Here is a 68,102-nt window from a genome sequence, read left to right as displayed (position 1 = left end):
AGAAGAAGAAGGAAGAAGAAGAAGGAAGAAGAAGGAAGAAGAAGGAAGAAGAAGGAAGAAGAAGAAGGAAGAAGAAGGAAGAAGAAGAAGGAAGAAGAAGGAAGAAGAAGAAGGAAGAAGAAGGAAGAAGAAGGAAGAAGAAGGAAGAAGAAGGAAGAAGAAGGAAGAAGAAGAAGAAGAAGAAGAAGAAGAAGAAGAAGAAGAAGAAGGGGGCTGGAGAGATGGCTCATCATTCAAAGGCATTTGCTTGCAAATCCTGAGGGCCCTGGTTCAATTCCCCAGTACCAATGTAAGGCCAGATGCACAAAGTGGTGCAAGCATCTGGAGTTTGTTTGGCATGCCTATAACTCTGTGTGTGTCTCTCTTTCAAATAAAATAACAAATTTTAAAAAGCCAGGCATAGAGCTGAGCGTGTTGGTGCACACCTTTATTCTCAGCACTTTGGAGGCAGAGGTAGGAGGATCGCTGTGAATTTGAGGCCAGCCTGAGGCTACATAGTGAATTCCAGGACAGTGTGAGCTAGAGTGAGACCCTACCTCAAAAACAACAACAACAAAAAAAAAACAGCTGTAAAAGCCAGGCATGTTGGCTGACACACCTTTAATCCTACCACTTGGGAGGCAGAGGTAGAGGTAGGAGGATCGCTGTGGGTTCAAGGCACCCTGAGGCTACATAGTGAATTCCAGGTCTGCTTGGCCTAGAGACCCTACCTAAGGTCTCATGTAAGCCAGATGTGCATGGTGGCACATGTGTCTGGAGTTCATGTGCAGTGGCCAGAGGCCGTGGCACACCCATTCTCACTCTATCTCTCTCTCCCTCTCTCTGTCTCAAATAAATAAATAGATAAATAAAATCTTTAAAACAATTGCAGGAGACTTAAAAAAAAAAAAGGTTAATAAATAAAAGAGCTGGGGAGATGGCTCAGCAATTAGAAGTGCTTTGTAGGTGATTTTTTAGCCTGTCAGGGCAAAAGCATTCTGTTTGCAGAACACTCTGTGATACCGCTGACAGTACGTTTTTAAGAAGGGCCTGTGCCTGACATGGAAGGCTGGGAGCAGCGCTTGAGGTGTCTCTTCTCGGCTCTTAGGGAGGGCTGGTGTTCATCTGTAGCCTCAAGTTGGCCAAGGTGTTCTCTGCTTCTGCGATAGGGAAGTTGCCATCTACTTTGTTTTGTATAAGCCCTTATCTGCACAAACTGTGCATGAACCCTGTACACAGAGCTGTTCTGATGAACATTCTGCCATTTGGACCCCTGCACCGAATTCGACCAGAGTCCCCTGGTTCTGTTGACTTGCCCATCTTGGCTCAGTTCCTCAGCACGTCATTCAAGACCTACAACAGGTCCAGTTGGCATCAGCAGGTGGCAGCAACAGTGACTGCTTGCAAAGCCTGCCTAAATAGGTTCACTTCCCCAGTACCCACGTAAAGCCAGATGCACAACGTGGCGCATACATCTGGAGCTCATTTGCAGTGGCAGGAGGATCTGTTCTGCCCACAGTTAGTGTGCCTGTCTGTCTCTCTCAAATATGTATCTTTAACATATTTATTTGATACAGAGAAAAAGGCAGAGAGAGAATGGGCATGCCAGGGCATTTAGCCACTGTAAACAAACTCCAGATGCATGTGCCCCCTTGTGCATCTGGCTTACGTGGGTCCTGAAGAATCAAACTGGGATCTTTTGGCCTTGCAGGCAAATGCCTTAACCACTAAGCCATCTCTCCAGCCCCTCGTATATATTTTTTTTTCTAGTTTTTTTTCTCAATTTTTATTAATATTTTTCATGACCATAAAAAATATCCCATGTTAATAACCTTCCTCCCCACACTTTCCCCTTTGAAATTCCATTCTCCATCATATCCCCTCCCCATCTCAATCAAATATATATTTTTAAAGACCTACAAATGGAAAAGCAAGGCGTGGTGGCACACACCTTCTTTTTAAAGTATATATACTTTATTTATTTATTTATTTATTTGAAAGAGAGAAAGAGGCAGAAAGGGAGATAGAGAGGAAATGGCATGCCAGGGGCTCCAGCAGCTGCAAATGAACTCCAGATGCATGTGCCATTTTGTGCATCTGGCTTATGTGGGTTCTGGGAAATCAAACCTGGGTCTTTTGGCTTTGCAGGCAAGCACCTTAACCACTAAGCCATCTCTCCAGCCCTGGCACACACCTTTAATCCCAATCTCAGAAGGCTGAGGTAGGAGGATTGCTGTTAAGTTCAAGCAGTGAATTCCAGGCCAGCAAGGGCTAGAGTGAGACCCTACCTCAAAAAATCAGAAACACATGCACACACAAAACTGGGCTGGAGTGGACAGATGGCTCAGCTGTTAAGACATTTCCTTGCAGAGCCTAACAATTTGGGTTCAGTTTTCCAGTATCCACATAAAGCCAGATTCAATGATTCAATATGGTGCAAGCATCTGGAGTTCGTTTGCAGCAGCTAGAGGCCCTGGCACACCATTCTCATTCTCTATCACTCTGCTTGCAAATAAATAAATATTTAAGAATCCCTACCCACTGGACGTGGTGGCATACGCCTTTAATCCAGCACTTGGGAAGCAGAGGTAGGAGGATACCGCAGTGAGTTCGAGGCCACCCTGAGACTACATAGTGAATTCCAGGTCAGCCTGGGCTAGAGCCAGACTCTACTTCCAAAAACCAAAAAAAAAAAAAAAAAAAAAGAATCACTACTTCGAAAATAGATAAATACATAAATCCACAACTGGGCTGGAGAGATGGCTCAGCTGGCTACAGGCACTTGCTTGCAAAGCCTAATGGACTGGTTCGATTCTCCAAAACCCTTGTAAAACCAGATGCACAATGTGGTGCATGCCTTGGGAGTTGGTTTGCAATGGGAAGAGACCTTGGTGAGCCCTTTTTTATTATTTGGGAGAGAAAAAAGAGGCAGAGAGAGAGAATGGGCACACCAGAGCCTCTGACCACTGCAAAGGAACTGCAGACACGTGAGCCACCTTGAGCGTCTGGCTTACAGGGGTACTAGGAAATCGAACCTAAGTCCTTTGGCTTTGCAGGCAAGTGCTTTAACCACTAAGCCGTCTCTCCAGCCCTCTTTTTTTGTAACCCACAGCCACATAAAATAGTTAAATGATTGTAACTCCTCTCCTCCACACCTCTCTCCCTAACATTCCGTAGTGGGGGTGGGCGGGTGACCTGGCCACAGTTCTGCAATTCCAACATTTAGTCTACTCCACGGGACCACAAGTTTCAGGACAACCAAAGGCTGGAGGGATGGCTTGACAAGCGGTTTAAGTCACTTGCCTGGAAGCCGAAAGACCCAGGTTCGAGTCCCCAGGACCCACGTAAACCAGGTGCACAAGGGGGCGTACGCGTCTGGAGTTTGTTTGCAATGGCTGGAGGCCCTGGTGTGCCCATTCTCTCTTTTTCAAATAAATAAAAATACAGTTTTAAAAAAAAAGTAACCAGAACAATCAAAGCTAGCAGCAGCAGTAGCAAAGTCCTACCCCAACTAACTTCTCCAAAGGTCCCGCCTCTACCACCTGCTCCCTATTCCCTTCCCTGCCTCCCACGCCTCATCCCCCCCTCCGACAGCCCCGGAAGTACCGAAGCAACTTCCGCCCTCAGAGAGGTGGACCTTCCGGTCACTACCGTCCCCCAGGACTGCTGCAGTACAGGATACGGTTGCATTTAAGTCTTTCTTGCCCTCCTTTGAAGTTTCCCGTATCAGTTCCGCCCTTAAACACTCCCACTTCCGGCTTGGAAAACGAAAACACACTTCCCGTCGGAAAAAGGGTTCCGTGTCCTGGCGGATGCCCACTCCATCTTCCCAGTAGTTCCGCCCATACAGCGTTCCTCGTCGTTCCCGCCAGCCCGCCACGCGTGACTCCAACGAAGCCACAGGCTCCCTCAGTTCTACCTCCAGGAAGAAGAGGGAGGAGGAAGCGCTCCCTTCCTCCCGTTACCCTACCGTCCAGGAGAAGACGGAAACGAAGCTCCCTTCGCCCTCACAGGGGCGGGGCCGCCTGCGCTAGGTCGTTCTCGCGAGCCTTCGCAATTCTCGCGAGACTCGACGCCCGACTTGTGCGCCCGGGAAACCCCGTGCTTCCCTTTCCCCTGGCTGGCAGCGCGGAGGCCGCACGGTAAGCGAGCCGCTCCGGCGAGGAGCGTGACTTACGGGTGGTCGGAGGGGAGTCAGCGTGGTCCTGCGCGCGCGTCTCGCCGTCCGCGGGAAGCACATCTTTCCCCCCCGGTCCCGGGCGAGGCCGCTGCATCCTCCGCCGGAGCCTCGGGCCACGTGCGAGCGGCAGGCCCCGGACATGCCGGGTGGACGTGGTCCCCGGGTACCGTGGCGGCCGCAGCAGTGATGATGCGTCGGGGAGGGAGACGCCCGGCATGGCGGGGACCTCCAGCGTCGTCTCCGGGCCGGGCCGGGCTGGAGTCGATGTTGGGCTTTGGGGGAGGACGGCTCGGAGCTGACCCCGACCTCGTGTTGACATCCTTGCTCCCGTCCCGCAGATGCCTGGAGTTACCGTAAAAGACGTAAACCAGCAGGAGTTCGTCAGAGCTCTGGCAGCCTTCCTCAAGAAGTGAGTGCCGGGCTCGGGTGCTGGAGGGATGGGTCGGCCGTGAAAGGCGCGTGCTTGCAAAGCCTCACCCGTAAGGGCCAGATGCACAAGGTGGCCCATGCATCTGGAATTTGTGCGGTGTTAGGAGGCCCTGGTGCGCCCATATTCGGCCTTTTTCTCCCTTTGTAAATGTTAAAGTGATTTTAAGTAATGGTGATCATCATGGCTTGAACCTTGGGGTGGCACAAGATACCCTCCCTCCACCCAGGATGCTCTGCCTGGGAGACAAGTTTGGGGTTCAGTGGCCGTGTGTGCATTTTGTTTTTAGCCTATTTAATTTCCCCCGTTTGTACTGAGGGGAAGGTGTTTTTGTTGTTGTTAATTTATTTGACAGAGAAAGAGTGAGAGAATGGGAGCGCCAGGGCCTCCAAGCACTGCAGATAACTCCAGACACATGCGCCCCCTTGTGCAACTGGCTAACGTGGGTCCTGGGCAATCGAACCTGGCTCCTTTGGCTTTTCAGGCAAACGCTGTAACCGCTAAGCCCGAGGGGAAAGTGTTTTAAGAAATCCGATACATGGCCTTTCCCCCGCCCCCATCACTGTCTCTATCCTAGGTCCGGGAAGCTGAAAGTTCCCGATTGGGTGGACACAGTGAAGCTGGCCAAACATAAAGAGCTTGCTCCCTACGATGAGAACTGGTTCTACACACGAGCTGGTGAGGAACTGGGGGGTCCTTGGCTGGGAGAGGGAAAGGTAGACAAACCCAATCATCCGGCCCCTCCCCGTTGTTTCATTTTATTTTAACTTTATTCTAAGGTTGCAGTAGGAGAGCTCTTTGACACCACATGCTGAGTTTGGTGAGACTTTCTTTTTGTTTGTTTGTGTCAAGGTAGGGTTTTGCTCTAGCTCGGGCTGACAATGGAATTCACTATGTCCTCCCAGGCTGGCCTCAAATGCTGGGATTAAAGGCATGCGCCACTTTTAACAGCTGACTTTGAACTTTCACATTTTTCTTAAAGGTACTTAGCTTTACAGAGGCAGCACCACTTCTGTTCTTGGAGTTCTTGAGTTCAGTTCTGTGCTTGACTCTGACCTCAGGCAAGAAATGCCTGTGTTTTCTCGTCCTTGTAGCTGTACTGAGGATTGCCAGTGCCCATTAGGGGGAGTTTAGTAACATTAAAAGTGGGTAGAGTGAGAGTCAGGAAAGTCCAGTGTATTGGTTTTGTTCAGCCTCACCATGCTGCCCTCCCCTGTAGGACCACATGGCTATGAAACGGTTGGGGGCTGGTTGGACACACTGCTCTTTGTCTTAAGTGAAGTTGTGGCAGCCACGCTGGTCTTTCTTGCTCTTCAGGTCATAATTTCATCAGTGGCTGGCTGGGTGTTTGAAGGTTGTGAGCTGCCCCCTGTCTGGGCTTAAGTCTCGAAGGTAGAGTCTGCTGGTTGTACTTGGGAGGCAGCCTTCATGCAGGGCTTACCTGAGGGACTTCTCCCTGGCCAGTATCAAGAGTGACCGAGGTGCAGCACTGAATAAGATGTGTTGTGCTTGTGTGGCAAATGTCCCTCGGGTCATGCTTTCTTCGAGGCTCAGGTCCTTCTGTGGTTCACTGCCTGTGACATCTCAGGCCCAGAAAGAAGGTAGAGTAGGTAGCATGTCCACTACTCACCACCACATTACAGAAACGTGGGCTCTGAAGGGGTACCGGCTCACTGGTCCTTGGGGTGTTCTCTGCAGTGATCATCAGCTGGTGGGTCAAGACATCTTTGGATTTACTAACTTATTTTTATTTTGTTTTGTTGAGGTAGGGTTTCACTGTAGCTCGGGCTGAAATTCACTACGAAGTCTCAGGGTGGCCTCAAACTCTTCCTTCCTCTGCCTCCTGAATGCTGGGATTAAAGGTATGCGCCGCCACACCCAGCCTTTTTGGGGGGTGAGGGAACTTTTTTGGATTTTAAATTTACAGGAAGCAATCTGGCTTTTTCCCTAGGAAAGGGTGTGTGTACCTCCCAAGAGTTTCCAGGGTGGTTGGGGTATGTCCCAGGGTATACTCACCTGTTACCACCTGGAGGAGACTCCCATTCTCTCTCTTGGTTGCTTTTTTGGTTTTTCAAGATAGGGTCGCACTCTCGCCCAAGCTGACCTGGAATTCACTTACTCACTTTGTAGACTTAAGCTGGGTCTTAACTCACAGTGATCCTCCCGCCTCTGCCTCCCTAGTGCTGGGATTAAAGGTGTGCTCTGCCACACCTGGCTCTTGGTTGCATTTTGTTTGTTTGCTTGTTTTTCTGATGTAGGGTTTCACTCTATCTAGTCCTGGCTGATCTGGAATTCACTATGTAGTCTCAGAAGGGCCTCAAAGACAGTCTGCCTCCCAACTGGTAGGAGGATTAAAGGTTTACCGTCCATGTCTGCCTTGGTAGCTTTTTGTTTGAAATAGTCTTGCTCTATCCCAGGTTGACCTGGAATTCACTAGGAATTTCAAGGTGGCCTTTAACTCACAGCGGTCCTCCTACCTCTGCCTCTCGAGTGTAATAAGGAATGGAATCAAATTGGTGCTCCGTGGTGTTTAAGCCAGCATTCTGGGACTGAGGCAGAGGAGAGGGATTGCCAGAATTTGCAGGCCATCCTGAGACCTTGTCTCAAGCAGAGTCAAGTAAAGACCCCAGTAATTGCCGCTGCTTTCTGGACGTCACAGTGTGCAACCTCCACCTCTCCTGTTCTCACTCAAACCCCACAAGTGTTTTGCTGAACCTCCTTTTTCCAGCCACTTTGAGTGAGGGATTCTAGCTAGACCCAAGAGGGTCGACATTTCTGTGGGTGCCGCTGTGTCTTGTTGGCACAGCCCTACAGCAGCAAAGGCAGGTCAAATGTGATGCAGGGGTGACGCGCCCTATTTCAGGAACAGGCTGGCTTCTTCCTAAACTGGGTTCTGAGCTATATTTGCTGTTTTTCCTGTGGGCAGTGGGGCTGGCCAGTTTGCCCCTGGAGATGGAGGCTGTAATGCAGCGAAGAACTGCACTGGCTTGGTGTGAGAATAGTTTGGCAAAGAGGCCTTTCTGGGCTGCTCTAAATACAGACAGGCTCTGGGAGTCCCAAGGTGTGAGGCATGAGTAGAAGGGCTTGCTTCCGAAGTGGAGGCTGCTGGAGAAGGGAAGTTTGGAGTTAAGGGGACCTTTGTGAGGTGGTGTTGGCCTGTTGGGGCTCTGGGTGCTTCTTAAAGGGCCTGTTCTGTTAGTCACCTGGCTGGGAATGGCCTCTAAATTTGGGGACACTGGATGCATCGTGCAGCTTCTAGAGTGGAGGGTGGTTCTGCTGCCTGCTGTGCAGGTTCAGGGCCACTCACCACTGTTACTGGAGTGAGTGGGGCCGGGCAGTGTGTTTGCGCCCCCCCCCCTTCCCTGGTAGGGTCTCATTCTAGCTCAGGCTGGCCTGGAACTCACAGCGGTTCTCATACGTCTGTGTCACCACGCCTGACAAAAGTGCACATTTTCATTGGAAGTTTTGCAGGGAAAAAGTGTCAGGGCACAGTGGAGATTTTTCTCTATATATTTGGTTGTTTAAGGTAGAGTTTTGCTCTAGCCCAGGCTGGCCTGGAATTCACTTTGTAGTGTCAGGCTGGCCTCAAACACCCCCCATGCCTCTGCCTCCCGAGTGCTGGGATTAAAGGCGTGTGCCACCACCCCTGGCTTCTCTCCTTCTCTATAGTGATTGAGTAGATCAGGGTGCTGCTGCTGGTGATTTGGGAGGTGGCATGACTGCCTCCACCCAGCCAGAACACCTGCAGCTGTTCTGGCCCCATGCTGAGAGCTGCACCTTGAAATAGGGTCCCAAAGTCTGGGTCTTAGGGAAGGTGATAAAGCGGTCAGTGTTTCCAAACACATGTGGCCTTTCTCAGAGGAATGACGCGCACGGGCTTGGGCTGGGAGCAGGCCCGTAGCTGGCGGACGGGCTTCTTGGGGTCCTCCCCTTGGACCACTCAGTTTAGACTGCGCTTCTCGCTCCTGCTCGGGCCATGCAGTGCTGGCAGTGGGCTTGCCGGAGATGCTTTCCTGGGCGAGCCAGGGTGGGTCCCCTGCCCTGGGGAAAGCAGACCTGTGCTCAGCACAACCTGGTGCTGATGCAACGGGATAGTGTGTGACAAGGCAGCGTGTCTGTTGTCACCCTGGCAGAGGAAGGGACTTGGACCAAGTGATTGTCTTGACCTGGCACAGGCACAATGATAATCAAACACAGGTCAGCGCTCTGGGGACACAAGTGAGCAGGGCCAGACTGTTGTATGGTCCTGGCCCCAAGAATCGAATCGGGCCTTCCTGCCTTAGCTCCCCAACTGCTAGTGGTGGAGACCTGCATGTCTTGGGCACTGTAAGTGCCTCTGGAAGCCTGGGTTTTCCTGCTCTGCGGGACAGTTGCTCCCAGGGCTCCACCATGGTGCACACCTGGAAGGCAGCTCCACCCAGTTCAGCACCCTTGGCAGCCTGGTCATCACTGGCCTTTTTAAAGCTGGGGACCAGAACCCATGTCCTTAGAGTGGGGATAAAATACACACATAAGTCACAGGTCCCGTCCATCGTGGGGCCCCCCACACACACACACACAGAGAAGATAGTGGTCAGAAGTGTTCTAGGCCACAGGAAGGCTGAGGGAAGGGCACAGCATTTCCTTCCCTCTAAAATGGTGAGATTGCAATTTCGCAGCAGCCTTGCCTTCATGGCTGTCAGGGGAGGGAGGCTTCTGTCCCCATGAGCTCCTCTCTCCCCTGCAGCTTCCACAGCGCGACACTTGTACCTCCGCGGCGGTGCTGGGGTCGGCTCCATGACCAAGATCTACGGAGGACGGCAGAGGAACGGAGTCATGCCCAGCCACTTCAGCCGAGGCTCCAAGAGTGTGGCCCGTCGGGTCCTCCAAGCCCTGGAAGGGCTGAAGATGGTAGAAAAGGACCAAGATGGGTAAGCTGGGATGGGGCTGGAGGCCCGGTCTTCCGCACCCATCAGTCACCTATAGTGAAGTTGTCAGGCGCCACCTTCTACAAATGAAAGTGTGGCTACCAAATGTCCTGCATCTGCCTGCGCCCCTGCTCCTCGGGCAGGGAGGGCTTGAGCAGAAGAGCCGTGAGCGGCCTCGCCCCGACCTCTGGGGCTGACTTCCTCCGGCTCCAGGAAGGTAATTTAGCGACTGTCTGCTTTCATTAGCCTGCTCGTTAACTTTTCCCAATTGATTTTTCGGGGCTTTTGATCTAATGCTTGCACAAACGACACCCCGTCAGCTCCCAGGAGGGCTCCCGCTCCTGCACACCCCCCCCCCAAGCTGGTTAGGATGCAGCTGACGGTGCCCCGAGGCCAGGTGCTGTCCTTCCAGGGCCTCCTGACTCCCAGAGAGGGCGGAGCTGTCCTCACAGGGGTTCTGACTTGCAGGGGCCGCAAGCTGACACCTCAGGGACAGAGAGACCTGGACAGAATCGCTGGACAGGTGAGGTGTGCGCCTTGGGCCTGGGGTGCAGTGAGCGGGCCTTCGCAGACACAGACCCACGCCTCGCGCATGCAGCCAGCTCAAGCTCGGGCATCTGTTTGCACCAGATGGGGACAACTTGGGAAAGGTGGGGGTGGCGGGGACGCTGCAGGCGGCTCCGTGTCCGCTCTGGCCTGAGGTGCTTATATCCTTTCTGCCCTCTTGGAAGTGAAGTTAAGCCACTTAGTCAAGAGAGAAGGGGCTATCCGTCCTCTTGGGGTTGGCCCGGAGAGCAGAGTCTGTCACACAAACATCAGTTCTTTTGGCCTTCCCTCAAGGCAGTGGGTGGAAATTGACTACGATTTCTTTCCTTCACGCACATATGCCCTTATGTATCTAAAATTAAGTAGGGGGTTGGTATGTAGCCATTACAAAGTGCCCTGACAGACCCCTAACACTGATCTTCATTTTCTTCTCACAGGTGGCGGCTGCCAGCAAGAAACATTAAAACAAGGATGCTGGGTCAATAAATTGCCTCATTCGTAATCCTGGTCTGGGTCTTGATTGGCTCTTGTGCACAGGAAGGGTCACTTCCCTTACTGGTGGTCGCCCATCCCTGGGTGGGTGCGCCTTACCCATCCTGTTTGCAACAAAATTCCCAGAGAAAGCAACTTTGCTTATAAAAGGGTTATATTGGTGGGCCAGGTCCTCTTGCCTTGGCAAAAACTCCAGATGGAGTGAGAGAAGATGGGTGCACCAGGGCCTCCAGCCACTGCATGCGAACTCCAGACACATGCAACATCTTGTGCATCTGGTTTTTTGTGGGTGGTAGGGAATCAAACTTAGGCTTTGAAGGCAAGCTCCTTAACCGCTAGCCCATCTCTCCAGTCCCTTAGATTGGAGTTACTTTTAACTTTTGACATAGGGTCTCACACTAGCCCAGGCTGACCCAGAATTAACTAATCTTCTGGTTGCTGGGATCCAAGGTGTATGCTACCCCACCTGGCGAGTTTATTAGAATGGGAATAACAGGGCCTGTAGCCACTGCAAGCATGGTGTCTTCACCTCTAAGCTATCCCTCCAGCACTTGAGGAATTGGTTTTACGCCCTTCCTAACAGCAAGTCAAGGGAGTACTGGAGGTGACGAGAACACAGAACACAGTCCTGTCTGGTCCCCAGTGCCTATAAACAATGCCAGCTCTGCTGGTGGACACCCTGTTGTGTGCTTTCTGCAAGGTGGCATGCCATGTCAGCCTTTAGACACCTGCGGACAGCCAGCCTTGCATCTCGGGCATCCTCCAAATGTGAGGTGTGGAGGCCTATGGGGAAATGAGGTGGCCCATCCCTATTGGGAGGTTGTTAAACCCTAGTGGACACCAGGCACTGCAGATATTTCAGTGACAGATTGTAGGTGATACACCGGAGGTCCCTGGGATGGGATGGTAGAACCCTCATTTTGATCCAGACAAGATGGGAAAGCGGCCAGTGTGCTTGGGCCTGGGACCCCAGTTTCTTCTGCCCACTGGGAATAGGACTAGCGGCCCAGCCTTGCTGTGAGACAGCCAGCTTCACATCTTAACCACTGGGGGGCGGTCGAGGGTCTAGAAACCGACCAGCTGCTTTTTTTTTTTTTTTTTGACAGAGAATGGGTACACCAGAGCCTATGCCACTGCGAACAAACTCCAGACACTTGTGCCCGCTTGTGCATCTGGCTTACGTGGGACCTGGGGAATTGAACCTTGGTCCTTTGGTGTTGCAAGCAAGTGCCTTTGAAAGCAAATAGAGCAGAGAGATAGGGCAAGTGCCTTAACCGCTGAGCCATCTCCAGCTCCTCCCCCTCTTTGAGCTTCCAGGAAGAAGTATTCTCACCGGAGTCTGGGGATCTGAACTTGGGTACTGTACTCGGTTGTGCAGCAAGTGTTTTAGGCTCTGAGCCATCCTCCAGCCCCCGCTTTGTTACAGAATCTCAGGTTATTTTTTGAGAGTGACAGAAAAGCAGAACGGGCGCGTCAGGGCTTCCAGCCACTGAAACAAACTCCAGACGCGTGCGCCCCCTTGTGCATCTGGCTAACGTGGGTCCTGGGGAATCAAACCTCGAACTGGGATCCTTTGGCTTCACAGGGAAGCGCTTAACTGCTAAGCCATCTCTCCAGCCCGGTCTCAGGTTATCTTAAAAAGGAAAGTGGGACCTGCATGGTAGTGCACGCCTCTAATCCCAACACTCAGAAGTGGCAGAAATAGGATCAGTGTGAGTTCGAGGCCACCCTGAGACTACATAGTGAATTCCAGGTCAGCCTAGAGTACAGTGCGACCCTACCTCGAAAACCAAAGCAAACAAAAAATATATTAAGTGAGTTGCTGGACATGGTGCATGCCTTTAACCAGTACTCAGGAGGCAGAGGTGGGAGGATCAACGTGAGTTCCAGGCCCGCCTGGACTAGAGGAACACTCTACCTTGAAAAAGGAAAATGAAGGGAGCTGGAAAGATTGCTCAGCAGTTGAAGATGCTTGGTTGAAAGCCTAATGGCCTGGGTTTGATTCCCTATTACCACATCAACCAGATGCACAGACTGGTATGCATCTAGAGTTTGTTTGCAGGGGCAAGAGGTCCTGACATACCTATTCCCTCTTTCTCTTCTTTTAAATTATTAATTTAGGGGGGGAAAAAAACAGGGGTTGGAGAGATGGTGCAGTGATTAAAAGCCCTTGTTTGCAAAGCTGATGATGGTCCCATTAATTTTCCTTCCTTGGCATCCACGTAAAGCCCGATGGACAAAGGGCATGAATGAGTTCCTTTGCAGCAGCAAGAAGCCCTGGTGTTTCCTTACTCTCCCTTCCTCCTCCTCCCACCAAATAAATACAGAAAAACAAACTATCTGGGTGGGTTGGCACGCTACTTTAAACCCAGCACTCAGGAGGCAAAGGTAGGACCACCAGCAGTTCAAGGCCACCCTGAGACTACATAGAATTTCAGGTCAGCCTGAGCTAAAGTGAAACCCTACCTCAAAAAACCAGAAAAAAAAGTGGCCCATGTGTCTGGAGTTTGCAAATGGCTAGAGGCCCTGGGACACCCCCTCTTTTTTTTTTTTTTTTTAAAGTTTTGTTTTTATTTATTTGAAAGCAGGAGAGTCTCTAGCTACATGCGCTACTTTGTGCATCTGGCTTATTTGGGTCCTGCGGAATTGAACCTGGGTTCTTTGGCTTGTTTTTGTTTGGCTAGGAAGCCGGGCGTGGTGGCACATGCCTTTAATCCCACCACTCACTCCGGAGGCAGAGGTAGGAGGGAGGATTGCCATTAGTTTGAGGCCACCCTGAGACTACAGAATGACTTCTAGGTCAATCAGTGCTAAAGTGATACCCTACCTCGGAAAAACAAACAAACAAGAAAACAACAATAATAAACCAGGCATGGTGGCACACACCTTTAATCCCAACACTTGGTTTCACTCTAGAGCCCAGGCTGATCGGGAATTCACTACGTGGTAGTTTTCTGTCTTAAACTCACTGCGATCCTCCTTCCTCTACCTCCCAATGTTGGGATTGAAGGCGTGCGCCACCACGCCCGGCTTACTATTTTTAACTTATGAAATATCTCGGGCATGCTACACAGTAACGAAAACTCACCACCAAGCGTGAGTAGTAGCACTCTGAGGGAAGCAGCCAGGTGTGGTGGTAATCCCGGCCACCTGGAAGACGGCGACCAGAGGCCCACCAGGGCTGTGTGACAACGGCCAGGGCAGGGTCTCGGAGGAGCCTGCTCCCTGGATCCCCGCCTCGGTGGCCCACACTCTGGGATCACAGACAGGTGCGTGCTGGGGGACAAACTCCAGTCCTCTTGAAAGTGCTTTATCCTGTGAACCACACCCCACCCACCCACCTAGTTTGGGGCACTTTTTTTTTTTTTTTTTTTTTAAGGCAGGATCTCTAGTCCAGGCTGACCTAGAACTCACTATGTACTTTCATGACGGCCTCAAACTCAACAGCCATCCTCTTCCCTCTGCCTCCAAGTGCTGGGGTTAAAGGCATTCGCCACCACTCCTGTCTTGTTATTGTTTTGTGTGTTTGTTTTTTCAAGGTAGGGTCTCACTCTCGCCCAGGCTGACTTGAAATTCACTATGTAGTCTCAGGGTGGCCTTGAACTCACAACGATCCTCCTACCTCTGCCTTCAGAGTGCAGAAGTAAAAGTGTACACCACCACACACTACTCTCCCAGGGCCCACATAAAGCCAGATGCACAAAGAGGTAAATGTGTCTAGAGTTCATTTGCAAAAGGCCCTGATGTGCCCATTTTCTCTCAGTTAAATAAAGTTTAAAATCCTTGTAAAAGAGACAGAGGGCTGGAGAGATAGCTTAGTTGTTGAGGTGCTTGCCTGCAAAGACAAAGGACGTAGGTTCTAGTCCCCAGGACTCACGTAAGCCAGATGCATAACGTGGTACATGCATCTGGAGTTTATTTGTAGTGGCTAGAGGACATAGAATGTCCACTCTTCCTCTCTCTCCCTCTCTCTCTCTGCCTTTCTCATAAAGTATTTTTAAAGAATACAAGTTTTTATTTATTTAATATATTTGAGAGAAAGAGAGAATGAATGGGCGTGCCAGGGCCTCCAGCCACTGCAAACGAACTCCAGATGCGTGCACCCCCTTGTGCATCTGGCTTATGTGAGTCCTTGAGAATCAAACTGTGATCCTTTGGCTTTGCAGGCAAACGCCCTAACCGCTAAAACATCTCTCTAGAACTATTTTTTTTTTAAACTTTTAATTTTTTGTTTTTCAGGGTAGGGTTTGCTCTAGCCCAGGCTGACCTTGGAATTTACCATGTAGTCTCAGGGTGGCCTGGAACTCATGATGATCCTCCTACCTCTGCCTGTCTGAGTGCTGGGATTAAAGGTCTGTGCAGCAGACACCCAGAACTTTGGGTCTGTCAAACTGCTTTCCCAGGACTCGGCCAGGCCTTGAACCAGCCTTTTCCCCACCCACCCACCTGCGCCTCTGGGGAATTGTGGCCACCCCAACTGCAGGTGTGCAGGCGGTTCCTCTGCACTCTGGGCCTGAAACATATGGCACCCAAAGGGCCCCCCCAAAAAAAGTGAGGGCCAGTGGAGCCCATCTCCTCCAGGGCCAGGCAGGAAGTGGGGCGGAGTTTGCAGTAGAACCTGGCACCCCAGAGCTGAGGCAACCCAGACCAACCGACCCAGTGGGAGAAGATGCCTGGGGGTCCCGGAGGCCTTCAAGCCCTGCCCGCTGCCGCCTGTGTCCTCCTCTGGCTGTCTGAAGCCTGTCTGGGTAATGTGGTCCAAGGGCAAGCGTGGAGGGGAGGGGAGGCCGGGCATGGGGATGGATTCCGCTAACCCCAGTACTCCGGAGACCAAGGCAGGAAGTTCTTGAGTTTGAGGCCTGCTTGCACTACCTAGTGTGTTCTAGATCAGCCTGGACATTTTAAATATATATATATTTTATTTCTTTATTTGAGAAAAAGAGGCAGAGAGAGAGAGAGAGGGAATGGGCACGTCAGGGCCTCTAGCCACTGCAAACAAACTCCAGATGCATGTGGCCCCTTGTGCATCTGGCTTATGTGGGTCCTGGAGAGCTGACTGGGATCCTTTGGCTTTGCGAGCAAACACCTTAATGGCTAAGCCATCTCTCCAGCCCCACCCTGGGCAATTTGGTGAGCCAACTCTGTCTTAAGAAGAAAGGAAAGCCAGGCGGGCGTGGTGGCGCATGCCTTTAATGCCAGCAATCGGGAGGCAGAGGTAGGAGGATCACTGTGAGTTCAAGGCTACCCTGAGACTACATAGTGAATTCCAGGTCAGCCTGGGCTAGAACACAATATATATATATTTGAAGAGGGAAAGCTCCTGAACAAATCCTGTTTAGCCCAAGCTAAGCCAGGTTAGGTTACAAGAAGCTCAATCAAGAGCACATTCTCCACCCACCCCCAACACACACATTGTCCCCAGGAGCCAAAATAAGGAACTAGCAGGTCATTCTTGACTGAACCCCACAGTCTGCAGGAAGGGGACAGAGACACAGAGGTGGCCATGAACATCAGAGGGGAGAAAAAGTTTTTTCCATTCTCTGCTTTTAAATCTGTCACCTGGGGTGTGAGCAACCCCTTGTCAGGGAAGGACAGGTTTGCCCCAGCATATCTTCCTCTCCTCCCCCATCCCAGAGTGACCACATTGACTGAGGAGTTCCCAGAGGTTGGTCACATGCCCAAGTGACTAGGAGCCAGGGGCTGGACTTCTGCCTGTCTGTCTGAGTGTTAAACCCGTGATGATGAGGTTGCTTGAGCCTTTCCCTACCTCCTCTTCCTCCTCTTTTTTTTTTTTTTCAAGGTAGGGTCTCAGGCTGTTCTGGAATACAGTCTGTATTCTCAGGGTGGCCTCGAACTCACTGTGACCCACCTACCTCTGCTCCTGAGTGCTGGAAACACTATTATTATTGTTTGTTTGTTTTTCAAGGTAGGGTTTCACTCTAGCCCAGGCTGACCTGGAATTCACTTTGTAGTCTCAGCGTGGCCTCGAACTCACGGTGATCCTCCTACCTCTGTCTCCCGAGTGTTGGGATTAAAGGCGTGCGCCACCACGCCTGACTTTGGAAACACTATTATTAATAACAACTTTCCTCACTGGCGTTACTCTTTAGCCCTGGAAGAGTTCATGACAATCCCAATACAGAGGCATCACGAGCCAAGAGTAATCCAGGACCACCATGTTCTCCTGCTCATGCAAAGATACAAAAAAATTATATTTTGCAAATCGACAAAAGCAGAAATTGACACTGTTATGGCCTATGTAATTACAAATACCTGTTTAGGTTATGTATGTGACTTTTTTTTTGTTTTGTTTTTTGTTTTGTTTTTCTAGGTAGAGTCTCACTGTAGCCCAGGCTGACCTGGAATTCACTATGTAGTCTCAGGGTGGCCTCGAACTCACAGAGATCCTCCTACCTCTGCCTCCCGAGTGCTGGGATTAAAGGTGTGTGCCACCAGCATCCTCACATCCCCAGTTCTGATCTCTCTCCTCCCGCTACCTCCAGAAGAGGGACCACTCATGTGGACTTGGAGAGAATGAGAGCTGGGACTTTCCAGAAAACTCTGCAGTGAATAAGTCCACCCTTGTCTCAATCTGCACCCAGCCCCCTGATGCAGATGGCACAGTCAAGTTGCAAAGAATGAGGAACATCCAGGGACTCATAAAACAAAGGCAGGCCCACACAGGCCCAAGGAGCTAGGGCTTTGGGTTGCAGATCTTGTTCTAACAGCAAGGGTAATGCTGGGAAACCCTCTGCCCACACTAGGCCTCAGGTGCCCCCCTATATAATGGAGGTTTCTATGGTTTCATGATGGTTACACAAGGTAAAATGTGACCTGGGGCAGGGAATGGGGGGGGGGGTCTACTGGGAAGGCCTGCAGGAGTGATTCCCAAGTGCTGCGAACCCCCTGACCAGCAGGAGAAGAATGACCACCAGACGAAGATCCTTCTTGATCACACTTTATTGGAGAGCCTCTTGGTTAACAGGAAAGTTGATGGCGAGGGGCGAGGGGCGCAGGAGTGTAGCTGCTTTTATAGGGCAGAATACTACGGGGCGCCTGCTAATTGGCTGCCACAGGCTCACCCGCCCACAGGAGCCACGGGATAGGCTCGGGACAAGGTGCGTCAAGCGCATGCGCAACCTCAAGCAAGGTTGGCGCCAAGGCGCTGCCTAAATAAGGAAATTGTTTACCTCAAGACTGGCAGGAAGCCAGCGCCATCTTGTAATGGCATCTGCATTGGCTCCCTACACCCAAGCTGAAAGGATCTTGTCTAGACAGCAGGATAGCCAGGGTCAAAAAATAAAATGAAATAAATAAATAAATAAATAACTGCCACAGAGATGGCTTAGCGGTTAAGGCGTTTGCCTGCGAAGCCAAAGGACCTTGGTTTGATTCCCCAGGACCCATGTAAGCCAGATGCACAAGGGGGCGCATGTGTCTGGAGTTCGTTTGCAGTGGCTGGAGGCCCTGGCTTTTCCATTCTCTCTGTCTCCTCTTTTCTCTCTATCTCTCTGCTTGCAAATAAATAAATAAAAGAAAAGCCACAGACTTTTGGGGTCAAAGCAGAAAGGGCCCAGGCATGGTGGCACACGCCTTTAATGCCAGCACTCCAGAGGCACAGGTAGGAGAATTGCAGTGAGTCTAAGGCCGGCCCAGGGCTACAGAAAGAGTTCCAGTGCAGCCTGGGCTAGAATGAGACAGAAAGAAAGAGAGAGAGGGAAGGAAGGAAGGAAAGAAAGAAAGAAAAAAGAAAACAAGCCAGGTGTGGTGGTGGCACACGCCTTTAATCCCAGCACTCAGGAGGCAGAGGTAGGTGGATCAGTTGGAGGCCACCCTGAGTCTACATAGTGAATTCCAGGTCAGCCTGAGCTAGAGTGAGACCCTGTGTGTTGGGGGGGGGACTCCCCAAAGGGAGTACGAAGGAGAGTCCACAGGGTGTCTAGTCTCTTCCTCCAGGATGTCACTTCCCATCACTACTATATTTTTTGGGGGTGGGGGCTGGTTTGGTCTTTCGAGATAGGGTTTCACTCTAGCCCAGGCTGACCTGGAATTCACTATGGAGTCTCAGGGTGGCCTCGAACTCACGGCGATCCTCCTACCTCTGCCTCCCGAGTGCTGGGATTAAAGGCGTGTGTAGCACCACGCCCAGCCCATCACCACTATTTTTTTTTTTTTTAATTTTTACTTATTTGAGAGCGACAGACACAGAGAGAAAGACAGATAGAGGGGGAGAGAGAGAGAATGGGCGCGCCAGGGCTTCCAGCCTCTGCAAACGAACTCCAGACGCGTGCGCCCCCTCGTGCATCTGGCTAACGTGGGACCTGGGGAACCGAGCCTCGAACCGGGGTCCTTAGGCTTCACAGCCCCCATCACCACTATTAACAGAAGCGGCCTCCCTCCTCTGCCAGCAGCGCTCGCTAACTCTTGGGGACTCCAGGGCCAGAGCCTGCAGCACCACCGCCCATGGGCAAGCTCTGACCCACGCCTGTGCCTCTTCTCCAACTGCGCAGGCCCTGGGTGCCAGGCCCTGTCCGTGCACAGCGGCCCACCGTCGTTGACAGTGAGACCCGGGGTTGAGGTCCGCCTCAACTGTACCCACGATGCCAGCAACCCGAACGTCACGTGGTGGCTCGTCATCCCGGGGAAGCACGCTTGGCCTCCCACGTTACTGGGCAACGGCCTGGGCAGAAGGGGCGAGTGGGTCATCTCCAACGTGAACATGAGCCATGGAGGCATGTATCAATGCCAAGTGCAAGAAGGAAAAAATGTAATGCGCTCCTGCGGCACCTATCTGCGCGTGCGGGGTGAGTGGCAGGGAGCCCCAACCCTCCCATCCAGTCCCTTCCTCTAACTGGGACAATGCTTTCCTTGCCCATCAGGTGGGGACGCTGCTTCCTGGGCCTGGAACCCGCAGTACAGAGACTAAAGGTTCTCACCTGCAGGATGGGTGGGGTTCTTTTTTGTTATTATTATTATTTTTTTTTAATATTTCATTTATTAGAGAGTGCAGAGAGAATGGGCGCCCCAGGGCCTCTGCCGCTGCGAAGGAACTCAAGACGCATGCGCCACCACGTGCACCTGGCTTAGGTGGGACCTGGAGAATCGGAATGGGGTTCTTAGGCTTCGCAGGCATGCGCTTTAACCGCTAAGCTATCTCTCCAGCCCTGGGAGCTAGTTGTTTTTTTTTTTTTTTAATATATATATTTTATTTATTTATTTGACAGAGAGAAAGATATAGAAAGAGAGAGAGAGAATGGGCACGCCAGGGCCTCCAGCTGCTGCAAACAAACACCAGATGCATGCACCCCTTTGTGCATCTGGATTTTGTGGATCCTGGAGTAGCAAACCTGCATCCTTTGGCTTTGCAGGCAAACGCCTTAACCCCTAAGCCATCTCTCCAGCCCTTTTTTTTTTTTTTTTTTTTTTTCCGAGGTAGAGTCTCACTCTAGCCCAGGCTGACCTGGAATACACTATGTAGTCTCAGGCTGGCCTCGAACTCACAGCGATCCTCCTACCTCTGCCTCCTGAGTGCTGGGATTAAAGGCGTGTGCGTCACCACGCCCCACCAGGATGGGAGTTTTGGTGGTTCTTGGCCATACAGGAGGTGGAGCTGGGGGAATGGGGGTGGAGGGAATGGAGGGGGTAATACGCCAGGATGTTGAGCAATGCCCTTTCTTTTCAGAGCCACCCCCCAGACCCTTCCTGGACATGGGGGAGGGCACCAAGAACCGCATCATCACAGCTGAGGGGATCATCCTGCTCTTCTGTGCGGTGGTGCCTGGGACACTGCTGCTGTTCAGGGTGAGTGCCCTGGGGACCCTCAAGTCATCCCGTGACCGCCTGGGCTGTGAGTCCCAGTGTCCAGCTGGCCCTGTGAAACCTGAGGTTCCCCCCTGCCAAGTCTGGGAGAAGGAGCCAACACACTTCTAAGGCTCTGAAAGTTACAGGAACCAGTACAACAGAAGGGTTTTGCTGGGCAGACTGGCTCACGCCTTTGATCCAGCACTCGGGAGGCAGAGGTAGGAATGAGACCCTAACTCGAAAAAGAAAGAAAAAACAAGCAAACAAGGATTTTACCTTTTTATTTTAGTTTATTCATTTAGGTTTTTTTGTTTTTTTTTGTTGAGGTAGAGTCTCACTGTAGTCCAGGCTGCTGTGGAAATCACCCTGTAGTCTCAGGCTGTCCTCAAACTCACGGCGACCCTCCTGCTTCTGTCTCCCAAGTGCTGGGATTAAAGGAGTGTGCCACCACACCTGGCTCTAAAAAATTTTATTTATTTATTTATTTATTTGAGAGAGACAAAGAGGGAGGGGGAGAGAGAAAGAGGAGGAAAGAACTGGTACTCTAAGGCCTCCAGCCACTGCAAAGGAACTCCAGATGCATGCATCACCTTGCGCATCTGGCTAACGTGGGTCCTGGAGAACTAAACCTGGGTCCTTAGGCTTCCCAGGCAAGCGACTTAACTGGTAAGTGTCTCTGCAGCCCACAAAAGGATTTTAAAGCTGAACATGCTGGTGCATAGCTTTAATGCCAGCCCTTGAGCTGCTGAGGTAGGAGGATCACCATGAGTTTGAGGCCAGCCTGAGCTATAGAGTGAATTCAAGGTCAGCCTGGGCTACAGTGAGACTCTGCTTCAAAAGAACAGAAAAAAAAGGGGGGGGGGGCTTTACCTCCTCATGCTTTCTCACAGGCTTCAAACTTCTCTGAAACATTTTTTTTTTTCCTTTGAGGTTGGGTCTTGCTGTAGCCCAGGCTGACCTGGAATTCACTATGTAGTCTCAGGGTGGCCTCGAACTTATGGCGATCCTCCTACCTCTGCTTCCCCATGGCTGGGATCAAAGGTGTGCGCCACCAAGCCCAGCTTCCCGCTCTTAATCTAATAAAGTATCTCTAAACTTAAAAAAAAAAAAAAAAAGGATTCAAGTGGCACTGGGCTGGAGTGATGTCCTCGATGCTTCTCCTCCTGTGTCCCCACAGCACAGTGCTTCTCTCCTGCCCCAACCAGAAGAGCAGTCCCCTGCAGGCAAGAATAGCCAGGGAAGAAGGGCGCGTGTCCTCCTGGAGCAACCTGGGGGAGTGTCTCTGTTTAGGCCACAGTGCCACTACTGGTCTTTGGATAGGGAAGGGGGCAGGTGTTGAGACAAGATTTTCCTGTATAAATCCAGGCTGGCCTGAAACTCACTGAGTAGAAACCTGGAGTTACGGGTGTGTGCCACCACTCCAGGCTTACAATTAATCTTTTTGTCATCCTTGGAGAAGAAAACCAAAAGGACGATAGAAAGCAATCACCAGAAGGGCCGGGTGTGGTGGCCCTTTAATCCCAGCACTTGAGAGGCAGAGGTAGGAGGATCACTGTGAGTTCGAGGCCACCCTGAGACTACGTAGTGAATTCCAGGTCAGCCTGGGCTAGAGCAACACCCTACCTTGAAAAAAGACAAGAAAAAAGAAAAAAAAATTTAATTGTTTTTGTTCATTTTTATTTATTTATTTGAGAGTGACAGAGAGAGAGAGAGAGGAAGATAGAGAGATAATGGGTGCACCAAGGCTTCCAGCCACTGCAAACGAACTCCAGACATGTGCGCCCCCTTGTGCATCTGGCTAATGTGGGTCCTGGGAAACCGAGCCTTGAACCGGGGTCCTTAGGCTTCACAGGGAAGTCCTTAACCGCCAAGCCATCTCTCCAGCCCAGAAAAAACATATATACATTTATTTGCAAATACAGAGAGATACAGAGAAGAGAGCCAGAGAGAATGGGTGCATCAGGGCCTCCGGCCACTATAAAGGAACTCCAGATGTATGTGCCACTTTGTGCATCTAGTTTTACATGCATACTGGGGAATCAAACCTGGGTCATTAGGCTTTGCAGGCAAGCACCTTAACCACTGAGCAGTCTCTCCAGCTCTCACTGTCCACTTGAAATGCAGAGGCAGGAGGATCACAAGTTTGAGGCCAGCCAAGTCTACATAGTGAGTTTCAAGACCACATAGTAATACCCTGTCTTCACCCCCTCCAGAAATAAATAGGTAGGGCTGGAGAAATGGCTCAGCGGTTAAGCTGCTTGCTTGCAAAGCTGAATGGCTTGGGTTCAATTCCTCTGTACCCATGTAAAGCCAGATGGAAGGAATGGGGCAGGAGCTTGTCTACAGCGGCAAGAGGCCCTGCAGCTCTCACAGTGTCTCTCTTGCAAATAAACAATTTTATTATTTTCGTTTTAATTTATATTTGTTTATTTTGAGAAAGAAAGGCAGATAGAGAGAATGGGCACACCAGGGCTTCTAGACACTGGTAAACAAACTCCAGATGCATGTACCCCCTTGTACACCTGGCTTACGTGGGTACTGGGGAATTGAACTTGGGTCCTTAGGCATCATAGGCAAACACCTTAACTGCTAAGCCATCTCTCTAGTCCCACCTTTTTAAAAAATTTTTTTTTTAATTTTATTTTTGTTTTATTTGAGAGAGAGAGGGGGAGATGGAGGCAGGGAGAGAGAATGGGTGCGCCAGGGCCTTTAGCCACTGCAAATGAACTCCAGATGCATGTATCACCTTGTGTTTCTGGCTTATGTGGGTCCTGGGGAATTGAACCTGGATCCTCCGGCTTTGCAGGCAATCGCCTTAACTGCTGAGCTATCTTTCTAGTCCTAAAAATACTTTACTTATTTATTTGAGAGAGATAGAGAAAGAGAAAGAGATAGGCAGATAAAGAGAGAATGGGTGTGCCAGGGCTTTTAGCACTGTGAACGAACTCCAGACATATGCACCCCCTTGTGCATCTGTCCAGCTCCCCCCCTTTTTTTGACTTAGGGTCTGTCATTGTAGCCCACACTGATCTGGAATTCACTGTGTAGTCTCAGGGTGGCCTCAAACTCAAGGCGATCCTCCTATCTCTACTTCCCGAGTGCCGGTAAAAATTTTTAAATAAAAGTTAAAGGGCTGGAGGGATGGCTTAGCAGTTCAAGTGTTTGCCTGCCAAGCCAAAGGAGCCAGGTTTGATTCCCCAGGACCCATGTTAGCCAGATGCACAAGGGGTGCATGTGTGTCTGAAGTTCGTTTGCAGTGGCTGGAGGCCCTGGCGCGCGCTCTCTCTCTCTCTCTCTCTCTCTCTCTCTCTCTCTCTCTGCCTCTTTCCCTCATCAAATAAATAAATAAATAAAAATATTAAAAGTTGAAAAAAAGAAAAAGAAGAAGACAATAGAATCCTACCATTATCCCCAAATGTGGCCTTGGGCATATTATGTCCCTGGAAGGCTGGAGAGAGATAATTCACTGTCCCCTGTTCGCCGCGGCTCCTCAATCCCATCACCCTTTGCAGAAGCGCTGGCAGCATGAGAAGTTTGGGGTGGACATGCGCGATGATTATGAAGATGAAAATCTTTATGAGGTGAGGAGAGGACGGGGCTGGGGTGCATAGGTAAGTTCCACTGGGGGAGTCTACATGGCATTCCCAGCCTGGGATTGGCTGAGCCAGGGCAGAGACCCCAATCATCAGTGCACTGAGGTCCACTACTCTGTGTCTTTTCCCCCTGCGCATCCCCCCGGCTCCCCCCCACCCCGCCCCCGAAAAGGGTCTGAACCTGGACGACTGCTCCATGTATGAAGACATCTCCCGGGGACTCCAGGGCACCTACCAGGATGTGGGCAGCCTCCACGTTGGGGATGTCCAGTTGGAGAAGCCATGACGTACCCCAAACCACCCACTGCTGCTTCCCCTGCTGTGTGTCCAACTCCAGCATCCCTCCTTAACCGGCACCCCCCCCCCCCAGCACCGCCCTGTCGGCTTGCCCTGGAAGGTTCTCGAGTCATTTTCCTCTGGGTTCGTCCCTCTGGCCTATTCCGGCCCCCCCCCCTCCTCTCCCACCTAACCCGGTCCTCCCGGCTGCCCGTCCCAGGCTCCCTCCCCAGCGGTTAATGAGCCCTTAATCGCTGCCTCTCGGGGAGCTGATTATAGCAGCCTGGCTCGTTAGTGTCACCCCCTCCTCCCGGATAATAAATCCTTACTGACTGCAGACCTTGGCAGGAGTCATGGATCTCATAAGGAGTGGCCCCCCACTCACCCCCCACCGTGCCTCTCTCAGACCCAGGATTCTGGGCCCAAGGAGTCTCTTTTTACCTACTCTTGGGGACCTGGGACCAGGCAGTCAGTCTCAAGAAACAGGATGTCTCTTTGGGGAAAGGCCCACTCTTAAGTCAGGCATGGTGGCACATGCCTTTTTTTTTTTTAAATTTATTTATTTATTTATTTATTTGAGAGCGACAGACACAGAGAGAAAGACAGATAGAGGGAGAGAGAGAGAATGGGTGCGCCAGGGCTTCCAGCCTCTGCAAACGAACTCCAGACGCGTGCGCCCCCTTGTGCATCTGGCTAACGTGGGACCTGGGGAACCGAGCCTCGAACCGGGGTCCTTAGGCTTCATAGGCAAGCGCTTAACCGCTAAGCCATCTCTCCAGCCCAAAGGCCCACTCTTACAGCATTTTATCCTCCTCATGTCCCTAGACTAAGGGGACAATAGGGAGAGGGGTGTGGCTACCAAATTTTTCTATGCATATTTAATTTTTTTGCATATTCAATTATTTATTTATTTTTATTTATTTGAGAGAGACAGACAGGGAGAGGCAGAGAGAGGGAGAGAGAATGGGCACACCAGGGCCTGCAGCCACTGCAGACGAACTCCACACGCATGCCTCCACGATGCATGCGCCCCCTTGTGCATCTGGCTTACGTGGGTCCTGGGGAATCGAACCTTGAACCGGGATCCTTAGGCTTCACAGGCAAGCACCTTAAACCATCTCTCCAACCCTTTCCATGCACGTTTAAACTCAAACAAGGGGGATTATTTCCCAGGGATGGTGGAGACACACCAGGAGTGATGAGACACTGAGACAGCTGGGCGTGGTGATGCACGCCTTTAATCCCGGGCAGAGAGGTGAGGATGGCTGTGAGTGCGAGACCAGTCAAAGAATACAGAGTGAAATTCCAGGTCAGCCTGAACTAGAACAAGAACCCCCCACCCCCCAAAAATAAAAAGAATACCAAGATGGGTGTGATGGTGCACGCCTTTAATCCTAGCACTTGGAAGACAGAGGTAGGAGGATCGCCATGCGTTCAAGGCCACCCTGAGACTACATAGTAAATTCCAGGTCAGCCTGGGCTACAGCGAGACCCTACCTGGAAACACCAAGAAGAAAGAAAGAAAAAAAAAAAAAAAACTGGCCTGGAGAGAGGGCCTAGCAGTTAAGGTGCTTGCCTGCAATGCCAAGGTACCCAGGTTCAATTCCCCAGGACCCATGTAAACCATATGCACAAGGGGGCGCACGCATCTGGAGTTCATTCGCAGTGGCTGGAAGCCCTGGTGTGTCTATTCTCTCTCTCTCTCTGCCTCTTTCTTTCTATCTCTCTCTGAAATAAATAAATAAACTATTTTAGGAAAAGAAAGAAAAAAAAGGAAGACACCAAGACTATGGGGAGAGATGGACACAGAGAGGTCATTAAGGTTAGTCTGCTACTGCAGAGCGAGACCCAAGGAATTCCCAGAGTCCGAGAGAAGGACAGAGGGAAGGAAAAGGAGGCTCCGGGGAACTGTACCTAGACTGCTGAGCACAGAGCCCGAGGGAAAAACCAAAGTTGGGGAAAAGACAGGAGCCTCAAGCCTCAGAAAGATCACTGGAGAGCCAGAGTGGAGAAAAGGATGCAGAACGAAAACCAAGGCGGGAAGGAAGCTGAGGAGGTTAGAGAGGAAAAGATGCAGCCGGGCGTGAAGTATTTGCACACACCCTTAATCCCAGCACTCAGGAGCTGGGAGGCAGAGGTAGGAGGATCGCCATGAGTTCGAGGCCAGCCTGAGTCTACAGAGTGAATTCTAGGTCAGCCTGGGACAGAGTGAGACCCTACCTCGAGGGAAAAAAAAAAATGCTATGGGCCGGAGAGATGGCTTAGCGGTTAAAGGCTTGCCTGTGAAGCCTAAGGACCCAAGTTTGAATCCCCAGGAGCCACATAAGCCAGATGCACAAGGAGGTGCATGCATCTGGAAGTTCGTTTGCAGTGGCTCTGTTTCTCTCTCTTTCTCTCTCTGCACCGCGCCCCCCCCCCCCCCAGGTAGGGTCTCTCTCTGGTCCAGGCTGACCTAGAATTCACTATGTAGTCTCAGGCTGGCCTCGAACTCATGGCGATCCTCCTACCTCTGCCTCCTGAGTGCTGGGATTAAAGGCGTGCGCCACCACGCCAGGGTACCTCTCTTCTTCTCTGTTCCCCGCCTCAAATAAATAAACAAACATATATATATATGTTATATATATATATATATATATATATATATATATATATATATATATGTATATATATGTATTTTTAAATGCTATATTGAGGGAGGGGGTGAGAAAGGGAGGCACGGATGGGACTCCAGAGAGGGCACGGGAGAAGGGAGCGCGCCGGGGCGCGGGGATGGGGAGCCCCGGGGCGGGGCGTGGGGGGCGGGGTGCAGAAAGGTGGAGCCGGGCGGCGAGAAGGGGAAGGAAGCCGAGGTGCCGGGCGGGCGCGGGGCGCGGGCAGGAAGCGGGGAGGAGGGGCTGCGGGCGGGGGCCTCCGGGAAAAAAAAAAAAAAAAAGAAAAAGAAAAAGAAAGAAGAAGAAGAAGAAAAAAAAAAAAAAAAACCGAAAAACCCGCCCCGACTTCCTGCCCCGCCAGAGCCAGGAAGCGGGAGGGAGCCCGGGACACTGGGCCAGGGATCGCAGAGCCCGACCCCCCGGGGGCGCGCCGGTCACCTTCCCCGCGCGGACATCAGGTACCCCCATCCTCATCCCCATCCTCATCCCCATCCAAGGCTCCGCCCGGACCTCCTCCTCCTCCTCCTCCTCCTCCTCCTCCTCCACTTGGGCTGCCAGGGGAAGTGGGGACGACCCGGGAGGAGGGCCCCCCTGGGATGCTGCGGGGCAGCTACGGGAGAGGGGGGGGGCGGGAGAAACCCTCCGAGGAGGTCCCAGGGAGCCACCTGGGCCTCAGTTTCCCCATCTGTCAACGAGAAGCAGAGCTTGGTGGCACACGTCTCGCTGCAGTCCCAGCACCCAGGGGTTTTGTGTGTGTGTGTGTGTGTGTGTGTGTGTGTGTGTGTGTGTGTGCAGAGGCAGGAGGATTGCTGGTGAGGTTGAGGCCAGCCTTGGGCTTATGCAGAGAGTTCGAGGTCACCTCTGGTGGGCTTCCATACACCTCGAGACCGTGTCCCCAAGCAGAATTAGAGGCGTAAATAAAAGGAACAAAGAAAGAACGGACACTGGACAAAACGCACAGTGCATGGAGATGAAAGATGCTAAGCTAGGGTCCAGGGAAGAACTCTTTAAACAACAACAACAAAAAACCCTGAATATTTAATTTATTTATTTGAGAGAGTATGGTAGTACCAGGTAGTACAGAGGAACTCCAGCTGCATTGTGTCCCTTTCTGCATGTAGCCTTACGCGGGGACTGGGGAATCGAGCCTGAGCTGTCAAGCTGTCCAAGCCAGCGTCTTTAACCGCAGAGCCGTCATTCCAGTCCCGGAACCATCAGTGATTGATTGATTGATTGATTGATCGATTTATGAGAGAACCTGAGAGAAAGAGGCAGACAGACAGAGAATGGGCACGCCAGGGCCTCCAGCCACTGCAAACACACTCCGGAGGCATGCACCACCTTGCATCTGGCTGACGTGGGTCCTGGGGAATCGAACCTGGTGTCCTTAGGCTTCACAGGCAAGCATGGGGAAACTGAGGTCGAACTGCCTCGTCTGCAGGAACGTACACCTTTCGTAACTGGTGGGACTCGAACCCTGGAGCTGCTGCTTAGATTAAGCTGTCTGTCCTCCAATGGTGCCTGCTTTTTTTGAGGGCCACCTAAGAAAGATAAACAGTAACACCAAAGTATTTTCAGGAAAAAAAAAAAAATTCCTTTCTGGATTTACGAATGGGGTGCGTGTAGCGTAGGGAGCTGGGAACTTTTCCACATTTGTACAGATGGAAAGGAAGACTTCAGTGAGACTTTGGAGGGAAGTCATGGCTGCTTGCAGGTTTGTTACTGTTGTCAGAGGGCAGAAAGGTTTGCTCAAGCGCGAAGTTTTTAAATCTTTATTTATTTATTGTTTTGACTTGTCAGTTTCCAGCCCGGAGAGGTTGTGATGGAGTCATGCAAGGGGAGATGATGGTATATGAATGTTGCGAAGGAATTTAGTTAGGCCAGTGCGAGGTTTGGGGATTTAGGATCTGGACGACTCAAAAAAAAAAAAAAAAAAAGATTTGCACTTGAGCTGTGGCCGCGACTCCAGCCAGAGTGACAGGGGCAGTCGAGATCCGGAAACGCCGGTCCTCCGGGGCCGGCTAGAGCGGCCCTGTGCGGCCAGCGTGGCGCAGTGGCAAGCTAGAGCGTCCGGCGGAGCAGTCGAGTTGCCAGGCCTGCGGGGCGGGGGCAGGGAGGGGAGGTGACAGGAGCCGGGCTAGAGCGGCCGTCTGGAGGAGTGGAGTGGGGCGCAGAGGTGAGCTCTGGCTCGGGCTAGAGCGTCGCGGCGGCGCGGGTGGGGCGCGGAGCCGGGAGGGGGAGAAGCCGGCGCGCGGAGGCTGCGGGTTCTGGCGGCTACGGTGACTTTTCTTCCCATCGGACAGGTGAGGGACGTGGCCGACCTGCGCCCACACACACCCCAACACCCACCCCGGCCGGCGTCCAGACTCTTGCCCTGCACGTTTTTCCCCCTTAGCCCCGCCACCCCCGGCCATGCACAATGCTGCCACATTTTCCCCTCGCCTCCTCCCCACACCCTCGCTGGAGGGTTTTTAGGGGAGCATGTGGACAGACAGACACCCGCCACGTCCCATGCAAGATTCGGGGCTCGTGCAGACCTGCCACGTTTGCATCCTAGGATACGACACCTTATTCCACCCCTGTCCCCTCCACTCCCCCGAGGGAATAGCCAGCCTCGGGTGGAGACAGTGTTGGCTTCTCATAGATGAGCAAGCATCTCCCGAAAGCCAGGTTTCTACAGAACCTGGCCCCCAGGATGCACCACACACCTCTGTAGCATTGGGCTCCCTGTTTAACCCCCTCCCCCCGCAGTGGCCCCCATTAACTAGCTGCTGGGCCTTCTACAATCACGATCCCTGTGATACCCGGGTTCTTTGAGACCCCCTATGTGTCAAAGATCATCATTCCAAAGGCCCCTTTTAGGTTCTCTTAAAGGACCACAAAAAGGCTCCGAGAGGCCCAAGTCACCTGCTGATTAATCGTAGACACTGAAGCCTGCATTTCAGAACCCAGGCATCTGTGTGTGCCTACCTTCCCTCCTCCACACACCCCCCCCCCACCATCCTCGTTCCCTGGACCTTCTAAATCAGTCCTGACATTGCCACCCTGCAGACTCTCACAAAGTGCGCCCTCTGCTGGGCCGTAGACTCTTGACAGCGTCACCTGTAATCCCCCAGCCTCAATGGGACACCCTCAGTCCCCATGTCCTGAACATGAAACACCCCCTCCCACTGCATACTAAACCATCTCTGTGTCCAGGCCTCTGTGGTGCATCCTGGTCTAACCTGAGCTCACGCTGACACATGATTTTCCCAGGCTCCCTAAGATCTGATGTGTCTCAGAGCGCTGATGGAGGTTTTTTTTTTTTTTTTTGGTTTTTTTAACTTCCTAAGGGTGGAGGAGAGTGTAGCATCCCTATGCTCAGCAGTAAGTCTGTTAAATGCTTAACCCCTGGAGCTTGACTGCCTGGGTCTGAATCGTAGTTTTATCTTTTTTTTTTTTTTTTTCTTTTCGAGGTAGAGTCCCACTCTAGCCCAAGCTGACCTGGAATTCACTAGGTAATCTCAGGGTGGCCTTGAACTCATTGCGATCCTCCTACCTCTGTCTTGCCCCATTCTCTCTGGCTCTCTCCTCCCTATCTCTCTGCTTGCAAATAAACTTAAAAAAAAATAAATAAAGAGGATTATAGGGACTGGAGAGATGGCTTAGCCAGTTACGGATCTTGCCTGTGAAGCCTAAGAACCCCGGTTCGAGGCTCGGTTCCCCTGGTCCCACGTTAGCAAGATGCACAAGGGGGCGCACACGTCTGGAGTTCGTTTGCAGAGGCTGGAAGCCCTGGCGCGCCCATTCTCTCTCTCTCCCTCTATCTGTCTTTCTCTCTGTCTGTCTCTCAAATAAATAAATAAAAAATGAACAACAACAACAACAAAAAATTTTAAAAAAGGCCAATCTGTTGGGCTTGTCTCAAAAATAAAAATTACAAAAAAGAGGATTACGTGAGTTAATACCTTAAACAGATCCTGAGCTGTGCCTGGAACCCATGTGTGCCCACTTTGCTGTGACTGGCAAATATTTTAAGGGCTCCGATAAAACCAGAAGTCACAGAGTGGCCCTGGGCATGTCCTCACCTCGTGCGTCCAGCCCTGGGTTTGCTCCTTTGTACTTTAGTTGTTACTGGGCGGTGTGTTTTCTTGGTGGTGCGGGGGTGGAGGTGGGGGCGGGGCTCAGGTCCCTGCACATAGTAAGCAACCACCCTCAACCCTGCGCTGCTCCTTTGTGGTGCATCTGCCTCACTTGAGAATAATATCTACCATTAAGCCTGGCGTGGTGGCGCACACCTTTAATCCCAGCACTCGGGAGGCAGAGGTAGGACGATCGCCGTGAGTTCGAGGCCACCCTGAGACTACAGGGTGGAATTCCAGGTCAGCCTGGGCCAGAATGAGACCCTACCTTGACAAACAACAACAACAAAAAGCTACCATTAAATGGTAGGAGCCTGGGCCCTCCATGTTCCATGTTTTGGTCCTGATTTCCAGCCTGGAAGTTACAGCTGGCATGGGTGGGGCTTCACGAGACCATTTCTCAGGAGAAGGAGAACATCGTGGGGTTTGGGGCGCTGCTTGCTGTTGTGGGAGTTAACCGTGTTGGTAGAGGCAAGGGTAGTGGTGCATGCCTATAATCCCAGTACTTTACAGGCTGAGGCAGGAGGATTGCCTTGAGTTCAAGGCCAGCCTGGGCTACATAATGAGACTCTTGTCTCAAAAACGGGGGGGGGGGTTGTTAGTGGTTAAGGCCCTTCCCTGCAAAGCCTAAGGACCTAGGTTTGATTCCCCTGTACCCACATAAGCCAAATGCACAAGGTGGTGCATGTGTCTGGAGTTTGGTTGCACTGGCTAGAGGCCCTGACATAACCCATTCTCTCACTCATCTCCAACAAATAAATGCATAAATAAAATAGCCAGGTATGGGCTGGAGAGATGGCTTAGCGGTTAAGCGCTTGCCTGTGAAGCCTAAGGACCCCGGTTCGAGGCTCGGTTCCCCAGGTCCCACGTAAGCCAGATACACAAGGGGGCGCACGCGTCTGGAGTTCGTTTGCAGAGGCTGGAAGCTCTGGCGCGCCCATTCTCTCTCTCTCCCTCTATCTGTCCTTCTCTCTGTGTCTGTCGCTCTCAAATAAATTTAAAAAAAAATTAAAATAGCCAGGTGTGGTGGCACATGCTTTTAATCTCAGGATTGGGAGACGGGTAAGAGTATCGCCAAAAATTCAAGGCCACCCTGAGACTACATAGTGAACTCCAGGTCAGCCTGGGCTGTAATGAGACCCTACCTCAAAAAAAAAAAAAACCAATAATAATAGTAATAATAATAATAATAATAATAATAACAAAAACCAACAAGCCAGGTGTGGTGGCACAAACCTTTAATCCCAGCACTCAGGAGGCAGAGGTAGGAGGATCTCTGTGAATTTGAAGCCACCTTGAGACTATGTAGTAAATTCCAGGTCATTCTGGAGTACAGTGAGACCCTACCTTGAAAATTAAAACAAACAAACAACAAAAAAAAACAGCAGAAAGATAGGGAGGAATGAAGACCTAGCACACTAATGTGTCAGAAGGCTTGATTTCTCATAATAATTATTTTTTCTGCCTTGGTTTCCAATTTTATTCATGTAAACACTTAATTTTCTTTTTCTTTTTTGGTTTTTCAAGGTTGGGTCTCACTGTAGCCCAGGCTGACCTGGAATTTACTATGTAGTCTCAAAATGGCCCTGAACTCACAGCAGTCCTCCTACCTCTGCCTCCCAAGTGCTGGGATTAAAAATGTGTGCCACCACACTCAGCTAGCAATTTGCAAATCTTGAAATTACCCAACTTTTTTTTTTTTCTGAGGTAAGGTCTCACTCTGGCCCAGGCTGACCTGGAATTCACTGTGTAGTCTCAGGGTGGCCTCAAACTCACAGCAGTCCTCCTATCTCTGCCTCCTGAGTGCTGGGATGAAAGGTGTGCGCCACCACGCCCGGCCTCAACCTTGTTCTTCTTCTTTTGGTTTTTTCGAGGTAGGGTCTCGCTCTAGCCCAGGCTGACCTGGAATTCACTGTGTAGTCTCAGGGTGGCCTCAAACTCACAGCAGTCCTCCTACCTCTGCCTCCCAAGTGCTGGGATTAAAGGCGTGTGCCACCGTGCCCGGCTTACCCAAGATTTTTTAAAGAAATATTTATTTCTTTTAGGAATTATTTATTGGAGAGATATATAGAGAGAATGGGCGCTCCAGGGCCTCTTGTAACTATGAACAAACTCCAGAAACATGCGCTACCTTGCGCATCTGGTTTTATGTGGGTACTGGGGGACTGAACCCGGGATAGTAATAAGCACCTTTAACTGCTGAGCCACTTTCCCAACCCTATTTTATTTTATTTTATTTTTGATTTTTCGAGGTAGGGAGTCGTTGTAGCCCAGGCTGACCTCAAATTCACATGAATCCTCCTACCCTCTGCCTCCCAAGTGCTGGGATTAAAGGCATATGCCACCACTCCTGGCTGCTCTTTAATATTTTATTTGGGGGTTTTTCTTTTTCTTTTCTTTTCTTTTCTTTTCTTTTATTTTCTTTTTTTTTTTGCAAGGTAAGAGTCTCACTCTAGCACAGGCTGACCTGGAACTTACTCTGTAGTCCTCTGCTGGCTTTGAACTCACAGTAATCCTCCTACCTGTGCCTCCAGAGTGTTGGGATTAAAGTAGGTGCCACCACACCTGGCCCCAAGCCCAAGCTTTTATGGTGACCCCACACAGTGAATGAAAAAAAAAAAAAAACTAAAAATAATACCTGTTCACCTAAACCCATGGGATGGCTTCTGGGTGCTCCAGAGAGCATCACTGTCCAGTATTGCTGCTCAAAATTATAGCTACCAACTGGGCATGGTGGCGCATGCCTTTGATCCCAGCACTAGGGAGGCAGAGGTGGGAGGATCGCTGTGCGTTTGAGGCCATACAGAGACTACATAGTCAATTCCAGGTCAGCCTGGGCTGGAGTGAGACCCTACATCGGGGGAAAAAAAAATTATATCCATGGGAAAGGGAGAGGGGTGAATCTCAGGCAGCCAGGATTATAAATAGGTTTGGGGTGTGGAGACCCCTCCCCCCACTGGTCCAGCCCACCTGTCTATCCACACAGTTCCTTTCCTCCTGATGTGGCTCCTACAGCCTTACACTAATAAGGACACAGCCCTGAAGTGATATGGGGAGAGAGAGGGAGGCTGTGAGACTGGGGTCCAAACAGAAACCCCGCTGCAGAAGACCCCAGGGAGCTCAGCCACAAAGGTTGGAGGGAGATGCCCACTCCTTGAGGGCGTGGCCTGTCCAAGAACCACCCTTGGTCATTTTCCTGGGAACCTTGAGGGAACCTCAGAGCTCCAGGTCCTGGGAGAAAAGTGCTCGAAGTTACGTCTTCTTCCGTGGAGAGGGCTGGGTACTGGGGGTTAGCCATTGTCACTTCCTGTCACAGGAAGTGGGGCTGGTGGGTTCAGAGGCTGCATCCTGGCCTAGGTTTGTCACAGATCAGATGCAAGCCCCCCCACCCACCCACACCCTAAACCTCTCACCCCTTCCTACCCCCTGTGCCCTTAAAGCACCCTTTTATCTTTTCACCTTGTTCCAAAGACTGCTGCTGGTCCCAGATCTCTTCCCTTATGAACCCACATTAATGGCTGTCACCCCACAGCCCGCCCTTGGATTCATGCTCCTGAGCTTCAGCCCTCCCCCCCCCCCCCATCCTGGGTTGGCCCGTGAAGGGCTCTTTGTGGCCACACAGAGGCCTCATTGAGCTGCCAGGCTGGGGCTGGGCTGGGGGAGGCTGTTTATTCACACCTGGGCCGGGAATCCCTGACTGCACAGCCTGGGGTGCTTCCCACCCACCCGGGACCACAGCTCCTCCTCTTCTCTCCTCTTGCAGCCCCGGCCATGGAAGAAATTGCCCGCGGGGCGGTGAGTGCTGACTGCACGGCCCGGGTGGGGGGGATCTCGGGCACCCTGAGCTGAGGCGTCCGTGGACTGAAGCCATGCCCTTCCTCCCACAGGCCCCGGGACCCCTCCGGCCTGGCCCGGTGCCCGTCAGCATCATCGGGGCAGAGGATGAAGATTTCGAGAACGAGCTGGAGGCGGTGAGCAGGACGCAGCGGCAAAGCTGCCTCTGCAGGGCGGCTTCTCGGTCCTCACGTGTGTCCTCGCCCTGACACCGCCTTCCTCGCCTCCCCCTCCCTCATCCCCAGTGCCCGCTCTCCAACACAGGCCCCTCCGCCACCCTTCTTACCCTGTCAGATAGATGCCCCTCAGGTGGATCCAGGTGCCGTCTCTCTGCTAGAATGCCACGTGTCACCTGCCGTGACTGTCCCCTTTTATAGCATAGATTGCTCTGCTTCCCAGGGTCTTCCCGTCTTGGGACTGGGTAGGGTCATAGCTACGGTGCTTGTCCTCCTCTGCCCGTGGCTACCCGGCTCCCCTGTCTACACCCGCAGAACTCGGAGGAGCAGAACAGTCAGTTCCAGAGCCTGGAGCAGGTGAAGCGGCGCCCGGCCCACCTCATGGCTCTTGTGCAACATGTGGCCTTGCAGTTTGAACCGGGACCACTGGTGAGGATGTGATGGGGAAGTGAAGGAGGGTTAAGGCCGGGGCACACCGCGCTCTGGGAAAAACTAGCTAGACCAAGACAAGCTGAGCCAGCAGAGTCTGGAAAACCTAGAACACGGCATGCCATCTAGAGATAGTGCCACAGACCGGGTGCGGTGGCTCACGCCTTTAATCCCAGCGCTTGGGAGGCAGAGCTAGGAGGATCGCCATGAGTTCGAGGCCATCCTGAAAGTACAGAGTGAATCCCAGGTCAGCCTGGACGAGAATGAAACCCTACCTTGAAAAGCCAAAAAAGAATGAAGATTTAAAAAAAAAAAAAACTAGCCCTTTGATAGGCTGAGGCAGGAGGATTGTCACAAGCTCAAGGCCAGCCAGGGGTACATAGTAAGACTCTGCCTCAAAAAAGAAAAATAAATAAATAAAATTCCAGGCCTGGAGAGGTGGATCGGTGGTTAAAGTGCTTGCCTGCAAAGAATGATGACCAGGGCTGGAGAGATGGCTTAGCGGTTAAGCGTTTGCCTGTGAAGCCTAAGGACCCTGGTTCGAGGCTTGGTTCCCCAGGTCCCACGTTAGCCAGATGCACAAGGGGGCGCACGCGTCTGGAGTTCGTTTGCAGAGGCTGGAAGCCCTGGCGCGCCCATTCTCTCTCTCTCCCTCTATCTGTCTTTCTCTCTGTGTCTGTCGCTCTCAAATAAATAAAAAATTTATAAAAAGAGTGATGACCAGGGTTCGATTCCCCAGTACCCACGTAAAACCAGATGTGCAATGGCACATGCATCTGGAGTTCATTTTCATCTGCTAGGGGTCCTGGTGGGCCCCTTCTTTCTCCATTTCAGGAATTACAGATCCGGTCTGGGGAGGTGGCTCAGCAGTTAAGGCTCTTGTTTGCAAAGCCTAACAACCTGGGTTTGATTCCCCAGTACCCACGTAAAACCAGATGTGCACGTTGGCACATGCACTTGAAATTCATTCGCAGCAGCTAGAGCCCCCGGGAGCACCCATGTTCATTCTCTCCCCCCACCCTTGCAAGTAAATAACCAGAAGTGTTAAAAATAGAGCCAAGAGCTGGAGAGATGGCTTCGCAGTTAAAGCACTCGCCTGCAAAGCCAAAGGACCCTGGTTTGATTCCCCAGAACCCACATTAGCCAGATGCACAAGGTGGCACGTGCTTCTAGAGTTCATTTGCAGTGGCTAGAGGCCCTGGCATGCCCATTCTCTCTCTCTATCTGCCTCTTCCTGTTAAATAAATAAAAAAAATGTTTTTTTAAATATTTAAAGCTGGGCGTGGTGGTTCACGCCTTTTCAAATAGAGCCGAGTATATGATGGTGCATACCTTTAATCCCAGCACTCAGGAGGCAGAGGTAGGAGGCTCACTGTGAGTTCGAGGCCAGCCTGAGACTACATAGTGAATTCGAGGTCAGCCTGGGCTAGTGGGAGACCTTCCCTTGAAAAACCAAAAACTTTAAAAAGTAAAAAATAATAAAAGAAATTCAGGTCCTGAGCCTTACTTAGTCCAAGGACCGTGCTGACAGCTTTCTCGTATGGATTTGATGACCGAGGCCCAGAGGCCTCTCTCAGCTTCCTCGCCATTCCATACTTTGAGGGTGGGGAAGGGGAGCATGGTTGTAAGTTTGCAGGGAAGGAGTCCTGCCCACGTTGGAGCGAGGTCTTAGCATATGCGTGGACCTGGACAGCATCCCACAGCCAGTTCCTATGGTTTCCCACTGCATTACCAGCACCACCCAGCACAGGGTAACCTGGCACACAAGTGACCTCAGGAGATGTTTAGCAATGAAGGAGCCTCACTTCTGTACCCGTCTAGAGCCAAGTTACTACACTGGGCCCCGCCTGGGGACACAGGAATGGGAACCTGCCTCTGAGCCCCACTCAGAGTATTTTTAGGTCGTGGGGTGTAGTGGGGACAGGCTGTCTGCACTCAGACCCCGCTTTGCCATTGCCAGCTGTGTGACAGAGAGCAGGCATCTTCTCTTGTTTTGTTTGATTGTTTGCTGGTTGGTTTTTTGAGGCAGGCTCTCGCTGTAGCTCAGGCTGACCTGGAATTCACTCTGTAGTCTCAGGGTGGCCTTGAACTCATGGCGATCCTCCTACCTCTGCCTCCACAGTGCTGGGATTAAAGGCGTGCACCACCACATGTGGCTTGTTTGTTTTTTTTTTAATTCACCATCGGGTTTTATCTGTATCAGTCCAATTTTTGTATTTGTGCTGCCAAAGCAAGCGCTTTTTTTTTACATTAACTTTTTTTTATATTTTCTTTTTTTTTTTGTAAATTTATTTGACATAGAAAGAGAGAGAGAGAGTGACAGAATGGGCACGCCAAGGCCTCCAGCCTCTGCACACGAACTCCAGATGCATGCGCCCCCTTGTACATCTGGCTAACGTGGGTCCTGGGGAATCTAATCGAGGTCCTTTGGCTTTGCAAGCAAACGCCTTAACTGCTGAGCCATCCCTCCAACCCTTACATTAATTTTTTAAAGACTTTTACTTGTTTTAAATTTATTTTTAAAATATTTTTATTGACAATTTCCATAATTGTAAACAATATCCCATGGTAATTCCCTCCCGCCTCCCACCTCCCCCTTTGAAACTCCACTCTCCTTCATATCCCCTCCCCCTCTCAATCAGTCTCTCTTTTATTTTGATGTCATGATCTTTTCCTCCTCTTATGAGGGTCTTGTGTAGGTAGTGTCAGGCACTGTGAGGTCATGGATATCCAGGCCATTTTGTGTCTGGGAGGAGCACGTTGTAAGGAGTCCTACCCTTCCTTTGGCTCTTACATTCTTTCCACCCCTCTTCTGCAATAGACCCTGAGCCTTGGAAGTATGATAGAGATATTTCAGGGCTGAGCACTCCTGTCACTTCTTCTCAGCACCGTGGTGCCTTCTGAGTCATCCCAAGGTCACTGCCATCTGAAAAGAGAAGGTTCTCTACTCAAAAGTAATAGTAGCATTAATATAAGGGTATGAACATTAAGAGAAGTGCTTACTGGGCAGTTTGGTGAGCATAGTATATACATTTAGCCAGACAGCAGCAGATGTTACACTCCTAGGTCTCATGACTACTCCTGTTGTAGGTTTTCAGTATGAGGGATGTATTCCCTCCTATGAAGCAGGCCTCCAGGCCAATTAGAGGGTGGTTGGTTTCCCCCATAACAGACGTGCCACTATTGCACCTGTTGGCTCATTTGTATTTGTAAGCAGAGAGCGAAAGAACAGAGACAGAAAGAATGGGCACACTAGGGCCTCCAGCCACTGCAAACAGACTCCAGATGCATGCACCATTTTGTGCATCTGGCTTCATGTGGATACTGGGGAATTGAACCTGGGTCCTTTGGCTTTCTTTGCAGGCAAGCGCCTTAACAGCTAAGCCATCTCTCCAGTCCAAGCACTTTTTTTTTTTTTTTTGACAAGGTTCTCATATAGCCCTGGCTAGTCTCACTATATAGCTGAGGATGAACTTGAACTTCTGATCCTCCTGCTTCTGTTTCTTAAGTGCTGGGAGTGCAGATGTGCATGTCCATACCTGGTTGTATGATGGAATGTATTGAAACCAGGGCTTTGTGCATGTGAGGCAAGCCCTTTACCAACCGAGCTATATATCCCAAACCGTACTTATTTTCAAGGTAGGATCTCACTCTAGCCCAGGCTGACCTGGAATTCACTATGTAGTCTCAGGCTGGCCTCTAACTCACAGTGATCCTCTTACCTCTGAGTGCTGGGATTCAAGGCATGCGCCGCCACACCCAGCTCATTTTCTTTTTTCTTGAGCATTTTTCATTTATTTATTTAAGACAGAGACAAGGAGGTGGAGTGAGATAAGTGAGTGAGTGTGGATGCTACAAGGCCAAGAAACTCCAGGTGCGTGCTCCACTTTGTGCAACTAGGTTAGGGGATTGGACCTGGGCCATCAGGGTTTGCAGGCAAGCACCTTAACCTCTTTTGTTTATTTGTTTATTTGAGAGACAGAGAAAGGTAGCTAGTGAGAATGGGCATACCAGGGCATCCAGCCACTGCAGAGGAACTTCAAACACTTGTGCCAACGTGTGCATCTGGCTTCTGTGGGTATTGGGGAATGGAACCTGGGTCCTCAAGCTTTTTAGGCAAGTGCTTAACTGCTGAGCTGTTTATCTTCCGAGCGCCTGTTTTGTCTTTCAGAGATGGTGTCTCATGTAGCCTGGCTTGTGCATTTGGCTTGATGTGGGTACTAGTGAATAGAACCTGGGTCTTTAGGCTTTGCAGGCAAGCACTTTAACCACTGAGCCATCTCCCCAGCCTGTTTCCCCCCCCGCCATAAGGTAGGGTCTCATTCTAGCACAGGCTGACCCGGAATTTACTGTGTATCTCAACGTGGCCTTGAACTTGGGGCAATCCTCCTACCTCTGCTTCCTGAGTGCTGGGATTAAAGACATGTGCCGCCACACCCAGTTTATTTTGTTTGTTTGTTTCTGGGTTTATTTTATTTCTTTGAGAGACAGAGAGAAAGAATGGGTGTGCCAGGGCCTTCAGCCACTGCAAAGGAACTCCAGATGCATGCGCCACCTTGTGCATCTGGCTGATGTGGGTCCTGGGGAATTGAACCTGGGTCCTTTGGCTTCACAGGCAAGTGCTTTTACTGCTAAGCCATCTCTGCCATCCTTGTTTTTGTTCGAGACTGTGTTTCACGTGGCCTAGGCTGCCTTTAAACTTGCTGTGCAGCTGATCGTTCCTACCTGTGCCTCCTAAGTGCTGTGACTGCAACCATGAGCCACATGCCTGGTTTCAGTTTTCCCAAGTGTAAAACAGTGATAACGGGAGCTGGGGAGATGGCTTAGCGGTTGTGGCACTTCCCTGCGCAGCTTAAGGACTCAGGTTCAATTCCCCAGTACCACGTAAGTCAGATGCATAAGGTGGTACACATGGTTGGTGTTCGTTTACAGTGGCTATGAGCCATGGCGTGCTAATTCTCTATCTGCTTCTCTCTCCCAAACAAATAAATTTAATAAACAAGCCGGGTGTGGTGGCGCACGCCTTAAATCCTAGCACTCGGGAGGCAGAGGTAGGAGGATCACCGTGAGTTTGAGGCCACCCTGGTACTACATAGTGAATTCCAGGTCAGCCTGGACTAGAGTGAGACACTACCTGGAAAAAACAAGAAAAAATAAATAAACAAACAAACAATGATAATGATGGTCCCCGTAACTGAATGTGCACCAAGGGCTCCAAATGGCACTGAGTGTTACCAAGTCCTCCGATTAGCTCGTAGTAAGTGGTGGGAACCACAGACAGTTGAAAGTTAGAAACTGCTGGTTATGGTAGCCCCGAGAATCTCCTGTAGACACCGGGGTCTGGGCAGGGAGTTCTTGGACGAGGTGGCGTTTGAACCCCACAGCCATGGAGTGCTCACAAAGCCTCTCAGGCTTGTCTCCCCTCTCAGGGTCGTGTGTGTGGGGGGTGACAGGTCAGAGAGGGAGGCAAGTCACGCTCTGTGTCCCCAGCTCTGCTGCTTGCACGCCGAAATGCTGAGCTCCCTGGGTACCAAAGAGGCCAAGAAGGCTTTCCTCGACTTCTACCACAGCTTCCTGGAGAAGACCGCGGTGAGAGACACCTTCCATCCTTCCCTGTCCCCCACCCCTGCGCAGACCTAGGCACCTGCCGTGGACCTCCTGGCTCTGCCCACTGAGGCAGCCGGAAGGACAGCCTGGCCGGGAGTGACCGCCAACCTGCCCCTCAGCTCCAGAGCCTTTCCTCAGACCTTGTTCGCAGCAGATCTCCCAGGGCCTGTCCTCACTCCTGTCTCCTCTCTGAACAGCTTCTGCGGGTGCCAGTCCCTCCCAGCGTTGCATTTGAACTTGGTAAGGAAAGGGGAAAGGGACTGGGGATGAGGGAGGGTCTCTGGCATTAGGGCCCCTCGGAGTGAGACCGTGCATGATTCTTTTTTTTTTTTTCTTTTTTGAGGTAGGGTCTCCCTCTAGCCTAGGCTGACCTGGAATTCACTGTGTAGTCTCAGGGTGGCCTTGAACTCTCGGTGATCCTCCTGCCTGGGATTACAGGCGTGTGCCACCACGCCTGGTTCATTCTTTTATTCCTCCTATCATGTCTATCATCTGTCTGTCTGTCTGTCTATATCTTTTTTGGGTGGGGGGTTAAGGTAGGGTCTCACTCTATCCCAGGCTGACCTGGAATTCACTATGTAATAGTTTCAGGGTGGCCTCGAACTCACGGTGATCCTCTTACCTCTGCCTCCTGAGTGCTAGGATTAAAGGTGTGCACCACCATGCCCGGCTTTTTAAAAAATTTTTTTTTTATCTATTTGTTTATTTGAGAGATAGAGATACAGAAATAGGCAAGTACAGAGAGAGAGAGAGAATGGCACACCAGAGCCTCCAGCCACTGCAAATGAACTCCAGATGCGTGCGCCCCCTTGTGCATCTGGCTTACGTGGGTCCTGGGGAATCAAACCTGGGCCCTTTGGCTTTGCAGGCAAATGCCATAACCGCTAAGCCATCGCTCCAGCCCTTTTATTCCTTCTTGGTTACTTGATGGTGACAGCCCAAGGAAGTATGGCTGTTTGAGTCCTTGGGTGGGTGGAGACAGTGATGTAAGGGTTTGGGAGCCAGCCCTGGCAAATGGGGCCCCCCAACTCCTACATGCGTCTCTGTAGACCGTACCCGGCCCGACCTCATCTCTGAGGACGTCCAGCGGCGGTTTGTCCAAGAGGTGGTTCAGAGCCAACAGGTAGCCGTGAGCCGGCAGCTGGAGGACTTCCGTTCCAAGCGGCTCATGGGCATGACCCCCTGGGAGCAGGACCTGGCCCAGCTGGAACCCTGGATGGGCAAAGATCGAGCCAACTACGAGGCCCGGGAGCGGCACGTGGCTGAGCGGCTGCTGGCCAACCTAGAAGAGATGCAGTGAGTGGGCAGTGGCAGTGTGGCCCAGTCTTCTTAAGTGTTTGTGCCCTCCTCCTGCCCTGGCATTTTCATTCGTCTTGACCCTCCCACGGTCTTGTGTCCAGGCCTGGGCACTTATGTCTTCCCTGATGGAAGTTCTTCTCTCTGCCTCTCCTTGCCCTGCCTCTACACCAGGCTTGGCAACCCATAGGTGTGAGCCGGTGGGCGGGGACCCCAGGTTTCCGGAGTTTATTGTAGTTTCTTTCTTCTCTCTACAGACACACCATCTCTACAGATGAAGAGAAGAGGTGATAAGGATGGTGGGGAGCCATTAGGCCGTGGGGGCCTCAGGGAATGTGGGGCCTCCATGGAGCAGCACCCTTGCTCCTGGCCATGAGACCTGCACCTTTCCCCAGACTCCCAGGAAATGGCTGGTGGGGGGGGGGTGTCACCACCTCTGGTGTCTCCTCACGTCGCCATCTCTTCCGCAGCGCCGCTGTGGTCACTGCCATTAGCCTGTACATGCGTCACCTTGGGGTGCGGACCAAGAGCGGAGACAAGAAGTCGGGGAGGAACTTCTTCCGGAAAAAGGTGCCAAGGTCCAACCCGGTCCCCTGTCTTCTCCAGAGGACTGTACACCTAGAGTCTTGTTCTGATGTGTCCTGTAGAAAATGCTGACCTCTGCTTTTCCCCATCCTCCCACAGGTGATGGGGAACCGGCGGTCTGATGAGCCCCCCAAGACCAAGAAAGGGCTCAGTAGTATCCTAGATGCTGCCCGATGGAACAGGGGAGAACCAACGAGTAAGATGGCCCTGGCCTCATTCCTTCCCTTCCTGCTGGCCCCAGGCCACCCCAGCTCACTGGCCCATTCTTGTTTCAGCTCCGGATTTCCGACACCTAAAAGGCGAGGTTGATGGTAATGAACCTATAGCTGGAGCATCTGGGCTGGGTCTCAGGGCTGGGTGTGGACCCCTGGGCCTGAGGGAGGAGGGCTGGGGTGTGTATTTCTAGGTCTGAGGAAGGAGGGCTAGGCCTGGACCCCTGGGTCTGAGGGAGGAGGGCTGGGCCTGGATTTCCACTTCCGGGGCGCAGGGCCAGCATGCAGGAAGGAGCCCCTGGTCGTGAAGGAAGAGGGAGGGTAGGAGGACAGTGGTAGATGGAAAGGGGTCACCGCTCTTCTCTCTCTTTCCCCAGTAGAGAAGCTGGGCCCTGCAGACCGAAAAGGAGGCCTGAGTGTGCCCTCTCGGGACAGAAATGTTGGGGCTCCTGGGCAGGATGCCCCTGGAATCTCTCTGCACACTGTGTCTGTGGACAGCCCTGACCGGGAACCAGGTGAGGGTATTCTGGGCCAGGGACACCCCTCCCCTCCCAGAGGAAACCCCGTCCCCTCCGCCACTCCTGCATCCTCACGGCTCCTCCTGCTTCGGGTCCCCCTCCTGTGGTTTTCTTCTGGGCTCTGATTTCCGTTCCAGTGCCATATCTACCTACTCTTGGACTACATTTCTTGGATGGATTTTTTTTTTTTTTTTTTTTTTGCTTTTTTGTTTTTCAAGGTAGGGTCTCAACTCTAGCCCAGGCTGACCTGGAATTCACTATGGAGTCTCAGGGTGGCCTCAAACTCACAGCGATCCTCCTACCTCTGCCTCCCGAGTGCTGGCATTAAAAGGCGTGCGCCACCACGCCTGGCTTTGTTGTTGTTTTTTGAGGTTGGGTCTCGCTCTGGCCCAGGCTGACCTGGAATTCACTCTTTAGTCTCAGGGTGGCCTCGAACTCGCGGCGATCCTCCTACCTCTGTCCCGAGTGCTGGGATTAAAGGTGTTGGCACTCTGGGGGTGGTGACTTTTGCAGGGGGAGGCACTCTAGTTCTCTGACGTCTTTACTCTCCTGCCATGACGCCCCCCCTCCCCCCCCCAAAGTTCTCTGAGGTCTGAATGTTTTTATGTCCCCATAGATTTGAGTCCTGAGCCAACGGGTTGCCAGGGCCTGGTGCTTTAGGGCCCTGCTCCCCAGTGCACGGGCATGGACGCCAACACCGAGACAGCCAGCGCGTGGGTCTCGCCACCCCGCCGGCCTTCCAACTGCCCTTGTTCCCCCTTCCCCTGCAGGTGCTGACCCCCCTCTGGAGCAGGGCGACGTACCCCCGCAGGGCCCCTTAAGCTTGGAGGCCTTGGCACCCCCAGACAGCACAGAGGAGGGTGCTGAGACAGAGAGGTACCTGGCTGGGTGCTGGAGGGCCTGGGCAGGGCAGGGATGGCATAGGGGGCAAGGGAGGGCGTGTGGGGCCGCTGCCATTCGCATCTGCCCGTCCTTAGCCACGTCCTCGCTGCTTCTAGCCCCTCCTCCTCCTCCTCCTCCTCCCTTTCTTTGGGTCTTCACAACTCTTCTTTTTCCTTCTCCCTCCCTTTCTCCTCCTTTCTCGTTCTCTGTTTCACACCTTTCCTCTCTTTCTCCTGTCTCCTGCCTCCTCTCTGGCCAGGTCGTCTTCCCTCTCTCCTCTCTTCTTCCTCCCTTTGTTCCCAACCCTTCCTCCCTCCATCCTCCCCTGCTCTTCCTTCTTATTCCTGCCCCTGCTCCTGGTGTCCCTTGCCCCCCACCCCCATATCTCCCCATGCTCCGTGCTCCACGTCCTGGGGGCCCTGCCCCCCTCACAGTTGGGGGCAGGCTCTGCCCCCTTGCCTGTCCTTGTGCCGCTGCTTCGGGGACCCCTTGGTGGGTATGGGGAGCTGGTTTGGGGTCCACCTCGCCCACCTCTGACCCTCTGCCCTCTCTCCCCAGAAGGTGGAAGAGGTGGGTGCCTGGGCCCTGGGTGGGGGGAGGGCTAGCCCTCCCCCGTTGCTCCCAGCCCCTCCCCCTCCCCATGGCCATCCCCTCCCTGCGCCCTTGCGAGGGGGAGGGCTGGGGAGGGGCGTCATTCTCCCAGGTGAAGAGCTAAGTATGGAAATCCTCCTTCCCCCCTCTGCCCCTGCCCCAGGGAAGGGAGGGTCCAGTCTTGTGGGCCACAGTGGGTTCTCTCCCCCTACCACATAACTGTAGTCCTCCTGGCCACCCCGTACCTCCAGGGTCCCCCCGAGTCACACCACATCTGACCCTCTCTTCTGTTGCATGTTCTATCCTCGTCCTGTCTGTCCCTGTCTTGGTCCCCCCTCCACCCCACCCCCGCCCTCTCTGTTCCTGATCCGTTTCCCTCCATCCCTGTCCTGGTCTCTCCCTGTCTCTGTCCCTGTCTCGGTCTCCCCTGTCTCTGTCCCTGTCCTGGTCTCCCCCTGTCCCTATCCTTGTCCTGGTCGCTCCCCGTCTCTGTCCTGACCTCTGCCTGACTCTGTCCTTCGCCTCGGGGTCCAGGCTGTCAGGGCGTCTGGGGCGCTCCGAGAGCCTGCGGGTGAGTGACCGCCGCCGGCCTTCCCGGGGCAGCCTCGGGGCTAAGGGCCGGGGTGGGGGCCGCTCCCGGAGCGACGTGGACATGGACCCCAGCTCTGCCACGGCCGTGCTTGGCCCTGCCCGACGAGCCACGTACGTCACCCCCCCCCCCAATCTTTTGGAGAAGCTTGGAGAAGTTGGGGCGGGGGCTGGTGTTAGAGTCACAAGGAAGCAGGCAGCCCGTGCTGCAGGGGTCACAGACCTTTGAGAAGTGGGGAGGTGAGAGGATGCTTCTTTCTGTAGACGTGCGGGGAGGGAGGGCTCTTGTCTGTATCATGGACGACCTTGGGAGCATCCCAGGGCCACAGAGGAGTTGGACACTAAGGAGCAGAGGCTCCTCCCGGGGTGGCTCAGGCTGGGCCCTGAAGAGGCCTCTGCCCACAGCCCCGAGCCGGGAGACGATGGGGAACCCGGACGCCTGGGACTGGAACTGGAGCCCGAAGAGCCCCCAGGCTGGAGGGAGCTCGTTCCTCCCGACACCCTCCTCAGCCTGCCCAAGAGCCAGGTGAAGCGGCAAGAGGTCATCAGCGGTAGGTGCCGCCCCTTCTACCTGCTGTGGCCAGGCAGAGGCCGAGCCAGGGACATGTCCATCTGACCCTATGAACCACGGGGAGAGGGCGAGGCTGGCTCCTTGACAACCAGGGAAGCTATAGGACAGCCGCTCAGTGAGCTTGCAGTGACCATCAGCGCTGTGGGCTCCAGAGAGCCAGAGGCAGAGCCGGGCGTGGTGGTGCAGGCCTGGGACCCCAGCTACTGGGGACGCTGATGTAGGAGGATCACAAGTTCAAGGCCAGCCTGGGCTACAAAGCGAGTTTAACAGTAGCAGCCTGGGCAACTTAGCAAGATTCCGTCTCAAATAAAAAGTAAAAAGAGAGGGGCTGGAATGATGGCGAAGCCTAAGGACTCATGTTCAACTTTCCGGGTCCCACATGAGCCATATGCACGGGTGATGCCAGTGCACAAGGTGGCACATGCGCCTGGAATTCAATTACGGTGGCTGGGAGGCCCTGGCTTGCCAATATTCTCTCTCTCTTTCTCTCTCTCTCACACACACATACACACACAAATAATAATAAAAAAAAATTAAAAAAAATAAAAAGTAAAAAAAGAGAACTAATGCCGTGGCTCAGTGGTAGAGTGTGTGCCTGGCATGAATGAGTGCCCAGGTTCCAGCACTGAAAGAGGCCAGGGTGGGCAGAAACAGTACATAATGGCTGGAGAGATGGCTCAGTGGTGAAGACACTTGCCTGCGAAGCCAAAGGACCCAGGTTCAATTCCCCAGTGCCCATGTAAAGCCAGATGCACAAAGTGATACATGCGTCTGGTGTTAATTTGCAGTGGGTGAAGGACCTGGAGTGCCCATTCTCTCTCTCTCTTTCTCTGTATCACTCTAGCCCATGCTGACCTGGAATTCACTATGTAGTCTCAGGGTGGCCTCAAACTCACAGTGATCCTCCTACCTCTGCCTCCCAAGTGCGCCATCATGCCCGGCTAGTTTTTATTACTTATTTATTTACTTAAGAGAAAAAAAGCAGATAGACAAGGGGCACACCAGGAACTCCAGACCCACGCGCCCCCTTGTGCATCTGGCTTTACGTGGGTCCTGGGGAACCGGGGGTTCCTTTGGCTTTGCCGGCCAATGCCTTAAGCGCTAAGCCATCTCTCCAGCCCCGCACCCCATCCTTGCAGCCTGCTCCTGGAGGCTGTCCCCCAGAGCTCACAGCCTCCCCAGTGATGCTCCCTGCTTTGGGGTCTGCAGAGCTTCTGGTGACGGAGGCTGCCCACGTGCGCATGCTGCGGGTGCTGCATGACCTCTTTTACCAGCCCATGGCGGACGGCGGCTTCTTCCCCCTGGAGGAGCTGCAGAACATCTTCCCCAGCCTGGACGAGCTGATCGATGTGCACTGTGAGTACCGTCCGCAGCCCTCCGCTGCCTCCAGGAAGGCCCCCTTCCACGGGCAGCCCCTGTCCCACTCCCAGGGTCACAGACCCACCCTCAAGCACGTGGAGAGGGACAGGCTACCAACCCCAGAGATCAGGCGAGAGCTGGGCACTCGGGAATCAGAGGTAGGAGGATGGCTGTGAGTTCGAGGCCGCCCTGAGACTACAGAGTGAATCAGTGCAGGCTAGCCTGGGCTCGAGTGAGACCCTAACTTGGAAAACAAACAAACAAACAAAATAGCCGGGCATGGTGGCACACGCCTTTCATACTAACACTCGGAAGGCAGAGGTAGGAGGATCGCCGTGAATTCGAGGCCACCCTGAGACTCCATAGTGAATTCCAGGTCAGCCTGGGCTAGAGTGAGACCCTGCCTCGAAAAACTAAAAGAAAAAAAAAGTATCAGACAAGATCCCTTCAACCTCACCCCCCCCCAACACACACACACACACTGCTTCCCAGGCAGATGTTACAGCCTTCTGGGCCCCAAAAGAAGCACCTCGTCTGAGTGCTCACTGCCTCCCCCACCCCCAAACAGCCCTGTTCCTGGATCGCCTGATGAAGCGAAGGCAGGAGAGTGGCTACCTCATTGAGGAGATTGGAGATGTGCTCCTGGCCCGGGTGAGGGTGCTCCACACAGCCCCCAGCTACTCCTCCCGACCAGGGACCCCAGGACGGGCTCTTGGTCCTCTGCCCTCCTGTCCCAGGGGTATGGACCCCAGGCCTGCCCTACATCAGGCTTTCATCTCTGCGCAAGACTGTTCTTGCCGGTCCACCTCACACCTTCCCGGGCCTGACTCTCCCTGTAGTTTGATGGTGCGGAGGGCTCGTGGTTCCAGAAAATATCCTCCCGCTTCTGCAGCCGCCAGTCATTTGCCTTAGAGCAGCTCAAAGCCAAACAGCGCAAGGAGCCTCGGTTCTGTGCTTTCGTGCAGGTGAGGCTGGGCCTGGGCCCCAAGGAGGAGGGTGGGGCCTGGACCCCTGGGTCTGAGGGAGGAAGGCTGGGTCTGGATCTCTGGATCTGAGGGAGGAGGGCTGGGCCTGGACCCCTGGGTCTGAGGGAGGAGGGCTGGGTCTGGATCTCTGGGTCTGAGGGAGGAGGGCTGGGTCTGGACCCCTGGGTCTGAGGGAGGAGGGCTGGGCCTGGACCCCTGGGTCTGAGGGAGGAGGGCTGAGATCTGGACCCCTGGGTCTGAGGGAGGAGGGCTGGGCCTGGACCCCTGGGTCTGAGGGAGGAGGGCTGGGTCTGGACCCCTGGGTCTGAGGGAGGAGGGCTGGGTCTGGACCCCTGGGTCTGAGAGAGGAGGGCTGGGCCTGGACCCCTGAGTCTGAGGGAGGAGGGCTGGGCCTGGACCCCCGGGTCTGAGGGAGGAGGGCTGGGTCTGGATCTCTGGGTCTGAGGGAGGAGGGCTGGGTCTGGATCTCTGGGTCTGAGGGAGGAGGGCTGGGCCTGGACCCCTGGGTCTGAGGGAGGAGGGCTGGGTCTGGATCTCTGGGTCTGAGGGAGGAGGGCTGGGTCTGGATCTCTGGGTCTGAGGGAGGAGGGCTGGGCCTGGACCCCTGGGTCTGAGGGAGGAGGGCTGGGTCTGGATCTCTGGGTCTGAGGGAAGAGGGCTGGGTCTGGACCCCTGGGTCTGAGGGAGGAGGGCTGGGTCTGGACCCCTGGGTCTGAGGGAGGAGGGCTGGGCCTGGACCCCTGGGTCTGAGGGAGGAGGGCTGGGTCTGGACCCCTGGGTCTGAGGGAGGAGGGCTGGACCTGGATCCCTAGGTCTGAGGGAGGAGGGCTGGGCCTGAATCCCTGGGTCTGAGGGAGGAGGGCTGGGCCTGAATCCCTGGGTCTGAGGGAGGAGGGCTGGGCCTGGACTCCTGGGTGTGAGGGATGCGGGCTGAGTCTGCACCCCTGGGTCTGAGGGAGGAAGACCAGGTCTGGACCTGTGGATTTAAGGGAGGAGGCAGGGCCTGGCCCGGGGCAACCCCAGTGCTGTTTGCCCTCAGGAAGCTGAGAGCCGGCCCCGGTGCAGGCGCCTGCAGCTGAAGGACATGATCCCCACGGAGATGCAGCGCTTGACCAAGTATCCCCTGCTGCTCCAGAGCATCGCCCAGAACACAGGTAGCCTCTGGGGCCTCTTCCTTCCTTCCTCGAGCCATGGACACTGAGTCAGGAGCCCCGGGCCTCCAGGTAACGAGCCTCCGCCCCGCCTGTCTGCAGAAGAGCCAGCGGAGCGGGAGAAGGTGGAGCTGGCGGCCGAGTGCTGCCGGGAGATCCTGCAGCACGTCAACCAAGCCGTTCGGGACATGGAGGACCTGCTGGTGAGTCGCTCGCACCCACCGCACCGCACCGGGCGCGGGTATGCCCGGCCCTTCTCTTCCTTCAGCATCCCAGAGCGTCCGGGGGTCACCTGGACCCCGGTGGAGACCAGGCAGGACCTCAGCTTGCCCCGTCAGGAGTTGGCCTTGCCACTCTGCTTCCCCACCCCCCACTGGGGGTCACCGAGGGCCACCCTAACCCTCCTGTCCCCTGCCCCAGCGCCTCAAGGATTACCAGCGGCGCCTGGACTTGTCTCACCTGCGGCAGAGCAACGACCCGATGCTGAGCGAGTTCAAGGTGAGCCTGGTGGTCTCGCCGCCGCCCAGGACAGGAGACTCACAGCTGTCAGTGTGCCCGGAGACCCTCGGGGGATCCCTGACTCCGGTCCCAGACTCTGAGCCGTCCCCCCCCCCCCCGTTTGCCTCCCCTCCCCCCTTGTCACCTTCCGCCCCAGAACCTGGATATCACCAAGAAGAAACTGATCCACGAAGGTCCACTGACGTGGCGGGTGACCAAAGACAAGGCAGTAGGCAAGTCCCCGGGGGCAGGGCGGTGGGGGGGGGCCGCCGGGCAGGCTGGGCGGCGGGCGCGGGGCGCAGGCGCGAGCCCCCAGCGGCCTCTCCCCGCAGAGGTACACGTGCTGCTGCTGGAGGACCTGCTGCTGCTACTGCAGCGCCAGGACGAGCGGCTGCTGCTCAAGTCCCACAGCCGCACGCTGACGCCCACGCCCGACGGCAAGACCATGCTGCGGCCCGTGCTGCGGCTCACCTCGGCCATGACCCGCGAGGTGGCCACCGGTGAGCGGCGGCCTGGGGTGGGTGGACTGGACAGAGCTGCCCGGTGGAGTGCGGAGGAGTCCAACCCTCCAAAGAGCCAAGGACTCCCCCCCCCCCGCCCCCCTCCTGTCGGGATGGAGCGTGGCCTCTGCAGAGGCTGGGGGGGTGGTCTTGTCTGCTGAGGCAGGGGTGGTCGACTGGGCCTGGTGGTACGCAGGAGGCTGAGACAGGAGGGTCCTAAGTTCAAGGCCAGCCTAGGCCACAGAGTGACAGCCTGTCTGTCTCAAAAAAAAAAAAAAAAAAAGTAAAGGTTGGGCTGGAGAGATGGCTTAGTGGTTAAGGCGTTTGCCTGTGAAGCCTAAGGACCCAGGTTCGATTCCCCAGGACCCACGTAAGCCAGATGCACAAGGCGGTGCACGCGTCTGGAGTTTGTTGGCAGCGGCTAAAGACCCTGCTGCACCCATTTATTTTCTTTTTCTTTCTTTTTTTTTTTTTTTTTCTTTTGGTTTTTTTGAGGTAGGGTCTCCCTCTGGTCCAGGCTGACCTGGAATCCACTATGTAGTCTCAGGGTGGCCTCGAACTCACGGCGACCCTCCTACCTCTGCCCCTCGAGTGCTGGGATTAAAGTCGTGCACCACCACATCCGGCTTCTTTCTCAAACATATATAAAAATAAAATATTTTTAAAAAATTATTTAAAAGAAAAGTCCTAAGTAAAAAGTAGAGGGCACCGTGCTCGAGTTTACAGAGGGGCGTGGTTTGCTCTGATGGCCTGGGAATCCTAACAACGTGTGGCATGTGCCAGGTTTGCAAACACTGCTGAGTTGTGCCACGGCCGCTTGGTGGTAGAAGTGGGAAGGTTCCTGCAGGTCAGGATAGCCCAGGCACCTTTGGCCTTATTGGAGGGAAAGGCTTTGGAGGCAGGGTTATGGGTCCTGAACATTAGCAGGACAGCCAGGGTGAGGTGCACCATGGGACAAAGTGTGTGTATAGGGGGGGTGTCCTGCTTGCAGTCTGTGCTGGACACACCCTGGGGACCCTAACTCTGAGCTTCTCTCCCCTCCTCCCCACTGCAGATCACAAAGCCTTCTACGTCATTTTCACATGGGACCACGAGGCCCAGATATACGAGCTGGTGGCACAGACTGTGTCGGAGCGGAAGAAGTGAGGGAGTCCCTAGGCTTAGTGTGCGGGGATGGGAGGCCTCACAGAGACAGGGTTCCGGGGGTGCTGATGGTTCTCGGCTCTCCTCAGCTGGTGCGCGCTCATCACGGAGACGGCTGGATCCCTGAAGGTCCCCGCCCCTGCCTCCCGCCCCAAGCCCCGGCCCAGTCCTAGCAGGTGAGGGGTCAGTGCAGGAGCTGGACAGCCAGGTCAGCTGGGGACAGTGCCCCTGTGTATCTGCAGAACCTGAGCCCCCAGCCCTGCCTCTGTGTGCGCTCGCCCGTGTCCAGTCCCCCCCATACACACACCGGCCCTGTCCCTGCCCCCACTACTTCCCACCCTCAGGCAAAGGGACACGGGAACTCATGCATCCATCGTTTCCTCTCCCCAGCATTCGAGAACCCCTGCTCAGCGGCTCTGAGAATGGCACCGGTGGCCGAGAGATGCCTCCAGCCGATGGTGAGGCCTGGGGGGGCGGGGGGAACCAGCTTGGGGCGGGGAGGGGGGGGGCCAGGGTTATGGTTGATGAGAGGTGTTCACAGAAAGCTGGGCAACCCTGTCTCGTCTTCCCGTCCAGCCCGGATGGAGAGAATTGTCAGCGACCTCCTGCCCTTCTGTAGACCCGGCCCAGAGGGTCAGCTCGCTGCCGCGGCCCTTCAGAAAGGTAGCCCAGCCCTGGGTCCCCCCAGGACCACCAGTTCGCCAAAGAGTGCCCCTGCTTGTCCTAGGAAAAGGGCCCCCCTCTTTGAAATTTCTTCATGTCCATCAGCCGCGCCGCCCGCCGTCCTGGGTGGCCCAGGTGCCCCTGCCCTTGACCCGAAGTTCAGTCTCTAGCCTCACCGCCCCCCAGCCTCACCTGCCCACCCCTTTTTGGAGTATCTTAGCCCCACCTCTCGGCTGCTGGCCTTGGGCTTCAGTCCTGTGTCCCCCCCTTCCCCCCCCTTCCCTCCCTCTCGCCACCCCGTCAGTGCTGGTGCTAAAGCAGTTGCTGTTGGGGGTCGAGGAAGACAGCGGTGCAGGGCCCCCCCGCGATGGGGACGGGGTGCCTGGCGGCGGCCCCCCGGGCCCAACACCCACCCAGGAAATTGAGGAGAACCTGCTCAGCCTGGAGGGCACCATCAAGCAGCTCGAGGTGCGGCCGGCAGAGCGGGTGGTCTGGGGAAGGAGACCTCCTCCCTCTTCCTCCTCCTCCTCCTCCTCCTCCTCACCCATGACTCCCCCCAGGAGTTAGAAGAGGAATTCTGCCGCCTGCGAGCCCTGCTGTGTCAGCTCGGGGGGAGCTCTGTCCCCCAGCCTGGCTGCGCCTGAGTGCTCCGTGTGTGGAGGTGAGCGGGGAGCTGGGCTCCCGGTGCTGGCCTGAAAGGGTGGTGCCCAGTGGTCCCATTGACCAGCCTGTCGCCGGCTCTGCTCTTTGCTTTCTCAACCCCCCTCTCTTCTCTTTCTCTGTCTCCCTTCCCCTGTAGTGAGGAGTGGAATGTCGGGGAGAGGACGTGATGGGTCCCCACACGCCCCCCCCGCCCCCGCCCCCGCGGCTGCTGCAGCACCCCACACCCCAAGGGCCTAAGAAAGGGAGACTGGCCACTTCTGGGAGGGACTCAGCTGAAGTCCTGCCTCCCCCTGCCGGCCGCCCGCTGCCTTCCTCCCTCCCTCCTGCCTTCTGCGTGGGGAACTCAGGGCTTCTTTGGGGGGGAGCAGGGCAACACCGGAAGCCCCCGTTCCCGGGCCATCTCAGTATTGCCTGTGGAGGTCGTCCCTCCACTCCCCCCACCCCCAAGTGCCTTTGCTCTGTTTTTGTACCCTGAATTGGAGGTTTATTTTTTAATATATATTATCTAATGAGAGGTGTGTGTATGTGTGTGTGTGTGTGTGTGTGTGTGTGTGTGTGTGAGGGCAAGAGGGTCCACACCTGGGGTCTGCCCATGAGTGTCTGCCGTTGATTTCCTGGGTCTGACCCCATCTCCTCCCCCCGCCCGTGCCTCTTGGCTTCCTCCAGCCGACAACACTCCTCAGGCATCTGCACACAGGCAGGCCCGCGCTGGATCTGGGGTTCAGTCCCCCGTTCCCTCCCTCTCGGGGCCCCTGTGGTCATCCAAAGTGCTGGGTGTCCCACGTCTTACACTGTTCTTTTATTTTTGTAGTAAACTCTGGAGGTGCCTGTGTGGGGTCAAGGGGAGCTGGTGGGGAGGGGCCCCTCCTGGGCAGGAGCTGGGGGCGGGGTTATTGCTCTGAGCTCCTTGTTCCCAGGGGGCCCTGTGTGGGAAGGAATCAGGAAAGGGGGCCTGCACTGGGTTGGAGACACACGGCCATTACAAACACGCAGGTCACAGCACTGGGGGGGGGGGGTGGGGGACAGGGGAGGCCAGGCTTCATATTGCACTTTGGGAGTGGGGCCAGGTGGGGACCCCCCTCAAACTGGAGCCTAGGGAAGAGGCTGGAGGCCACCATGTTCCTTCCCCCTCTGTGGAGGGAGGGTGTGACCCCCACTCTGGGGTTGGAGGAGGAGGAGGTGGCGGGGCCCCCCCCCCCCCCGGGAGGGTACTGAGGCCTGGGCCTTGGGCTGGTGCTGAGGGCAGACCAGATAAAAGAAGCTTCGCGGGTGGCCTCCCTGCCCGCGTGGGCAGAATCCTTCGCCCCACAAACTGCTCAGCTGCCGCTCCCCGCTTTGCCTGTCTTGGACTTGGGAGGCACGGGGAGGCCGTCCTCCCCGTCGCTGTCGGAGCTGCAGCCGCTGACGTCTGTGATCTCCAGCTCCGAGTCGCTGTCCTCCTTGCCGCCCAGCGTGGCATCCGGGGCCCCCGGCCCCCGGCAGTGCCAGGCGAGGGCCCACTGCCAGCCCCGTGGCACGCTCGGCTGCCAGGCCCTCGCCCGTTGCAGCCAGCAGCGGCGCGGCTATGGGGCCTCCCCCTGCCCCTGCCGAGGGCAAGTGTCCCAGGGAACCCAGAGGGTTGGGGTAGAAGTGAGGGGGGTACAGAGAAGGGGGGAGCTTGGGGAAGGGGCCTGTGAGGTACGGATTAAAGTTCCAGGGGTACTCGGGGAAGGCTCGGCCGTAAGGGCTCAGCAGGCCAGGAGGCTTGGAATAAGCAGTGGCACCTGAAGGACACAGGGATGAAGTCACGTCAGGCTGGGCCACACCCCGCCTAGGGCCTGCCTGTCATTCAGGGGGTGTATTCCTTGTGCCTGTCCCACTTGTCCTTACCTCCCTGCCGCAACCCCCCCCCCGGTTTTGTAGGGTCTCACTCTAGCCCAGGCTGGCCTAGAACTCATGCCAATGCTACCTCTGCCTCCCATGTCCCCTGTTCTATCCCCGTGTGAGCCCTGGGTGCTCCGCCCTGCTGTGAGCTGCTCCACCGCACGCCATCCTCCGCCTGTTTGGTTTGAGATGGCCTTGTTATGTAGCCCAGCCTGGCCTCCATCTTTTTTTTTTTTAAATATTTCTTTTTATTTATTTATCAGAGACAGAGAGAGGGGGAGAGAGAGAAAGAGAGAGAGAGAGAATGGGTGCACCAGGGCCTCTAGCCACTGCAAATGAACTCCAGACGCATGTGCACCTGGCGTACCGTGGGACCTGGAGAATTGAACCTCGGTCCTTAGGCTTCGCAGGCAAGCGCCTTAACTGCTAGACCATCTCTCCAGCCTCTGGCCTCCATTTTTAATGCTGGAGTTAGAGGTGTGCGCCACTACACCTGGCTAACATCCTCTGGCTTGTTTTGTTTTGTTTTGAGGGAGGGTATCACTCTAGCCCAGGCTGGATCTCACTCTGCAGTGCCAGGCTGTCCTCAAACTCACTAGGTCTTCCTAACTGCTGTCCTGAGTGCTGGGAATAAAGGTGTGTGCCACCTCTGGCTTTTTTTTTTTTTTTTTTTTTTTTGGTTTTTCAAGGTAGGGTCTCACTTTAGCTCAGGCTGACCTGGTATTCACTATGTAGTCTCAGGGTGGCCTCGAACTCACAGCAATCCTCCTACCTCGGCCTCCCCAGTGCTGGGATTAAAGGCGTGCACCACTATGCCCCGTCTTCCTCTGGCTTTTTGTGTCAGGCTCTCACTCTGGCCCAGGCTGGTCTCAAACTCACGTGATCCTCCTACCTCAGCCTCCTGGGACTAAAGATGTGTGCTCCCATATCCAGCTTTCGGGTTTTGTTTTGTCTTGCTTTGCTTTTTTCTTTGAGACAAGGTTTCACGTAGCTCAGGCTGGATGGAGAATGCCCTTGAACTTCTGCTCCTCTTGCTTCCACTTTCCAAATACTGGTATTACAGGCATGTACCACAATGCCTGGCTTATGTCATGTTAGGAATCAAACCTGGGGTTTTGTGTACACTAGGCAAGCTCTCTACCAAGGTAGCTACGTCCCCGGTCCTATTTTATTTATTTTATTTTATTTTATTTTATTTTATTTGTGTGTGTGTGTGTGTAGAGAGAGAGAGAGAGAGAGGAAAAAAAAACAATAGGGGTGTGTGTGAACTCCAGATGCATGCACCATTTGTGCTCCTGGTTCTACCTGGGTACTCGGGAATTGGACCCAGGTTATTAGGCATTGTGATCAAGTGCCTTCAACACTGAGCCATCTCTCCAGCCCCTCTTCTAGCTTTTTCCTTTTTCCTTTCCTTTTCTTTTGTTTTGTTTTTTGTTTTTGTTGTTGTTTTTTCAAGGTTGGGTCAGGCTGACCTGGAATTCACTATGGAGTCTCAGGGTGGCCTCGAACTCACGGCGATCCTCCTACCTCTGCCCCCCCCCCCAGTGCTGGGATGAAAGGCGTGAGCGCCCGGCTTTCCTTTTCTAGCTTTTAAGCACAAAGGCCAGCATCCTCACACAGATACACAGCCTGACCTCATGTGGCTCCTCCCTCCATCCTGCCCCTTACAATTTGCTCACTCCTCCCCTCAGCAGGTACAGATGTCCCCCCCCACCCCTCCGGAGCCCCCCAGCTCCTTACCAGAACCCAAGAATGGGAAGGGGCTGTCCAGGCGTAGCTTGTCCGTCTCGGGGGTGAACAGGGGTGTCCGGGCCCCTGGCTCTCCCAGGCGTGGGGCTGAGAACAGGTTCTGGAGGGACTGGACAGAAAGGGGACGCAGCGTCCCTCAGCCGCCCACCCCCCGCCAGGAGGAAACACCCCACTTCCATTCCTGGAACGCCCCCCCCCCCCAGCAGCCAAACTCACCTCGGGGGTGAGGGGAGGGGCATCTGGCCCAGGGCCACCCCCAAAGGGACTGGGAGTCAACAAGAGGGGAGAGCCAGTGGCGGCAGCCGCTACGTCCAGCAGCGGGTAGTTGACCAGCACGACCTTGCTGAAGTTGAACTTGTAGGTGAACCTCTTCCCCTTGGTCTTGTGCAGAATACGCTTGTTGTAGTAATAACTGTGAGAGAGAGGAGGGGGTCCTGGGGGGGGGGGCTGCAGGGCCCGGGGGAACTTAGCACATGCTCTTTAGGCCAGTAGCTTGGGGAGACGGGCTTGTCACAGCTCCTGAGGTGACAGCAACACAAGAGAGGACCTGTTCAGGGCCTTCCTTTTTGGCCCTTTCCACTCACAGGCCCTGCGCTGCGGGTCCCAACGGGGTTTGGTGCCAGCCCCTCTTCCCCCACCCCCGGGGGGGGGGAGCTAGAATGACAGGGAAGAAGACAAAACGAGAGCGCGCCCCCGCAGCCCCTCCTCACCGCAGGGCCCGGCTCAGCTTGTCGTAGTTCATGTGGGGCTTGCACTTGCGGATGCCCCACAGCCGGGCCACCTCGTCGGGGTCCTTGATGACGAACTCGCCGTAGTCGCCCTGCCAGGCGATGACCCCCTGGTACTCCTCCTTCTGCAGCAGCTCCAGGATGAAGTGCCACAACTGGATCTGCCTCGAGCCGGGGGACGACTCTGGCTTGTACGCCCAGTCCGGGAAGGCGAACCCTGGGGGGGGGGGCGGCGGGAGACAGAGGGTGTGGGCTGGGGGTCAGGGTGTGCCCGGACTCAGGAGCAGCTGCCCTTCTGGTCCTGGCTCAGCAGGAGTTGACCCTGAGCGTCTGGATGCAACCACGGCTCCATGGTCCGCGTGAAGGGATTGGCAGGAGCTGACAGGGAAGGAAGCTCCTCTGTGGTGGTCCCCTTTCTCCTCACTGGCCCATGGCCTGCCCCGGGGGAGGGGGGATCTCCGACGTGTCCTAGGCCCCGGGCAACTCTTGGCATTTCTCCCCTCTCCTTATTCTCCAGTGTCCTCACTGGCACACCGAGGCTGATCACAGGTGCATCCGTGTCTCTGCACCCACCTGTACATTGGAACCGTTAGCATCCTGTGCTCTCTCCAGTGTCCACACTGAGCTCTGAGAGCTGTCCTGTGTGGGGTGTGTGTGCAGGCACACATGCACACAAGACAGTGTGTCTAACAGACATCCACCTGCCAAGTCACATTACAGGACACAGACACAATATGGAGCCGCATTCCTGTTTGGTGGGGGGCGGGGGTTATTGGGAGGACACCAAGACAAGCATGCCAGACACGCACGAACTGTCCAAGACACAAAGTCCCAACACCCCAGCACTGCACCCCCAATCACAACAGGTACATTGACACGTCCTAGGTCCCTCAGCTGGCACATGTGTTCGGAGACCCAGAAGCCAACACCCGGTATAGCATCAAGACGTTGTGGTTCCAAGACCCACACACGCAGGGTAATGCCACAAAGGCACGCTCGTGCCAGCACGCCCAGGGTCCACTCAGCTTTACCCTGAAGGTGTCCTGGCGCCACTGTCCTCAGACACCCAGGAGCTAGGTGCAAATGGGGGTCTCTCTTACATCCCATCTGGAAGGGCCTGGGCCCTGACGCCCTACGCCATTCTCTCTTGCATGCACTTACAAGCATGAACGCGGGCAGAGATGGCCTCTAGCAAGCTGGCAGCCGTGTAAAGAGAAAGGCTGGGGGAAGTCATCACCAGGGGAGGGTGAAGCAGAGCCCTCTTGCTGTGTGAGCACAGAGCAGATCCTTGCCCTCTCTGGTGTATCCTCCCAGAGGTAGGAGGCAGGGAGGAGCAGGGGTCCTGCCCTCGTCCTGTTCTGCTTAGCGGGTGTTAAAGAGTTGGCGGCCAGCGTCCTCCGTACGAAAAGCCAAGCAATTTCCCCTTAGCATGTGGAAATTCAGTCTTTGCCTATTTGGGCCTTTTCACTTCCCCCAGAGGGGGGGCACGCCATGGGTCCATCTAGATTGGTCTGTCATCTGAGGTGAAGAAAGGCCACAAACACTTGCACAATCCCGAGGACAAGGAAAGCCACCAGAGACAGACAGCTGGCCAGCAGATCCCTCGCGGCAGTGGGGCAGCCAGCCCTCTGTGCGGCAGCAAGACACAGGCTGGACGCCAGGCGTCACCCCCCGACACGCGGGGGGGTGGGGGTGGTCCAGGGGCACGGCGAGCCACGCACTCCAAAATAGACGCCAGACACCCACGGAGAGTGTCACACAGCAAGCCAGAAACCGGCGAAGGAGTGGACAAGCCAGCGGCCCCCCGCCCCACACACACACACACACACACACAAGTATACATCCGCACGACCCTTAAATGTAGCGGAGACCCTCTCCTGGCCTCTGGAGCGGCGTGTGCAGAGTGTAAACAGGCACAGGAGTTCACACAAAGCCCCCCCCACCCCCGTGCAGACACTTTGCCAGCGTGACCCTCTCTCTCTCTCTCCAGAACCCTGAAGCGTGACAAGAGACATTCCACGAGCTTCACAAATAATCAGGCAGCCTCGGGGAGGGGGGGGGGTGTCTCCCTCCCTCAATCCCACCTGCACCAGCTCCTCTGTTCCCTTACCTGTCTGTTCTCAGCAAAGCTGTCCTCTAGCACCCCGGCGCCTGCTGGCCCAGCTATGGGCCGTGCTTTCCCTCCTGCTGGCCTGTCCGTGGCTCCTGCAGCCCAGGGAGCTCCCCCACCCCGCCCTGGGGGGATGCTGGCTGAATGGGTGTGGCGGAGGAGCCCAGATCTGAGCCCCCATTAATCCTTATCCCCCCCCCCCCCGCACCTCGGCTTCCCTCACCCTCCAAAAGACCCTCCCTCCCGCGGTCCGGCGGCAGGTGGCAGGGAGCGAGGGATGGGAAGTTTATAGCCAAGTTTTCATGAAGGGAATTTTTTTTTTTTTTCAGGCGGCGGATGGAGGTCAGGAGGTATATGAGAAGGGAAGAAGAGACAGATGGGGGGGGGGGTGCGGGGAGTGAGTGACGGGGAGGGGGGAGCCCGGGAGGGTGAAGGGTGGGGGGTAAGCAGAACAGGCCAGTTACCAGGGGTCCAGAGAGCCGGCAGGGCTGGTGGGGCGAAGAGCAGGTCCGAGACGCAGCTACAGTCCATGGCGTGGCGGCCCTGTGGAAGCCACCGGACAGACAGACACGGGGACAGGGCGGCAGGAGAGACACAGTGTCAGCCAGTGGAGCTCTGTGCGCGGGGGGTGGGTGGGGGTGGGGGGGCGTCCCTTCTCTGTCAGGTCTCCGGGTGCAACCTGGCACCCTACTACCTTAGTCTCCAGCCTGTCCCCTCCTGCAACCCTAAATTCCCCAGCCTGAGTGGCCACCACTGTCTTTCCCTCCTCCTCTGCCTCTTCCTCCTCCTCCTCCTCCCTCAGCCTCCTCTCACTCTGGTCCTCGCAGCTCATCACCCGCCCACCCTGACCCCTGCACATCTGCTCTCGCCATCTCTTGTCTCCCTGGCTTCTGGGGAGTCGGGGAGTCCCTGTGTCTTTGGGTCTCCCTGTCTCCTGTGTGTGTCTCTCTCTCGCTCTCTCTCTCTCTTTCTGCAACTACCCCATATCTGTCTGTCCAAAACTCTGCCCCCACCAACCGCCTCATGTCGACTCGCCAGACACCCTCGTCCGGGGTTCCCACCACCATGACAGTGGCTCTCTCAGAGCTGGCAGAGCTGGGCACCTGCTGGCTGGGCACCTGCTGGCTGGGCTGAGACGGGGCAGGCCCAACCAGTGCCCGGCCTCCCCTCCACAGCAGACAACCCGCCCCCGCCCCCAATCCTCGAGCCTGAGTTCATGGACCCCCTGCCTCAAACCTGCTGCTCACCTCAGGGAAGACTCCCCCCACCCACCACCACCCCTTTCCCTGGGATCTGCCTCCCCTGCACAGATTGGCCTCCCCCACCCCATCCCAACACCCCTCCCTGGAGCTGCCTTCTGCCCCCTCAGACACCCCTTCCCCTCAAATCTGCCTACCCCCTGGGAAATCCCTTCCCCTTGGATCCCTGTACCCTCTCCCGCAGAAAGCTGGTCCTGTGAAAGCTGCCTCCTCCAACGTGCCACATCTCTCACCCCTTTCTCAGCTCCTTCCCCCTCTCCAGGAGCCCTGCTCCTCTGTCACCCACACCGAGAGCCGCCTTCCTCCCCACCTTCCTCCGCCAGACCCCTGGAGACACACACTGCACCTGGGGACCCCATGCCCACCTCACCTACCCCACAGACTCAGCCCCAGACTTTGGCCTGGTTGGGCATTCCCCTAGGTATTCCGTCCCATCCCTTAGATTGTTGCAGACGTCCTCTGCTCCCCAAGTGTCCCATATACCCTCAGGAGCCCCAAATGCCCCCAAGGCCCTGTGCATTGTCCCCCATAAACCCCTCTTCACCCCTTGGATACTCTCTGCTCTGCATATCCAGTGTTCCCCACAAGTCCCTGTTTCCCCCCACACACGGCCATTCCTCACCCTCATGGGGTCTCCCCTGCTTGAGGTAACCCCACACCCCATTTCTCTGGAAGCTTGTCTCTCTCTTCTTACCATAACCCCCCTTCTGTCATTTTTTTTTTTTTTTCTTTTCGTCTCTCCCCTCCACCTGGGAAGTCTCTGCTCAACTGGCTTCCTCTATCCCTGTTTCTCTGCCTCGAGATCAGGTCCAGCCCCTTCCCAGGTCGGTTTCCCCCATGCCCTCTCTCCTGCTCCCCACTTCATCCCCTCACTTGGTCCATCTCTCGCTCTCTCCGTCTCTCCATCTCTCCCCCTCATCTGTCTCTCCCTCCTTCTCTCCACTCCCCTTCTCTCGGCCCCCACCCATCCCATCGCCAGTCTCTTGGTTTCTGTCCTCACGCTCACCACCCCCCCCCATCACCACCTCTCTCCCATCCCTCCTCCTCTCCTTGCCTCTCTGGGTGCCCCCCTCCTTCCTCTCCCCCTGCCCCCGCCCCCCCCCCCATTGGCCCCTCTCATTTCCGTGTTGGTTTTGATTTCTCTTCCCAACGCTTTCAACTCCCCGCCGCCTCCTCCGGACACGTTATAACGAGGAGCCGTGGGATCGGTGCTGCGGGCCCTGCTCCCACGCTCCCCCCGCCCCGCCGCCGCCGCCCCTCGGCTCTCACGTGCGTCTCTGCCATCTCGCCCTCGCTGCTGCCACTTCTGCCTCTGTGCCTGACTTCTGTCCTGTGTCAGCACCCCCCCCCCACGCCCACCATGGGGACTGGGATGCCCTAGCCACCCTTCTCTAAGAGTCCTGGCTGGCTCTCGCGCTCTCTCTCTCTCTCTCTCTCTCTCTGTCTTCACATCTCTCTTGTCTCTGTGTCCCCATGTCTTTGGGTCTCCTCTTGGCTCCTTGGCTCCAGTTCTGGGTCCCCACATCTCTGTCTGTCCCCACTTCTGTCTCTGAGCCTCTGCCTGCCTCCACCACCACCACCACCACCACCATCGCCTCCCTGCCCCGTCTCTGTATCCCGTCCTCAGGTCTCCATTTCAGTCCCAGCGTCCTCCTCACGGGACCCCTTTGATCTCACCCTGCCCCTGGCACCCCCCCTGGCCCCATTGATCTGCTGATCGAACCCCGCGGAGGAAGCAAGGCCTGTGGGCCTGGGGCTGTAGGGCCAGGCAAGGACCTGGCAGGGCAGCCGGACAGATGGACAGATGGAGGCCCCCAGCCCCAGCGACTCTAGAGAGGGAGCAGAGAAAACACTCAGGCCCTCCCCACTGGCCGGCGCGGCGCGGTGCGGTGCGGATGGGGACTCCGGGCAAGCTTTAATTTTTAATTTTATTTTGCTTCCTCAACCCCCCCACCCCCATCTCCAGCGCCCGCAGCCATGGCACTGAATGCGTGCGCGTGTGAGGCAGCTGTGTGGAGAGGGCTGCCTGGGCAGGGGCCGCCCCCTCCTCTGCTTGCCAAGCAGTCACACAGACCCACACCTATCCTCAGCACACAGTCCGCATCACACAGGCCGGCAAAGTGACCACCAGGTCTCCCACCACACCCTCACCCAGAGCTGCACAGGCCAACACAGTCATACACGCCTCCTGGTCACCACACAACGCATCTGCAAAGACACTGCCAGCGTCACAACCACACACCGCGCCATGTCCACAAAACCCCCGGCTCACGTGCCCCACATCACACAGACCCACATCGGTAAGGCCATACACAATAGACACTCTCACAGAAAACACAGTTTTCAGAGAATACACGGGTGAGTCACACGCCAACTTGATCCCACGCAGAAACAAGCACACACCATCACAAACCTAGACATAGACACACACGCCAAGCCTCACGGATACAGACCTTAGGCACACAGGTACACAGCCACACGCTGAGATGAAGTCACACAGAAGTGACACACTCACATATACACACACACACACTTACACACACACACACACACACACACACACACACACACACACGGTCAACAGACAAGCACAAACACCCTCGGTCAAACACGCACACTTGTCACACACGGATACAGAAACTCCCGCTAACAGACAGCCACAGCCGAGTGGCAAACTCAGGCGGCCACATGCTTGTCACAGATGCCCAGCCACAAGCACGCACAAAGATCACAGTCCCAGACACCATCAGCACAGCAGCGAGTCTGTCCAGCAGCCCCCCTCCCCACAGGTACCCTGAGACCTAACATCAGAGCTTGGCCTGGAAGGGGGTGCACACTCAGAGGCCAGCACCCCCCCATGTCCTGCTGTTGATACATGTGTGTACCTGTTCATGAGTGTGTGCAAAAAAAAAAAGTACACATCTCTCACACCTGCTTCTGTGATGTCCCGATAGGTGTGGGTGTCTGTGTGAGGGTCCTTGTCACTCATCTCTCTAGATGTCTCCATCTCAGAGTGTCTCTGCCTGTCTGTCTCTGGATACCTTTGTCTGTCCTGCTCAGCCTCTGGGACACTGTCTGTCTCTATCTCCTCACCCCCATCGCCCCGGCCCCCCTGGGCTGGGCTTTAACCAGTTGTTTTGATTTCTCTAAGCTGTGCCGGCCGCCTCGGGAGCCGCCTCGGGCCTCTCACCGCCCCCAGCCCCTTCATCCCTCACCCAGACCCCCCCCATCCCCACCTCCCCTTAACACAATCTGCACAAGTGGAATGAAAATTGATTTTTTTTTTAAATTTCATATCTTCTCCGGGGCTCTGTCTAAAGAGGAGAGCGACGTGGCCCGAGACCTCTCTCCTACCACTGCCCCTGAGTGAGCATGCACGCATGCGCATGTACACACACACACACACACACACACACACACACACACACCACACCACATACACATGTACACACACACACACACATACCATGGCTATGCATTCAAAGACAACAGACACACCCCACACTCCACACCCATGTTGGACACATGTGGGCACACAGCAGACTCACCGTGAACCCCAACATCAGGCAGGCACACACCACACACGTGCGCACACACACACACACACACCCCGGGCCATTGGCATGCTGCCAGCCTCTGCCCATCCGCCGCCACATGAGCGACCACATGAACGCACACTGACCCACCCAGCTCAGGAGCTCGGCTCTCTGCTGTTACGCATGGGCCAGGGCGCCTGTGCTCAGCCAACACACCTGTTCACCCAGGTTCTAGCCACGGCTGGGTATGGACCGAGCCCGATTCAGGGACTGCCCCACCATAGGCATCAAGGGCCTTGTGACTGTCCTGCCAAGGAAGAGGTCAGGAGAAATGCTGCCTGTCCTCTCCCACCCTGACCCACACCAAGCAAAGGCTCGGGCCTGACTCTGGGCGGAAGTGACTCTGAGATGAGGTCCACACCCCCCCACGCCCCCCACGTGACAGCTCATGCATGTTACACACACGCCACACCACGTGCCATACATATACCCCACATGCAAAGGACATAGATGCCACGCCACACTCTATCACAGACATGCTCCATAACACATACACCACCCCTGGACATACCTTCTTCACACCTCACACACCCTCACCTCCCCCACGCCTATCCCACATAGACACCATATCCCCTTCAAGCGCCTGGCACACCACATACGTGTCCCACCACACACGCAGACACACCACCATACACATCACACGCCACACACATACCACACACCGACACCCCACCCGCCGTCAGACACTGAACACAGCGCCCGCTGCTCCCTGTCACTGAGTATCACACACCGGAGCCCCCGCGCGGGCGTGAAACCCGGGAACTGGCAGAGTCACACGGGACATATGCGCGGTCAACTGAACACACGTCAGTGCTCATGGGTCACCCCGGGGAACAGCCGCACCCCCAGAACTGGACACAAGTCCATGCAAGTTGTACATACATACAGCACTCAAGTCTCATGGGTGAATACACAACCACACACACACACACACACACACACACACACGCACGCACATTCAATACTTGAGAGCTGGCCATGCGTTCGCTCCCTGCTGTGAATGTAACCTATCTTGCCTGCTGCATTCTGCTCCCCCCAAATGACCACACACACACACACACACACACACACACACGCACACACACACACATACACACACACACACACACACACCACCACCACCACCACCATCGGCATATGAAACCAGACGCAGACACACTCTGGGCTCAGAGACACAGTTGCCACCTAGCACAAATACTGTGTCACACAGACAATCGATAATCTGACACAGGTCTACGGCCACGTCCCACACCCCCGGTCCTGTCACCCTACCGTCGCCAGGGCTCAGCCTTCTCACCTCCTCACCCTCAGGCAGGTGGCCCGTCCTGTCCTTGTCACTCTTCCCGCTGGGGCACGCGTAGCCAAAACACCAGGGAGCGTGACCCAGAGTTCTGGACAGTCACGCTAGACGCGCACAGCCGAGCGCCGCACACGTCTCCCGGTCACGCTCGCGGACACGACCCGTGTGGGTTCACGCAGCCCCCCCCCCTCCCGGGGCCTCCCGGACCCATGCCGAGCCCCCTGTGCCCAGGGCCATGCACAACGCTGACCCACGCCACGTTTGCACATGCCATGACACACATCACACAGGCCAGCACACACGCACGGGGGGGCGGGAGGGAGGGGGCACCTCTGATGGGGCTGCACCGTGGAAGACGGGGGTGGGGGAGGACTGGCTGGGGTGGGGGCAGTCCAACTGGTACAGGGGGATTTGGGGTGCTTTGGGAGGTACCAGGTCAGGGGCAGAGAGGTCTGGTGGCCGTGAGGGTGGATGGGGAGAGAGACCCCCCCACACACACACCCTACTTGGTTACTTCTGTCTCTCCTTGCTGAATGTCCCTTTCTGGGGCCACATGTGTGTGTCTCTGGGTCTCTGTTTCTTGAAGTCCCAGAGCAGTGTCAGTGGGGGGCAGTGGAGAGGGAGTGTCCCCGGGGAGGTGGGAGAGCCGCAGTACCACGCGCCCCGCCTACCAAACAGCGCTGGGGGAAGGGAAGCCGGCAGAGGCTCAACCTGCCCAGGCCCCAGCTGCCTGCTGGAAAGATGCAGGAGGCTGGGGTGGGGGGGACGCGGGGGGGACGCGACCCAGAGGAAGAAGAGAGGAAGGAAGGTGAGAAGGGCTCAGAAGACCAGGAGGAGACAGCGAGAGGTGGAGGGGACCAGAGGAGAACAGAGTCACTCAAGGCCAGAACGAGGAAGCTAGACCCAGAGAGAGAAACAGAGACAGACAGACAGACAGACAGACGTGGAGAAGAGAGACTAAGAAGGCTGGGAGACCTGAATTAGGGGGAATCTCCCCCCCACAAAGGGGAATGAGTAGAGAGGGTCTGAGGTAAAGTAAATTAAGACAGAGCAGGGAGCCAGGGTGACTGAGACCCTTGGGTCAGGGAGAAAGACCAGGAAAGGGGCAGAGAGGCAGAAAATTGAGGGATTAGGGCAGAAGCAGGAGTAGATGAGGGAGAGCCAGAGCTGAGGGGGCCAGGGGCGGGGCGCTGTAAGGACCCAGCTATGTGGGTTTATCCCTCCTTCCTGATAACTCAGCTTTAATCCAGGGCAGGCGGGGGGGGGGGGGAACATCAGTGTCCCCTGGGGACCTGAAACCCCTACTCTAAAACCTGCTTCTCCTCCTCCTCCTCACTTCCACCTCGCCCACCCCACCCTGAGCTCCAACTTCACCAGCATCTCTGTCCCAATCTCACAGCCTCACCCCCAGCTCTGCTCCATGGGAAGCCCTACAGCCGCCTCTTTCAACTCCAGCCTCAGCCTCAGCCTCCCGCACAGGGCCCAGCTTCCTGTTGGCAGCAAGCCCTGTGTCACACAGCCAGAGCTATGGATATGTGGCAAAATAGCTGTACCTGCCCCGGGGCGTGGTGGCGCACGCCTTTAATCCCAGCACTTGGGAGGCAGAGGTAGGAGGATCGCCGCGAGTTCGAGGCCAGCCTGAGACTGACTCCCTAGTGGATTCCAGGTCAGCCCGAGCTAGAGTGAGACCCCTACCTCGAAAAACAACAACGAAGTCTGTACTTGGTGTTGCTGGAAGGAAAGAGGGACAGAATGTGGAAAGAGAGGGTGGCCAGCTGGAGTAACTTCTAGAATTCTAGAATGGCCACCAAGGGCATCCGGGGAGGGGCTTTCGTGTGGTCTCCTTGCAGGGTTGGCACCAAGTGTGTTCTGGGAAGGACTTCAGATGAAACAGAATGGCAAGGTGAGAGAGAGGGCAGGGGCAGGTGGTACAGAACAAGAGAAGGGTCAGCAAGCCAGCGTTGAGGACAGAGTCAGGAAGGGGCTGACAGGTAGACAGGGAAACTGGGACAGAGCCTAACAGGAGCCTGAGAAAAGACAAGATAGAGAGATGGGTAGAAGCGGCTGGCTGAGAGTTAGGAAGAGAGAAATGGAGTTGAAGACCCAAGGGGGCCGACATAAGGGTCAGAGTCAAGGGAGACATTCAGAGGGGGCCAGGGAAGGAGGCAACAGGCCAGGCTAGAGTACCCTTGGGGCCAGCAGAAGGACCTGGGCCAGCCAGAGCTGGGTGCTGGGCCAAGGGGTTCCCATAAGGGCCAGGGTCCGGCTGGGC

The 68,102-nt window shown here is 54.7% G+C and overlaps 4 protein-coding genes across 6 annotated transcripts; 3 read left to right on the top strand and 1 right to left on the bottom strand.

The window, feature by feature from the left end:
* Positions 1-4,034: 4,034 nt before the first annotated feature.
* On the top strand, positions 4,035-10,541 carry Rps19 (ribosomal protein S19). The gene is made up of 6 exons (XM_004670379.2): positions 4,035-4,121; positions 4,498-4,568; positions 5,164-5,264; positions 9,313-9,496; positions 9,962-10,016; positions 10,477-10,541. The coding sequence occupies exons 2-6, from the start codon at positions 4,498-4,500 to the stop codon at positions 10,501-10,503; spliced, it is 438 nt and encodes a 145-aa protein (XP_004670436.1). The 5' UTR covers positions 4,035-4,121; the 3' UTR covers positions 10,504-10,541.
* Positions 10,542-15,199: 4,658 nt separating this feature from the next.
* Cd79a (CD79a molecule) lies at positions 15,200-24,249 on the top strand. Of its 2 annotated transcripts, none has more exons than XM_045134531.1 (5): positions 15,200-15,279; positions 19,042-19,224; positions 20,214-20,332; positions 23,845-23,913; positions 24,098-24,249. In XM_045134531.1, the coding sequence occupies exons 1-5, from the start codon at positions 15,201-15,203 to the stop codon at positions 24,209-24,211; spliced, it is 564 nt and encodes a 187-aa protein (XP_044990466.1). In that variant the 5' UTR covers position 15,200; the 3' UTR covers positions 24,212-24,249. The 2 variants fall into 2 exon arrangements, with proteins under 2 accessions (XP_044990466.1, XP_044990465.1); XM_045134530.1 differs by having other exon boundaries at positions 19,042-19,335.
* Positions 24,250-27,194: 2,945 nt separating this feature from the next.
* Arhgef1 (Rho guanine nucleotide exchange factor 1) lies at positions 27,195-53,737 on the top strand. Of its 2 annotated transcripts, XM_045133818.1 has the most exons (31): positions 27,195-27,310; positions 34,737-34,768; positions 34,861-34,944; positions 35,299-35,412; positions 40,903-41,001; positions 41,217-41,259; positions 42,069-42,315; positions 42,573-42,602; positions 42,786-42,885; positions 43,000-43,096; positions 43,176-43,211; positions 43,490-43,627; positions 44,401-44,506; positions 45,071-45,082; positions 45,638-45,805; positions 46,097-46,242; positions 47,472-47,618; positions 48,190-48,272; positions 48,461-48,586; positions 49,647-49,761; positions 49,861-49,961; positions 50,179-50,256; positions 50,414-50,489; positions 50,589-50,756; positions 51,811-51,898; positions 51,989-52,075; positions 52,290-52,357; positions 52,476-52,562; positions 52,867-53,030; positions 53,123-53,223; positions 53,362-53,737. In XM_045133818.1, exons 2-30 carry the CDS (start codon positions 34,745-34,747, stop codon positions 53,204-53,206), a joined length of 2,916 nt encoding a protein of 971 aa, XP_044989753.1. In that variant the 5' UTR covers positions 27,195-27,310; positions 34,737-34,744; the 3' UTR covers positions 53,207-53,223; positions 53,362-53,737. The 2 variants fall into 2 exon arrangements, with proteins under 2 accessions (XP_044989753.1, XP_012807106.1); XM_012951652.2 differs by lacking the exons at positions 45,071-45,082; positions 45,638-45,805 and having other exon boundaries at positions 27,197-27,310.
* Positions 53,738-54,541: 804 nt separating this feature from the next.
* On the bottom strand, positions 54,542-60,206 carry Erfl (ETS repressor factor like). The gene is given in 6 exon segments (XM_004670315.3): positions 54,542-54,688; positions 54,690-54,988; positions 56,829-56,946; positions 57,054-57,249; positions 57,548-57,782; positions 60,140-60,206. Coding segments are annotated over 6 exon segments (1,062 nt in total).
* Positions 60,207-68,102: the final 7,896 nt, after the last annotated feature.

Source organism: Jaculus jaculus, chromosome 14 (genome assembly GCF_020740685.1).
Source record: "Jaculus jaculus isolate mJacJac1 chromosome 14, mJacJac1.mat.Y.cur, whole genome shotgun sequence".
In the NCBI taxonomy this organism is placed as follows: domain Eukaryota; kingdom Metazoa; phylum Chordata; class Mammalia; order Rodentia; family Dipodidae; genus Jaculus; species Jaculus jaculus.
This window is presented reverse-complemented; position numbering and strand designations above follow the sequence as displayed.

Bases quoted from the DNA above. Each gene is read 5' to 3' on its own strand.
- Rps19 (XM_004670379.2), top strand. From the start codon at position 4,498: ATGCCTGGAGTTACCGTAAAAGACGTAAACCAGCAGGAGTTCGTCAGA. The intron at 4,569-5,163 runs GTGAGTGCCGGG...TCTCTATCCTAG, and splicing joins CTGGCAGCCTTCCTCAAGAA to GTCCGGGAAGCTGAAAGTTC. The intron at 10,017-10,476 runs GTGAGGTGTGCG...TTCTTCTCACAG, and splicing joins TGGACAGAATCGCTGGACAG to GTGGCGGCTGCCAGCAAGAA.
- Cd79a (XM_045134530.1), top strand. From the start codon at position 15,201: ATGCCTGGGGGTCCCGGAGGCCTTCAAGCCCTGCCCGCTGCCGCCTGT. The intron at 20,333-23,844 runs GTGAGTGCCCTG...CACCCTTTGCAG, and splicing joins GGACACTGCTGCTGTTCAGG to AAGCGCTGGCAGCATGAGAA. The intron at 23,914-24,097 runs GTGAGGAGAGGA...GCCCCCGAAAAG, and splicing joins AAGATGAAAATCTTTATGAG to GGTCTGAACCTGGACGACTG.
- Arhgef1 (XM_045133818.1), top strand. From the start codon at position 34,745: ATGGAAGAAATTGCCCGCGGGGCG. The intron at 34,945-35,298 runs GTGAGCAGGACG...CTACACCCGCAG, and splicing joins TCGAGAACGAGCTGGAGGCG to AACTCGGAGGAGCAGAACAG. The intron at 48,273-48,460 runs GTGAGGGTGCTC...CTCTCCCTGTAG, and splicing joins GAGATGTGCTCCTGGCCCGG to TTTGATGGTGCGGAGGGCTC.